Below are 72089 nucleotides of genomic sequence, written 5' to 3' on the forward strand. Positions count from 1 at the left end.
ACTGATAGGGCTTTTCTCCTGTGTGGGTTCTGTCATGATGTACGAGATGGATTTTCTGACTGAAGCTTTTTTCACGTTCTGTGCACTTATAGGGTTTTTCTCCGGTGTGTGTCTTTTCATGCTGAGTCAGACTACATCTCTTAGTAAAACATTTTTCACATTCATTGCACTGATATGGCTTTTCTCCGGTGTGAATTTTCTCATGCTTAGCAAGAGTACTTTTATCGTGGAAGCTTTTCTGGCATTCAGTGCACTGATATGGTTTATGTCCCAAGTGTGATCTTTCATGTAATGTGAGACTGATTTTATGACGGTATGTTTTACCACATTCAGAACACAAATACCGTTTTTCTCCTGCATGTGCACCTTCATGCTGAATTAAACTCGCTTTTTTGCTGAAACTTTTTGGACATTCAGTGCACTGATATATTTTTTGTCCCAAATGTGTTCTTTCATGTCGTGTCAGATAGTGTTTTTGACTAAATCTGTTCTCACAATCAGAGCACTGATAAGGCTTTTGTTCAGAGTGCGATTTCATATGCCGAGTCAAGTAGGATTGTTGAGTAAAGGTTTTCTCACATTCGGAACATTGATAAGGTATCTCTCCTGTGCACCTCTTCTTCTGTACTGTCCTGTTCAAATTACAAGCTGGGTGTGTCTCTTGTGAAGTGCATGGGTACACTACTTCTGCAATCTGCACAGTCTTATACATAATGTACACTGTTTTTTTATTCAAATTGTGCTGTTGTTCTGGCTCTTGCTTTACAGTCACAAAACCCTCCATCTCCTCGATCATGTGTGTCCTTGCTGCCCCCAATTTAAGGGTTCATTGACTTAAGAAATTAGAGAGAATCCAGAAACTGCATTTACAATCAGTCAGCGACTCTGCTCTGTATTGTCGTTACTTCCTGGCCAAATCCAGCTTTTAGAAATTGGTTTCTTCTAAAATCTCTGGAACATCTCTCTCTTTGTAGTCTATTTGCTGCAAATGACAGAATCCTTAAGTTTTTTTCCTGTCCACACTTGAAGCCACCTGCAGTATATAAAAAAAAAAAGAATGAAAGTGAAATATCTTTCAAGGTGAAAACTAATTTTAACGAAGTTATTTAACAGTGAATGGCAGCATTCTGGAAGTAATGCATGTACTTTTCTGATGGGATAGAGTTGGTAGTGCTTTGAGGCAAGGATAAATGAAACCAACATAAAATAAAGCAGATTGATATGTTAACAATAAGTGTGCACTCACTCATATCAGTAACATAAAATGATAAATCTATTTACATTTTGTATAGACCGTAAAAGAATTAAAAACAAATTGTTTTGCCATGTCGAATGATATCAAAATGAAGGATATATGACGGTACAACGCGTACCGTCACAACGCATACCTTTACAACGCGGCCGTGACAACGCAAGTCGTTACCACGACTTGCGTTGGGGGGGCGCGGATTTCGAATAGTTTAATTTACTATTCTAACACCAGTCCCCGTGGACCCTAGGGAAGGTGTTAGGATAGTAAATTAACTATTTTTAGACCTTGAGCGCCCTCCAGCGCAAGTCGTGGTAACGACTTGCGTTGTCACAGCCGCGGTGTAAAGGTTCCGCGTTGTGAAAACATCGTTGTAAACGATGTTTACCCAAAATGAATAAACTAAATTTGAAACTTGCATAATCTTGTAAAAGGCAGACACAGGAAGATGGCTGAATGAAAGCCTTGAACGATTGCGCTGCCGGGCACCCAGCCTAATCCTACAGAATCCAGTACTCTCCAAAGGAGGTAGAGGTCAGACCCCTAGAGGAGGTCCCACGCATAGAGCCCTCTAGGTGGTAGAGGGGGCTCGGACTAACTTCCTACCATGATCGAGCGCACAGATGCCAAGGTGAGTGCCATACAGTGGCAGCCCAACAATTGCAAATTGAGATTGGCGGACCAAGGGGGCCACAGACTCCACTTCCGAAGCCCCACGAAACCATGATGGGAAGCGCATAGACGCCTGCAGAGGCTTGGCTGAGATGTACTGGCACAGCCGGGCACACTGGGGCTGAATGGCTTCCTAGTAATAAACTGATCGCTGGGGCACGCAATGCTGGTTGGAGCCTAGAAGCCTGGAGGATGGTTGCCACAATGACAGCGGCTAGATAATGGAGATGAGGTCAGCACAGTCCCCAGGCGGTAACTGTCCCTGCCCTTCCTGCGTTGCGGACTGCTGATGAAGAGAGCGTGTACATTTGCAGGATGCCTGCCTGAGAAGGCATAGAGGGCCGGGCCTGTGAAGTGCATACAAGTTGACATACAGGTGCCACCTGTGCAACCCCTCCTCCCTCCCCATTGACGTGATCATATAGTTGGGACTGCGACCCAGTAACCCTGAGCTTCCAACTGATAAGAGGTTGCTGAGAATGGATCTTCCAGCTACTAACCTTTGAGACGTGGGCGGTGGTGGATGAGAGGGAGGCTTGAGGGCTAGGTCCTTGCTCATGCCTCGGGGGACATTGCCTGGTTCTCATGTTCTTGTTCTGGAGGTAATAAGTGTCAGACAGACCTGAAGAAGACAGTCTGACCTGCAGTGGGCTGGGCCGCTGTTTTGAGAGGGTACCCAGGGGATAGCAGAGCACCTGCTGAGACATAGAATTTGAAGGAGCGGGATAGGCCCCTGTGGCAATAACTATTCTGTGTAGCCATGGGCCGAGATAGATCTTCTAGAACAGGCCAACAACCAGAAATGTACAGATATACAGAGGCGGGAGGAGAACCCTGCTTGGAACTCGCAGAGCAGACAAGGCCTATTTCCACGGGCGGATGAAATGTCCACTCCCCAGATACTGATGGCTATTACCCTACTGAAACAGATGCTAGAAGAATAAATGGATTCCATATTCATTGATTGTAATATTTGGATCGCCATAAGGTGAGGGAGCGACTGCTGCAGACAGAGCTAAATGTGGTTGAGATCACTGCAAAACTGGCTCCTAATCCTCCCCCAGGATAAACTTCCATCATTAGCAATTTAGGGGTCCTGAGTTCCAATCGTTACCCTTCTTCCTCCCCACCCTCGCTCAAGGTGGAACCCAACCCATCCACCAGACCCCCTAACCATTGGGTCTTTACTGCCCCTCAACACAAGAAGCCCATTGAGGACCACCCTTTCACCTATGGAGGGAACTGGCCTTCTCCTGCTACTCACATATCATCACCCAATGCTCACCCCCATAACAATAATTAACAGCACTCTAGATAACTAAGCCTACTAAACGCCCCTCCTCTCATCACTCCTACCTCAAGGAGCACCCCACTCACCCACTGTGCTTCCCAACACCTGGCACTCAACTCCCCTATAGCACAAAAGACACATGGAGGAAAACTGTAGAACACCACTTCCCTCTACTCTCCATACCCCCTCCATGTCACCAACCACCAGCCCCAACCTCCAAAAAACCTCCACTTATACTTTCACCCGGGACTATGTGGAACCTACATTACCTACCTCTGTTCCTTTTACGAGGATACATCACTCCCTTCCTATCACCAGACCAACTAACCACTCCTTATACCCCCGCACCCCCCCTTGAGGTTGAACTGAAAGACATCAAGCAGACATCAAGCAGGGTCTTCTGAACCTACTACACTTTTCTTTAATGATGGAGGAGCGCTGGAATCTCTACATGTCCTTCAAGAATAATCAAGCATGCCTCCCCACTACGGCTAAACTCTGCCAAAGTCAAGACTCATCTTGGAAAACGAGACAAATTTTACCTGGAAATCTAGGCCTCGTTAACCATCACGCCAGGCCACATAGGATCACTGACCCTATGTCTGATGCGGACATTCACTCCTTTCTACTTCATTACAATACCGCCCATAATAAACCTTCTCTCCCACCATCCAAGATCCAGACTATTTCCTTCAACTCATTTAGAGAATCCAGTGTCAATCTCAGAACATTGCTGTTGGGAGTCTCCTAAATATCTGATATGGAGACTCCAGAGAATACAGTTGATGGCGGCCAAGTTGGCACTAATGAGACCACGCCAGGCCTTGGCCGAGCTCCACTGGCTCTCAGTTATGCAGAGGGTACAGTTCAAGCCAATGTGCACAGTCTCTAAGGCTCTGTATGGCATTGGGCCCAAGCCATTACCGAGCAGGTTTGAATGGTATGTCCCCCCACGTAACCTTCGCTCCTCCTCAACTAAACTGGTGAGAGTATCCAGGTTTAGAAGAGTTAGATATGGAAGAAGAGCTTTTAGTATTACAGCAGCTTCGGCTTGGAACAAACTCCCAGCCGCACTTAGACAGATGGGTAATCTGCTGGCGTTCAGAAAGAAGTTAAAGACCTGGCTCTTTCCTAAGACGTAAGTATGTGGCCATGACTTTCTTATCCTTTTTGACCCTGTACACGCTATTACACTCAAGGTTAATTGATCTCACGTGTTCAAGCTCCAGGATACTGTAGGGTCACAGTGCGCTCTATAAATGCGGAATACAATACATTCAATACTTTAAGTCTTGATAATTTACCACCAGTCTCCACATCTCCCCAAGAAGCTGATGTTACCAAATCCCACCTCAAGTCAATGCTTTTGAATTGCAGGTCAGCGGTTAGGCATGCTCCGAATACAGCCGACCTCTTATTCTTGCAAGATCTGGACCTCCTGATCCTACCACAAACTTGGCTTAATGTTTCCTCCTCACCAATTTTGGTCAATCTAGTTCCCCCTGAATATAACCTAATCAGATTGGACAGACCTCACAAAGTTGGGGGAGGCGTAGCTTGCATCTCTCACTCAACTCTCACTGGTTGCTTGTCTCTATTTGCATTTTCTCTCCCTTCTTCTTTTGCCTTCCTCTCTCTATCACGAGTCCGAAGCTGCTGGCTTCTGCTCTCCCTCTTGGTGCGGGTGGATGCATGATAATGCAGAGATGACTGCAACTGCTGACAAGACACGCACGCACCTGGAATGTGAAGTGCCTGAACTGCGGTAGAAAGATGTGGTTAGTGGCAGCGTTTCTTAATTGATATGGAGCAAACTCTGCTTTTTACAAAAGCTGAATCTGATAGGAGCCTCGTGTTTGCGCCTGCGAGCGGGAAGGATGGGTGAAAAGTTCATAGCGGGATACTTCAACTACGCCAGGGGCACAGCCATCGTTCTCAGAAAGGGCTTCCCTTGGCATACGCGCACTGCAATATGCGATCCCTAGGGTCGGTATGTGATAGTGGAGGGAGTTCTTGTAGGTCGCCCAGTGAGACTCATATCAATATACGGCCCCAACACCGAGGAGTGCAACAGGCCTTCGAATTATATTTTCCTCTACAGACCCTCAAATTCTTGCAGTAAAATTTTTGCCTACGATTTTGCTTCTAGATCTCACAGTGCAATTAATCGATAGTTCGATGGATGAATGGTGGATCCCTTTTTTAGGTCTCACCTACGCAGCACGCATGCGCTGCATAGGAGGACCTTTAGCCATCGGTCTACTGTTTTTGGGAGCACATACTTGTGCTTGTGGCGGCATCCCCCTTGCGGGAGCGAGCAGCGGCGCGCATGCTAATTGGCTGTTGCTCGCTCATGCAAGGCAGATGGTGCCACACGCATGAGTGTGCTTGAAAACAGCAGCTGCTTCTTAGCGTGATCGCTTTCACTTTCGCGGCCGCGCCGCTTTCACAGCTGCGTGGCCAATGCTTGTTTATATTTGTTTTTAGTCATGTGAAAAGTGTCCACACGATATGTATTCTTAGTTGCTTGAAGAGCATCAACATTCTAGTAGGCAAAAAATCGCAGGATACAAGATTAAAAGCAAAAACATAAGTATGATTTTTGGGCCAGGAGCTGTGACTGTGTTATCTTGCTGACGGGACTGTCAAACATGCAGTCTGTTGCATCACTACTTAGCCTCCATATGTCCAGGTCTTCTCGAGGCATCTCATCCTTCAGCCTCACCAACTCCATAACATGCTAAACATTAGGTTTGATAGTCTCACCTGTGAACTAGTGCTTCGAAAACAGTCAAAGGCGCTCGGCATCTCCACCAGTGCAAAACCTGGTAGCCGGCGCAGATCCACCCCAGTGCACACACTAAAGCCAGTCAGGGCTCCGAGAGGCCGTACCCTCTACAAATTAACATGAAAGCCAAGCAGTTGCAAACTAATGCAAACAGAAGCAGTATTTTCTTTCTGCCGCTCACCAGTCAGTCTTCAGGAGTACAGACCAGCCCCTCCAACAAAGGCCCACCCGAAAGGTACACAACTACCGCCTTGGGTGGCATTGAGATGCGGAGGTGCCCCTGAGCAAACCTAGCACTGTCAACGGACACCAAATGTTGGTTGAGATCAGTTCAACAGAACAACGCATTTCAAGATTTTGAGGCCCATACGCTGGAAGGTGGAAAGGCGCTGTGTGCTCTACAGTCGGCTGAAATCCCCTACTGGCTCAAGGGCAAATGAAAATATTCGCTGATCAAACATCATCTTGTTCGGAAGTTTAACTTTGTTATGAATTCTGGAATTCTCCCCGTGAACACCTTAGAGTCAAGTTTTCCTGCTGCAAACCACTGCAATCTAGCAATTTAGCCCAATTGAGGTTAACAAAACTACAACCCACAGAGTGCATTTGGTTGTTTAAGCAAAAAAATCCGGGACTGGATATGACTTTCCTGAAAACAATAACCCCATCTATTAATTTTGATTTAAAGAGTGCAAAATATTGAGGCCTCGTCCTGCTTGGGGCTCAAGCAAAATCCTGCTACTGTGTTTGGGGGGGGAAGGGATAATGGGCCAGAAAAGGATATGGAAAACTCCCTAATTTTCAAAGGGACCCCTCTTTCTTCTCTCCAACCAAACGTCTTATTTATTACAAAAGATCCCTGGAATGTCCCGTAGGAGTTCTGCAGATGGAGTAGGTATTAAAGCCTGATTTGCCACTCTAAAAGGTTTACCACTGTCAGTCCTCTGCGTCCCAGTGAGCCGATAGCACTCAAACTTGATAAGGAGTATGCGCATGATGTCCCTCCAGAAGCCACTCTGGGCCTTAATCCATCTTACAAACAGACCCGTTGGCTATGCCAATGCTTGTTCTCTAGATGATACCTGTTGGAAGAGGAGGCGTGTTTGCTCTCCAAGTGCTCTGTATTTCTGCTTCTTTAATGTTTGATCCAGGCGCTGGGGAATGTCCTCTGGGGTTGACCACACTACTCGGGGTATTCACAAAGATTTGCGCAGAGCAGACCCAGCTGCACTCTGTTGTGAGGGTCCAGTTCTATGAATGAACTTCCCTACTCTCTGGTTGCACGGGCCGATACATTCACGGTGGCCGCTACTGTACACAACTGAACGGAAAAGGCGCTGTTCCTACAGATATCCACCAGGCCAGGATTGAGTGATTGCCTCCAAACAGATTACATGCCTCCACGTGTACGCTGGGCATCAACTAGGTGAAATGGCCATTTTTAAATGTATTAATGTGAGCTTTAATTGGGTATTGAAGAACAATGTTTTCACCAGGACCATTATAAAAATAAAAGCATTGAAAACATCAGCACACGTTTTCAAACTCCCTTTAAAAGAAAGGAGGGCTGTGCACACTTGCTACGACCTTTTCTTGTGGTGCGATCTGAAGAGCAAAGTCATGTGCGCTATTAAGGTGGAAACTATTGTGAATTTATTTCACACAGAATTGTCATCGTTTGTTCCTCACATCCATTTTAGTCCATCCCACGTGCTCTTGTGATAAGCTGCTCGGTGAGTTAAACTCCATCCGTGATAAATTGTCAACAGGTTTCTAGTTGGGTCCCGTAAGATGTCGGGCCAGTCTTTCAGTCTTCCGAGGTCGATAAATTGAGCACCATTAAATTGGGTATTAGAAGAATGTTAATTCCGGCTTCGATCGCTGCGGACGTGAGGCATGGGGAGGTTGTACTAGGCGTGCATGGTGCGATGTGCAGGCTGGTTGGTAACTGGCAAGGTTGGTATCGTAAATGACAACTGTAGTAGTAAGGCTGGCACAGTGGGGACGTGGATGGCACGCTGCAGATCCAACCTTCTCTGCCAGCACCAACCTGGTTTAAATTTGGTTTCATCGCCCAGTCCAGCCTATCCAGATGCACTGCGCCACAGGCCACCGCTAGCGCACCAGTCTCCTTGTGACTTCTTGCAAATCAGATACCAGATGACTAAGCCTGCAGGCTATTTGTGCAGCCTAATAGCAATATGAAAGAAAAGGGGTGAGCTGGGTATAAATCCTGGTTCAGTGGCCCGACCTGGCTTCCGCCTCTGCTGCCTGCTCCGGTTTCTCCCTGGACGGGCTGGGTCAGCGTTGAGGCCTGGGTCAAGCTGCCTGCACAGAAATAGTAGTCTAGCTGCAGCTGTGTTGAGAGAGCGGGAGACTAGTTTAAATAGCATTAGCGTTTATCCAGTCCATTAACGGACTGTGTAAGGTAATACCAACTCTACATAAACTACAGGACAGTGTAATAAAATTACAAGCACTCGTTGACAGATGGGGGTAAAAGTGATAATGTCGGAGGTTAAAACAGACTGGGCAAAGTTTCCATGCAAGATGAAACTTTAAAAAAAAAAAAAAAAATATGCTATACTTAACTGCACTTATATTTCAAGTTGCACATAAGGCTGACAAAGCTTCTGCCTTCACAAAAACAGTGCTATAATATTAAATGATCAAGCCAAAACTTAAACATTATTGTGTGCCCCTTGGCCAACCATTATAGTTAGTGTCATATTTATCTATTCAATATTTTACCCTTCTCCTCCAAGTTAATTTGGTTAGAGCGTCTTTATGTGTTAATTTTATACCATACTTCGTGTTTGTAAATCCAGGCAGCACACACGAGAACACAGAACAAACCAAACAACCAATCGCAGTGCTAGGTGTTCTGGCACTTGTATAGTGAAAACATTTTTAGGTCGTGTTAGCCAAGCCCTCTAAATGATACTCGATGCTCCTTATCCACCACACAGCCCATGATGCGGGTGCCGCGGACATTGTTTGCAGTGACCTACATGCCCGTGTACACTGCCTTGTCCCTGCCCCAGCTGTCGAGCTGGTCTGGCCCACGAGCCCCAACCATGGCCCGATGAGTGCTCATTGGACACAAATTGAATTTGACGAACAAATTTGATTTATTAGTGCACAGTTCATCGATCGCCATTTTCTGCTTTGCTTTGTTGCGGGCTGTGGAGTGCTCGGCTGACAGCCCACGAGATATGCGCCTGGCACAATTGTTCCTGAACAGCAGGTTTTGTGTGCCCCGCCCTGGGTGTCGGGTAGCAGTGTTCACTCCGGGCGAGAGGGCACGCGCAAGAGCAGGTGGACTAACTGAATGTGCCGCTAACAATAATGTCTACAATAAGCTGCAGACTTGGGTGGCCCATTTGCTCCATAATGTGGCTCTGTCTTGCTTGCATGGAATGTGACATTGGCTGGTTCCGCGTGGCACTTGGATCTGTCGCATGAGATGCGCTGAGCGGAAGCTGGGGTGCACCAGACTGTGCGTTTTGTCACTTAAGTACGATTTTGCTGCTTAGTTACTTCATGCAAGACATGCCTCAACCATTGAACTCAACCGAAGCGCTCACCTCGTGACACTTTACGGCTCTGTGGTCTTTGTGGAGTGCGATGAACCACGCACACTCAGGCAGAGGCGAGAACTCCGCTCCTGCGAGCCCCGATTAAAAGTGAGGGCGCTCGTCGGATAGCATAGCTCACTGCTTAATTAAACTCTTGGCCCGCTTGGCCCCTGACACAATAAATCCAGCTACAGTTATGCAGGGATTTAGCAATGAGTCAGAGGCAAAGAACGGGAGACGCAATAGAAACAAGCAGCACTGAAAGCGTAAAAAAAAAAAGCCCACGAGTGGTGCACGCGTGCCACTGCGAAGCATATGTTTTCAATTATCGTGCCCGTGTGGGCGCGATAATTGAAAACATATGGGCTTTGGTGCGCTTAACAGACACCAATAGGCCATAGGCGGAGCTACGCGACCGCCTATGGCCTATTGCGTGTTCTGTTAAAAAAACAACACACACACAAAGCCCAATCAAAATGGACCTTGGAAATGCACAAGCACGAGCTGTGTGGAATTTCAAGGTCCATTTTGAAAACCCCTACAAAACGGCTTGCCTACGAGGGCTCGCCCTAAAAAGGTACACCCTATATGCAGGTATCACATGAAGCCAGAAGTTAACATACACAATGTTAGAATTTCTTAGGCTTGTTGGTCAGACAACCAAATCTTCCCCAGTGGATACCTTCAGCCCCGGATGAAGACAGCTCTACCATAGACCACTGTGTTACAGACCACTTACTCTCATTGTCTCATCCAGTTCCATCCCTGATCCAAAGTCCAGCACTGAATGTCACCGGCTTTACCTCCGTGCTTTGCATCATACCATCATTTATATGGAGATTACTCCTCTTCTGGAGACTAGTCCACCTGTCTAGCCTTAAGCCTCCACCCACAGTTGTCCATGGTGACTGGCAGCCACCCTTCTTTCATCAAGACAAAAGGACTGTAGCCCATGACCTCACATGGTGTGACGTGGTATGCACAGGCCAATTCACGCCACTTTCTATTACTCTTTGCCAGCTTTATACCCTGAATCACACTACTGAAGCACTCAACACTTCATTTCCTTCAGGTTGATAAATAGATGTGGTCCTGTGCATAGCAACATTTCTGCAAAAGCTTTGGAATTTTTTCGATCAGAACTGTTAGCCATTACCACTCATGAGATACTTCGACACATATTGCCTGTGAAAAACCGTATCCAGGAACCAAGAGTCCACAAACATCACAACTTCCACTTCAGGCCATTTTCAGAAATGACCGTAGATCCCGAATATGCATTTCATTTACCGGTCATTCTTCCATATGGGTCCCATCACCTCAACGCTAACTCTTTACCACGACATAGGGGGTTTGTTTACTGGGAATAAAGTTGGACTGAATGTGAGCTGTGATTTATCAGAATTTATGCTTCCACAGAATCCTTCATCTTCCTTGTCTATCCTAGGCCCCCAATACAATATTCTTTAGTTAGCCCTTTGTTTTTCATATATCTAAATGCCCCCTGTGATAAGTGTCAAGAGTTCTCTCTCAAACTTTCCAGAGAAATCACAAGTCTGCCGCAACAATAATTCATCCTCTTCAGCCAATTCTTACTTACCTCTCATTCAGTCCATCATTCATAAGCCAATAACATCTAATATATTTATTCATGCCCATCAATATTTTGTCTTCCATAAGTTTTTTCCCCCATTTTCTCATGGCTGAGGCCATGGATCATTTTCCTTTTACAATCATGCATTAAAAAAAATCCCCATTCATTCTTTGGTACTTTTTTGATAGGTAATGGCTTCAGACATAAATCAGAAACTTTTTTCCACACTTGGCACATATTGTACAGTGTAATTCAGACGAAAAACTTAATGGCCATGTGAGCCAATGCAGCCACCGCCACCCACCACAACCTCATTAGATAGAGCAGAAGAAAGCACTCCAGGACAGAATCTCCACCCACGCACACAACAGCAAGGAACTCTTCGGCATCCAAGAGTTCGCCCAACGCAACAGTGAGACAATCGACATCTCCCCAGACCACTGCCACAGACTCTGCACCTTCTTCCACCACAAAATCAAGACCATCTATGAAAACTTCAACAACAACAACCTACACAAGGAAACTACACCCACCACCCCATACACAACGCAGCTTACGCTAGACAGCTGGACCGCTGTCACCATTGAAGGAACCCTGAAGACTATGAAGTCAACCTACTCCAGGGCCCCCATGGACCCCTGCCCCCACAAGATCTACCACAGACCAACTGACATCATCATATGAGCTTCGTCAAATCATCAACAGCTCCTTTGAGACAGCCTCCTTCCCCGACGACTGGAAACATGCCGAGATCAACCCTCTCCTGAAAAAACTCACGGCGGACCCCACCGACCTCAAAAACTACAGACGGATCTCATAACTCCCATACTCAGTGAAGGTTATCGAAAAAGACATCAACAGCCGGCTCGCATCCTTCATAGAAGAAAACATCCCTGACTCGTCCCAATCTGGCTTCAGGAAAAACCACAGCACCGAAACTACCCTTCTCGCCGCCACAGACATCCGCTCCCTCCCTGACAGAAGAGAGACTGTGGCCCTCATCCACCTGGACCTATTCACAGCCATCAACAGTCTCTCAAAGCACCATAGCCCACAGACTACATGATGAAGGAATCTGGGGAATGCCCTCAGCTGGATCCGCTCATTCCTTTCCAGCAGGACACAGCGGGTCAGACTCCCGCCCTTCCACTCAGATCCCACATTGACCACCTGCGGAGTTCCCCAAGGATCCTCCATCAGCCCCACACTGTTCAACATCTACATGGCTCTGCTCGCACCCATCATCAGATCACATGGTCTCAACATTGTATCCTACACAGACAACACCAAACTCATCCTCTCCCTATCCAACAAACCAAACATCTCCATACACAACTTTCAAAAAGGGATGGAAACTGTCGCCAGGTGGATGAAGAACTGCTGGCGACAACTCAACACGGACAAAACCGAAATACTCATGAAGGGCCCAAACCCGATGCCTGGAACGACACCTGGTGGCCCCTGCCCTTGGGAACCCACCCTCCCACACTGCCCAAGCACGAAACCTTGGAATCATCCTAGACTCCAAACTCAAAATGGACCGTCAAATCAACGCTGTCTCCTCCCGTTTCCATACCTTCCTCCTCCTGCGAAAGACCTTCAACTGGATTCCTCTCGAACACCGAAAGACAGTCACCCATGCCCTCGTCAGCAGCAGACTGGACTCACGGTAACGCACTCTACGTCAGGATCAACAAGAACCTCACCTGCAAACTCCATAACGCCTCCACCAGACAAGTCCTCAACCTACCATGTCAATGCCACATCACCCAACACCTGCGGACACTACTCTGGCTCCCGTCGAGAAGAGAATCACCTTCAAGCTTCTCACCCTCACCCACAAAGCCCTCCACAACACCGGACCCGCCGACCCGAACCACCGCCTCTCATTCCACACACCCCAAAGATCCTTCCGCTCAGCCCAACTCTCAATTGCGACGGTGCCGCGCATTAAGAAGACCAGAACAGCAGGTGGATCTTTCCCCTTCCTTGCAGCCAAGGAACGGAACACCCTCCCTCTCCACCTCCAGCAGACACCAACACTCTCAAAGTTCATTAAGGCCCTCAAGACCTGGCTCTTAGACGAATCACTGTGAACTTCCAGGAGCCCCCCAGCGCCTTGAGACACTTTCAGGTGAATAGTTGCGCTTCACCAACCCATTGATTGATTCAAACTGGTGAAAATGTACAAAGTTTTCTCTATGACAAGGAATATTTTGTTTCTGCAGGTGAAACACAAAGGTTATAACTATTTCACATCCTTTCATACCACTTGGGTCAGTACTGTTCCTAACCCATTACCAGTTGCAGCAATAGTTACTACACCTTTCAAGACTGAAACCACATTCAGGCGGTGCACTACAAATGTCTTTAATTAGTTCACTAAACCCTACTGGCAATTCAAATTTAGACGTATTCTTTAGCAATTGCCTGACAGTGTAAGTATTTTCTAGAAAGTTATTCACAAACTTTGTGTAAAATTCCACGAGGTATAAAAGCACCCCTGTATCTTCTTTACTTTTGGGCGGAGGAGAATTGTTAATTGACTTCATCAACTTCACCTTTGGTTTAATACCTTCCCTACCAACTTCTTGCCTCAGACACGCCCCATCACCCTTAGTGGTCCAACCTTTTTGTTTGAAAATTCCCAACCAACTCCATTAAATTTTTATTGGGCCCTTTTTCATTCTGCCAAAAGTACATGCAAGTTGTGGAGGAGAAAAGGACATGGGGGATAACAGTGTGAGAAACTGAGTCAAAAAGTCGTATGAAGGGGAGACTAAGAGTGACTGGGACACTCGGATGGTTCAGATACTCAAAAATCAACAATGGGAAGGAAGAAGCAGTGATTCAGTCTGCTTCCATGCTTAATCGATAATAATAAAAAAAACTGAATGAATCACGTGTCTTGGAAATGCCAGGGTCTCTAAGTGTTGTACAAAGGCCCTCATACACTAACTCGTGAGTGGCGGTACATCTTGGTTCCCCGTGAGGTTAGGTGATCGGTTTTATCATTGGGTCCTTTTCCACCCGAGTTTCCAGTTCTCCAGGCAGTCAACCTTCCTCCACCTGGAGGGAGAACATCTGGTTTTTATGATGGTCGTGATTTTTGCGGGTATTGACGAAAAAAGTGAAAAAAAAATACCTCCTTTCCAGTGCACCGTATTTTATTAGCTATGATGGGGTAAGGTTAAAAACTGCGTGAGGTGCTTGGGTGGATGTATTAATGGTCCACTGCACCTAAATGATTATTGTGTTGGTGGTCGACATGATTCAGTCCTTAGGTGTCTCTAAAGATCGGTGGACTTTCTTCAGGACCGTACTGATAGCAAAAATATATTTGGATCGCTCTAACAATAGGTAAGTTAAACTCACTTACCTATTTTCATTATTCAGTCAGTGTTTGACGAAGTTATCGGTTATCATTCTACCTGTAACTTGTTTAGAGTTTTATTTAAACTCCTATGGGTACTGCAGAAGCTCTTGGCGGTGCTACTTGCATCTCATTCCTGCAGCTACCTACCATAGGCTGCATCCCTAAAAGCCTCTCAAAATTTGCTAAAACCCTTCCCATTATATAGTAAGTATCTCCCATTTTCCAGACACCCCCATGCCCTCACACATTCACTAGTCAAACGTAGGCTTACAAGTGCAGAGATCTCTGCCTTCCTCGTTAAGATTTCTGAATAGCAAAGAAAAGGGACAATGAAGTGGAAGTCTCCATCCTAGGTTAGTAAATAGTTCTATTTCACATACTTCAAAATGTAGTCTGTGAATAGGCCCCTTTCAGGTGTTCTTTAAAATGAAATTTTCCACTGAACGGTCAAACAGAATTTGCATTCACAGAGACCAACTTCAGGGAAAGCAGGCTCACATTGGCAAATTGAAAATGGCTGCTTGTGCTCTTACATTGTGGGATCCACAGAGGATGTACAATAGGATGTAGGGGTCTCATCAGGACTGAAAGTGGCTGCTTATGCTCTTACATTGTGGGATCCATAGAGGATGTACAATAGGATGTGGGGGTCTCATCAGGACTGACAATAACGAGACATCCTGAATGGAACAAGGAAAAGACAATGAGGGGTAGAAGGAGTGAAGCGATGTGTGATTATAATTAAGTGAACAGGAGCACCTTAAATTACGTACGAGTCATATGCAAGGTGGCGTGCACGCCAAGAAAAATCAAAGTTTCCTAACTCTCTTGGTAGGAGGTAGAAATGTGCACATATTAATGATGCGGATCACGGGTTCAACTGCTGCAGCGGCGGGGTCTTGGTGGAGGGGTACAACCTTCCAATTAAATGTGATATGGAATGCAATTGCTAAAAGCAATTACCGTTCTTCAAAACGGACGCGAAGGCCATCTTAAGTAGACACATGCGCAAGAGCCTGCTGGCAGCATTGATGGAACTGAAAGTTAAGCAGTATGGGCTGAGTTGCAATAATTGGGGTCCTCTGACAGGGATGTGGAATTCCTATATACTCACTTAGTGGCCGATTTTTACACGGTGAAACCATAAATACTGGACAAACCGCAGCTTCCCGGCTAAAATTGTGTGATCTTTGGCACATATTTAATGTCACCAAAACTCCCTTTACTTTAGAATTATGGATGAAAGTGTTTTCAAAGACGGAGCTCAGGATACCGGCTGGATAACAACCTGCCTTTGATTTCATGGACCTGAATGTCGCCTGATATCAGCCTGGTCCATACACAGAGCTGAGGCGGGAAGGGCCTGGCCTCTTACTTCACCAATGCATGCATGGAAACATTTTAAAAGAGGGAGATCTATAAATAATATTAAGGAGAATGTATTTTCCCCTCATTACCTTCTATTGAACAGAGGCAATTTAAGGTGGGAGAGAGACGAAGAGAGGTTCATCTTCGCTCGAGGAGCCGAGCCAGGCACCGGGCTCGAGCCAGAGACTGGGCTCGAACCAGAGCCGAGCCCTGTTGCCCTGCTGCCTCTCCCGCTTCTCGCGGCCGCCCCCTCCCCAGCTCTCGGGCACCGGCTCGAGGAACGCACATGGAACCCCTCCCTCCCCTCCTCACCTGCGGCGCTTCTCACTCGGGACTCAGACCCGACCCCGGGGCTCCGGCTCCGGTGTACTATCGATAGAGCCACCCCATCTGGCTTTACACCCCCCGCGTTTCCACGCATGCGTATAATTATGCGCATGCGTAGAAACCCCATGTCTTGGCTGCATGTATTTTGAAGCACCCCACTCTACTGCCCGTGTACTGCGCATGCGTGTGATTACACGCATGCGCTTTCAAGATCCAGCCGCGAACACTGCTCCTGCTCGAGCAGCGTTAACCCCATCGCTGCCAGCCAAGGCTGCCACTGAGAACAGAGCAGAAGGAGCCAGGCAGCGGCTGCACAGCTCTCAGACACAGGAAACTAAAGGCAGCGGCTGCACAGCTCTCAGACACAGGAAACTAAAGGCAGAGGGCACTGCAGCTCAGAGCGAATGAAGCATCAATTGTATTTATTAATGGCAGCCACAGCAGGTCAGCTGCACCGGGCTCAGGGAGAGCTCTGTCAATATCATACAATCCTGCTGACTTTCAAAGGCTCTGCTCCATTAGGACCGGAGGATCACGGGTCAACTGGTGGCAATGTAATATTTATATAGCTTCTATAGCTGCCACCCGAGCACTCAGCATGGTTTGCAGTGACTGCTAGGAGTCAGTGAGCTCACAGAGAGCCCCCTTTTCGGTCACAGGCTGCTCTGAAGACAGGCAGTAGAAGTAAAACACACTACTGTGTGTGCTACTACACTGACAGGAGCTAATGTGCCTACTCCAAGGATCTGTGTTTGCTCTCCTATACTCACATGTTCACTTGTTTGATTCCACATGAGTTTACATAGCTTTTCATCCTTCTAGGGTCGATAAAATGAGTACCATTGGACAGAGGATCTTTGACCATTCAATAGCACAGCTAAACTCTGTGGGTTTTACTTGCAGTCTACTAATATGCGTGCTATGTTTGTAGGTAATAGAAATGAAAACTCTCAGAAATGTCCATCTACAAACAGTGGTGCTGTGTTCTGCTAAACAGGCAGAGCACAACAAAAGACAGGACCACAGGGACAGCACTGCTATACAAATATCCAATCCACCACTGGCCTGAAACCCCCATCGCATGGCCATGCAGTCCATAATAACTGCTGACTGGCACCACTGGCGGACTCAGCAGCTATCACCTGCCTGCTGGAAGCAGGCATGGCGACCAGCTGACAACCTGCACCCCTGCATTTAATTTGGCCTCATAAATGACACTGTGGAGTGGGTCAGGTATAAAAACAAATTGCATCCACTTAAAAGATCCCCTCTCCCAGAAACCTCTGAAGGCAACATTGGAGATGATAGTTCATTGCAGGATTCCTGTATCCTGGCACCTTTGGAAAAGACATGTAAATTGGCAGGGCTGTACTTTTAGAAGACCAGGTGGTGGAGTACAGAATGCGATAGATAGAGTGAGGGCGATAGAGGGATAGATAGATAGAGTGAGGGCGATAGATAGAGTGAGGGCGATAGATAGATAGATAGATAGATAGATAGATAGATAGATAGATAGATAGAGTGAGGGCGATAGATAAATAGATAGATAGATAGATAGATAGAGTGGGGCGATAGATAGATAGAGTGAGGATGATAGATAGATAGATAGAGTGAGGGCGATAGATAGAGAAAGTTAGGGCGATAGATAGATAGATAGATACATAGACAGATAGATAGAGTGAGGGCGATAGATAGATAGATAGAGTGAGGGCGATAGATAGATAGATAGATAGAGTGAGGGCGATATGACCGATAGATAGAGTGAGGGCGATAGATAGATAGAATGAGGGTGTTAGAATGAGGGCGATAGATAGACAGATAGATAGATAGAGTGAGGCAGATAGATAGATAGATAGAATGAGGGCGATAGATAGATAGAGTGAGGGAGATAGATAGATAGATAGAGTGAGGGCGATATGACCGATAGACAGAGTGAGGGCGATAGATAGATAGAATGAGGGTGATAGATAGAGTGAGGGCGATAGATAGACAGATAGATAGATAGAGTGAGGCAGATAGATAGATAGATAGATAGATAGATAGATAGATAGATAGATAGATAGATAGATAGATAGATAGATAGATAGATAGATAGAATGAGTGCGATAGATAGATAGATAGAGTGAGGGCGATACATAGATAGATAGAGTGAGGGCGATATGACCGATAGATAGAGTGAGGGCGATAGATAGATAGAATGAGGGTGATAGATAGAGTGAGGGCGATAGATAGACAGATAGATAGATAGAGTGAGGCAGATAGATAGATAGATAGATTGATAGATAGAGAGTGAGGGCCATCGATAGATAGAGTGAGGGCGATAGATAGAGTGAGGGTGACAGATAGAGTGAGGGCGATAGATAGATAGAGTGAGGGCGACAGATAGAGTGAGGGCAACAGACAGAGTGAGTGCAACAGATAGATAGAGTGAGGGTGACAGATAGAGTGAGGGCGACAGATAGATAGAGTTAGGGCGATAGATAGAGTGAGGGCGATAGATAGATGTGTGTGGTTGTGTGTGTTGTGTGTGTGGTTGTGCGTGTGGTTGAATGTGTGTGTAGTTGTATGTGTGTGTGGTTGTATGTGTGGTTGTGTGTGTGGTTGTGTGTGTGGTTGTGTGTGTGGTTGTGTTGAAAGTTAGGCTGAAACTGTCAACATTATCGGCGCCCTCTTGCTCTTCTCGAACCCTTTCATGCACGTAAGCAGCCGCCATTTTGAACACCATGGCTTCCCTGCCCTTTGCTGATAGCCAGTGTCTCCCTCTCTCCCTCTCCTAAGCCTCGCAGGCATCCCCCGCATGCTGACAACCCCCTCGCCCTCACATGCCTCGGGTCATAAACCCCTCTTCAGCGCCGCTCTGCCTCGGAGTCCCATCCTGTTCCCAGCACGACACCTCCCTTCATTCCTTTCATGGTCCCAGGTCCTTTGATACAAACCCCTTTTCCTGTGTGCCCGTTTGTCTTCCTCGTTCCCAAGCCACCACCTGGCTCTGCGGATACTGTTTATTGCCCCCAGTACAGTAGGAAGCTTCCCTCCCATTAAAGGACCCTCGGGTCGATCAAAGCCCCCACCCTACGAGATCCGATCGAACCCCACACATCCCGTGAATCGGCGGAATATCCAGCTGCGCGATAATCATCACCTGTTGTGACCGGGGTGGGGACTTCAACTGTAACTGTGTGTGGGAACGGGCCTGAAGGGGAGATTCCAAGGATGTCTTTCCGTACATCAAAGTATTGACGAGAATGTGTTTCATGCAATAAAGTGATAAACTTGTGTATAAGAGGCCAGGCTTCAGAGATGTGAGTAGAGCACCTCAGAACGATACCTGCTGTCCAACTGACGTGTTTCTCCTCCGGAGAAAATAAAACCTTGTTTCCTGCCTTTCAGTCTCCAGCGCCTGCCTCTTCATTTGTTAATATCTTGTGGGTTCAAGAGGCGACACCGCCGGGCAATACTTAAGGATCTTATATTCTGGTTGGTAGCGTCACCCTTTTACAATTGGCGTCCCAAGCGTGGGGCCCATCAGCGACTCGTGGATCCAGTGGGAGAGGTCCTGACGACAGAGTGAACGACTGCAACGATCGGGAGCGCGCCTGTCCGATAGACCCTCGTCTGACAGCCGATCATCCGAACTTCACTGGTTCCGAACAGACCTCTCTCGAGTGATCTACGGTCCTGACTGGGAACCATCAGGAGTGCCGCGAGGATAACGGAGAAAAGAGGACGATCGGGCGCTGGATTCGGAAGACAAGAAACTGTCCATGCGGTCCGGGTAAGGTCGTGTAAACACGACGAGTTGCGAAATAATTGCTTGATTGTTTAGAAAATACTAGTATTACTCTTTTTTCTATTTATTTGGAGATTCGCTGTCTGCAAACGGAGAAACAACAGGCTCTCTCTTTGCAAGCAGTGGAGGATAGGTAAGGCAGCCGTCGTGCCTATTTTTTTCTCCCCCACTGAATAATTACTTGAAACTGAACTGTTGTTCGCAAAACTATTGTTTTCTGGAGATTCTCTGTCTGCAAACAGGAAAGAGACCTCCCTTTTTGCAGATAGTGAAAGGGGTAGGTAACGCAGACCTTTGCGGGCCTACTTATTCTCCCCACTGAATATTTATTGGTCATTTATTATTTGATCCATGAGGTATTCACTGCCTGCAAACAACGTAGAATAGAAATATTCTGTCTAGTCTTTGCACACAGTGATAAGATAGGCAGTGCTGACTTTTTTGTCCCTCGTTGCGAGCCGTCATGTCTGTCTTCTCCCCACTGATTAGTAGCCTGTTTAGCCCGGACCGCTTATTAGAGATGGACCATCCAGCCCCACTGGAAGGCACCCCTAATAAGGACATGTTCATGAAGCATGGATTGATCGCTATAGCCTATAACAAACTGTGGCATAAATATACGAAAAAGGATCGAGAAAGACAGTGGCCACTGGTAGGATCCTTTGATGATGACAAAATAAGCGCGCTAGAAGTAGCCCTTGGTAAAAACAAGACAACGCCCACTATGCACGATAGTTTCGGCATGTGGCGCAAAGAAACTGAACAACGTAAAAAGAAAACTGAGAGTAGGTTGGGAAAAGAGCTGCGAAAAGCAGCCCACCTAGCTGCCCAGAAACTAGAAAAAGAGATAAAGGAAAGAGAGAAAGCTAAACAGAAACTAGAAATGGAAACATCGGGCCAGTGTCCGGTTAGAACTTCCTCCACGCTCTACCCTGATTTACCCTCGAAACAACGAGCCAACGATGATCTGCTGTTAGGTCCTCCTATCATCTACATGCCCCCTCCATATGCCCCTTCCCAACCCTTAGCGCAGCACGCACCACCCCCAGGTGCAAACGAAAGTACCACCACAGCTTCGGCCCCCATGGCCTCTGTGCCAGCCGAACCCCTTGTATTAAATACTGCATCAACGACAACGTTAGGCGACCCTGAGGCTCGAGGGGCTGGCCCTGCAAGAACAAACAGACTAAACAAAGATGAGCGAGCAGGGATCGACAGGATAGTAAGAGCGCTGATAGGAAGGAAGGAAGGTGAGGAGCACATCACGGATGTGTTTAACTCATATACTGGGAGTCACAGACGACACTTTACTGTACGACTGTGTTACCATGTCTTGAACGCATACGAGGACCGATATCGAGACCAAGGTCCCGAGAGCCTAACGACTCTGTACCGGAAGGTCGATATCGGGGAAGGGGGTGAGTGTGATGTGTCGGACCTCCTTACGCGTACGCTTGAGGTTTTCCGCCACCTCACTGAACGAGAATCGGGGACTAAACCCGCGACACCCGTAGCAACCGAACCTCAAACTGAACAACCTAACACCATGATGCCAATACGAGAGGCTGCCCCTTACTGGGTTCCGCCCCGAGGTTCAGGGACTAACGATGATGCAAACCACCAGGACGCAAAAGGAAGGGTAGTGTACAACTGGGTCTACCAGCCCTGGGACCGGCAAGAGATTCTGACATTCCGGAAATCTCTGCCCGACCTACGTAAAAACCCCACTGCCTTTTATACTGAATTGGGTACAGCCCTGGGTTCAACGATTATGACCCTGGCCGACATCGACTTGTTCTTCGGGTTATGTCTACCAGCTGATGTGTGGAAGCAAATCCGGAAAGTCGACCACCTTGAGCTGTTTGGACATACCTGGTCACAACTCGATGACCTGGATAAACAACGAGGACCAGGACAAAAGCCTTTGAAATCCATTCTAGACCTTCCAGATAAAATCGTAGAGAAATTAAAAACCCTGATTCCAGAAAAGAAAGTGGACTGGTCGATAGTAACGGCCTGTCGCCAGAAACCCCAGGAGGATGTATCGGAATACTTCTCCCGGTTTGAAACGGTGTTCTCCGATTACAGCGGCCAGGACATGACCACTGCGACCGGACACCATCTGTTTGTCCAGAATTATGTTAAGGGCCTGTCATCGGAGATCTCCCAGAAACTACAGGCCAGCGAGAGTAGTTGGGCAGCCTCCAAACCTACAGCTATTCTCCAAATGGCCCAATATTATGAACATCAGAAAAATGAAAATGATAGGGCAACAGAGAAAAAGAAGAAGGACCTGAAAGAGAGGGTGATGATTGCCAAACTGCAAGGGGTGACTATAGGACGAGACAAATATCGGGGAAACTACCAGACGAACGTCCCTAAGACTACATTTCCCCAGGACCGCACTCTGACTTCCTACAGTGGACGTACAGACCTCAGAGAGGACCAGTGTGCTTTCTGCAAAGGAACTGGCCATTGGAAAACCCAGTGCCCAGTTCTTCTGGAAATAATCAAAAACAGAGACTCCAGGGACATAGCTAATGGACTGAGAGATAAGGGACAACAGTGAGGGCCCCCAAATGACACGACTAACGACAGAGCAGGCAGACCAAATACGTTTGATCGACCCAGGCAGAACCAATATCAGCAATCCGACTATGAGGACGCCCACAACTTTGCATAGGACAGCCAAGGACAAGGGAGGGATCCAGTCGAGCTCTATGTTGACCAGCAGGGCCCTTACGTCACTGCTAAGGTCCTGGGTACCAAGTCTCCATTTCTGGTAGACACTGGCGCAACACGTAGTGCGTTATCTAAACGACTGATTACAAGGGCACCCTTGTCTGGCTCACTCATAACATCGACAGGTTTCGATGGAACGCCCTCCACTAACCCTTTGTCTGCCCCGATTCTCTTTGACGTAGAAAACAATACCACCGACATCACGTTTTTGCTCTCCTCCAATAGCCCTGACGCCATTATGGGACTTGACTTACTGAAACACTTCCGAGCGACGATCAGGTGTTCTCAAGATGGAGTTCGAGTGTTTCTTTACGACAACCCCGTTCTGCTTAGACATTGCTCTCCCCAACACATGTTTTCCATCACCGACGCTGACGCATCCCTGCTTGACACCCTGCCTCCGTATCTGTGGGCCAAAGCGGATTCGGACGTAGGGCGTATGTTGATTGACCCAGTGCACATTACTGTCCGACCAGACGCAACACTCCCAAAACTTCCACAATATCGGATATCGCCCGAGGGCGAGAAGGCATTGGTAAAGATTATCCAGTCACTGATAGACGCAGGAGTGGTAGAGGAAGTGGTTAGTAACATTTGCAACAGCCCTATCTTACCCATCATCAAGAAACAGGGAGAGGGAGATGAGAAAGCATACCTTTTTATCATCGACCTCCGAGAGGTCAACAAAGTGGTGGTACCCCAGTACCCTGTGGTCTCGGACATCACCACCATCCTGACTTTGATTCCTTCTACTGCCACCACCTTCACCGTCATCGACCTCAAAAATGCATTCTTTTCCATCCCCATCCACCCAGACAGCCGATATCTCTTCGGCTTTACCCTAAAAGCCCGCTCATATAGGTTTTGCCGGGCACCCCAAGGCTACACAGAAAGCCCTAGCATCTACAGCCAGGCCCTCAAAAGACAACTGGATCAAGTCCAGTTACCCGATGGAGTGGTGTTAGTACAATATGTCGATGACATCCTTTTGGCAGCCGACACTACCCCATTAGCGGTCACCGCCACCATTCAACTCCTGCACTTCCTCGCGGAAAATGGTCACAAGGTCTCCAAGAAGAAGTTGCAATTCTGCCAACCCCAAGTCACTTACCTAGGCCACCTTTTGTCCAAAGAAGGAAGGAAACTCACTCCCGACCGGATCCAAACCATTCTTGAAACTCCTGTCCCTAAGACCCAGAAACAGGTTCGCTCCCTATTAGGCCTCACCTCCTTCTGCCGACAGTGGTTACCAAACTTTAGCCTCATTGTGAAACCACTGCTTTCTCTGCTAAGTAAAGACATCCCCTTCCCACTCCCTTGGACCCCTGAGTGTCAGACCTCCTTCACGGAACTACGAGATGCCCTTTGTTCGGCCCCTGTCCTAGGTACCCCTGATTACAAAAAGCCCTTCTCCCTTTACACTCACGAAAGGGAGGGGTGCGCTTTGTCCGTCCTGACCCAGGCCATTGGCCCGAGACAACGACCGTGCGCTTACTTCTCTGCCACTCTTGACCCTGTAGCCAGGGCCTTACCTGCCTGCCTTCGAGCCGTGGCTGCGGCTGCAATCTCTATCTGACAGAGTGAGGGGATCGTACTCTTGAATTCCCTCACGGTACTGGTACCCCACGCCGTTGACACCCTCCTGAACCAAACCAAGACGCAACACCTGACGAGCGCGCGACTGACCGGATACGAACTGACTTTGCTTGCACCCCATATCACCCTGAAAAGATGCACCACACTGAACCCGGCAACTCTGTTACCCTTACCAGAGAACGACCCCAACGTGCACCCTATACATGACTGCGTGACTCTCACAGACGAACAGACTAGAAGTAGGGTTTACCTCAGAGACACGGCTTTCCCTGACCCCGACGGGGAGCTGTGGGTGGACCTTCTTGCATCAAACTCCCCGATGGCACCACTTCCGCTGCCTATGCAGTCACCACGGCTCGAACTGTAATCGAGACAGCCCGCATCACGCAACGATCTGCCCAGGCAGCGGAACTGATTGCCCTAACACGAGCTTGCATCCTAGCAGCAGGGACCACAGCGAACATCTACACCGACAGCCAGTATGCCTTCGGGGTGGTTCACCATTTTGGGCTCCTTTGGAGGGAAAGGGGATTCTTGACCTCACACGGCACACCCATTTTGCACGGGGATCCAGTCTCCGCCTTGATCGAAGCTGTCCTTCTCCCCAAAAAGCTTGCAGTCATCAAATGCCAGGCACACAAAAAGGTGACGGACATTATTGGACAAGGAAACGCGCTAGCCGACATCACTGCCCGAACGACAGCTGAAAATAGGACGACAACACGTATGTACGTGACCAGGTCACAAGCAGAAAACTGGACTGACGCTAAGGACACTATTAGAGACATTCAAACGGCTAGCACACAACACGAACTGACTGAATGGACACGGGTGGGATTAAAGGATGACGAAGGCTGCTGGCGGACAAAAGCCACAAACAAATGGTTGCTACCTGACTCATACCTGATTCCCATACTGACCATGGCACACTCCCCTGCCCACATAGGGTCAGCCCCCATGATCGAACTTGTCTCCAGAGTTTGGCACAATGATAAAATCCCAGATTCCGCCAAACGCCTGGTCCAACAATGCTTAATATGCCTGCAACACAACCCCGGGAAAGGAACTGTAGTACCCCGGGGGGGATTTGGGGTCCCAAACCACCCATTTGAAGTCCTGCAGATGGACTACATCCAGCTAGACAGGTGCCAAGGCCTAAAATATGTACTTGTTGTGGTGTGCGCATTTAGCAAGTGGGTGGAAGCATATCCAACCCGTGACAACACCGCTATGGCCACTGCAAAGGTACTGTTAAAGGAATTTTTCCCCCGTTATGGCCTCTGTCGTATTTTATGGAGTGATAATGGCCCCCACTTCATAGCCGAAGTTATCCAGCTCATCTTAAAGGGGTTGGGCATCAAACAGAAATTTCACGCAGTCTTCCACCCCCAATCTGCTGGACTTGTTGAGCGACACAATGCCACACTAAAGCTTAAACTGGCCAAGATAGTGGCCACCACGGGTCTGAAATGGCCAGACGCCCTCCCACTGGCATTGCTATCGATGCGCTCTACCCCCACCCGACATCACTTAACTCCTTATGAAGTTGTCTTCGGTCGACCCATGAGTGTCTGGTCTGCCCCAAAACCAACCTCCATTCATGACGTCCCGGATGTCCTAATGTCTGATTATCTGTATAAATTGACTGAAACTCTGTCTGTCATTCATCAGCAGGTGCAGCAGGCCATCCCCGATGCTTCCAGGGGTCCGGGTCACACCATCCAACCTGGGGATTTCGTGCTGATTCGAAATTTTCAGCGATCGAAGAGTTTGGAACCCCGGTGGACGGGCCCCTGGCAAGTGTTAATCACCACCCGGACGGCTCTTCGTGTGGAGGGGAAATGGCACTGGCTGCATGCACACCACTGCAAGAAGGTCTCCTCGACCCTGGCCGCGACAGAAAACATCGACAACCAAGAAGAGCTCCTGAACAAGGACCGACCGTCACTGGCCTGCTATCCGGATACTGAAGCACTTGAACTTTCAAAATTCTCTGATCCCACTGTGCCATCCAGAGAAGGGTATTTCCTGCGTCGAAAGGAGGGAGCTTCGGCTAAGTAGGCCGCGGACCAAGTTGAAATCTCAGAACGGTGACCTAAACACAACCAAGGGTCACCGGGAGAGAACTAAACGAAGTCTGTGGTTCTGCCCGCTACCGAGCACCTTGAAGAAGATGGAAGCGCCAGATAAGAAGATGATGGATGCAACAGGAAATACCCACTACAGAAACCCAAAGACAGACAGACTCCACAGCTCAAAGACAATTGTACTCCTCATCGCAATCCTCTTCTGCTTTCTCCTCATGACCGCGCTCTGGATTATGGAAGAACATGCACCTGCTCACGAAACATTCCTAACCACTGCTCAGCCTACCACCATGAAGGAACATTATCTGATTTCGCTCTCTCCTCAACTAAGAGAGAGGCGAAAGGAGTTTTGGAATAACTCTTTCGTGCAGCTACTTCACCAACACAATCTTGCCACCAATACCACCAACTGCTGGATCTGTGGGTTGCTATCCCATGCCACTGGACATTCAATACCATTCATCCCTTCACCCTTCTCTGTTCACGGCTCCTGCCTTGCTTGGCTGATCCTCCTGCAAGAAAGCTATAAGGACAATGCCACCTCCAGCAGAACTGCAGCGCATTTTTCTCACGGGGTCGGGCGAAACAAGACAAAGACACACTTCTGCCCGCTGACCCCCAGCGACTCAATCCACATGGACATCCCTGAAAAGGAACGAATCGAAATGCAGGTGTTCAACAATCCAACCAGACCCACCTTCTCCTATCTGCGGAAACGAACGGCCGCCACTCTGACTGTGGCCCTGTCGGTCATCAACGTCACAGGCCACATGTGTGTAGAAGGACTTGGGACACAGCTGGTGGGCCGCAGCGCTTGCCGCTTTACCAGGACTTTGGATTCCACGGATCCGCCTTCCTTTGTGTCATCCCCAAACATGTATTTCGTCTGCGGCACAAAGGCCTACACCTGGCTCCCCAAAGGCTGGGGGGGCACTTGTTTCATCTCCTTCATCCTTCCCCCGACTTATGTGGCCCCAGCGAATCACCATAGACAAAAACGAGCCAAAGACATTGAGCAAGCCGACTCGACAGGAGCGCAGTTCCTCGATGCTATGAAAGGACTCGTCCCCCTCTGGGGCCCGATGGCAAACAGCCGTGCCATCCGACATCTAACTCAGGCAGTTGAGACAACCATGAACATCACAGCTGGTATCTTTGCTAACAACACTGCCGAGCTCCAGGCGGTCCGTCTGGTGGCTCTTCAGAACCGCCTTGTTCTAGATGTGGTTCTGGCGGACCGTGGAGGAGCATGCCGCATTATTGGGTCCAGCTGTTGTACATACATACCGGACAACTCACCCTCAGTGTACAAAGCCATCGAACATCTTCACAGACTCTCTTCAGAAGTCCACCAAGAACAAGAAGAATGGTCGCTTGGTGGTTGGTTCTGGGACACCGTTAAGAACTGGGGCTGGAGACTGCTCACCATTATCCTGATTCCTGTAGTTGTAATATGTGGTCTATGCTTAGGAATTCAATGTCTGCCACCTCTGTGTTCTTTATGTGCAAGTTGTATTTTCCCCAAAACTGTGGACTTTGGAAACGAACGCATGAGAGCATTGTATGATGCCGAGGTTAGGAATTTGATGAAAATTGACATTGAGTAAGCAAGTTGGCTAGATATGTTGAAAAGGGAGGACTGTTGAAAGTTAGGCTGAAACCGTCAACATTATCGGCGCCCTCTTGCTCTTCTCGAACCCTTTCATGCACGTAAGCAGCCGCCATTTTGAACACCATGGCTTCCCTGCCCTTTGCTGATAGCCAGCGTCTCCCTCTCTCCCTCTCCTAAGCCTCGCAGGCATCCCCCGCATGCTGACAACCCCCTCGCCCTCACATGCCTCGGGTCATAAACCCCTCTTCAGCGCCGCTCTGCCTCGGAGTCCCATCCTGTTCCCAGCACGACACCTCCCTTCATTCCTTTCATGGTCCCAGGTCCTTTGATACAAACCCCTTTTCCTGTGTGCCCGTTTGTCTTCCTCGTTCCCAAGCCACCACCTGGCTCTGCGGATACTGTTTATTGCCCCCAGTACAGTAGGAAGCTTCCCTCCCATTAAAGGCCCCTCGGGTCGATCAAAGCCCCCACCCTACGAGATCCGATCGAACCCCACACATCCCGTGAATCGGCGGAATATCCAGCTGCGCGATAATCATCACCTGTTGTGACCGGGGTGGGGACTTCAACTGTAACTGTGTGTGGGAACGGGCCTGAAGGGGAGATTCCGAGGATGTCTTTCCGTACATCAAAGTATTGACGAGAATGTGTTTCATGCAATAAAGTGATAAACTTGTGTATAAGAGGCCAGGCTTCAGAGATGTGGGTAGAGCACCTCAGAACGATACCTGCTGTCCAACTGACGTGTTTCTCCTCCGGAGAAAATAAAACCTTGTTTCCTGCCTTCCAGTCTCCAGCGCCTGCCTCTTCATTTGTTAATATCTTGTGGGTTCAAGAGGCGACACCGCCGGGCAATACTTAAGGATCTTATATTCTGGTTGGTAGCGTCACCCTTTTACAGTTGTGTGTGCGATTGTGTGTGCGGTGTGGTTGTGTGTGTTCGTGCGGTTGTGTGTGTGTAGTTGTATGTATGTACGCACGCGTGGTTGTATGTATGTGTGTGCGCGCGCGTGGTTGTATGTATGTGTGCGCGCGGTTAGAGAAGGATGCATGTGGAAGAGAGCAGCAGATCAGCACAGCAGAAGAGAACAGGGAGTTAAAGAAGGAGGCGGGTGGAAGAGAGCAGCAGATCAGCACAGGAGAAGAGAACAGGGAGTTAGAGAAAGAGGTGGGTGAAAGAGAGCAGCAGATCAACACGGGAGAAGAAAACAGGGAGTTAGAGAAGGAGGCGGTGGAAAGGAACAGCAGATCAGCACGGGAGAAGAGACCAGGGAGGTGGAGAAGGAGGTGGGGTGGAAGAGAACAGCAGATCAGCAAGAGAGAAGAGAACAGGTAGTTAAAGAAGGAGGTGGGTGGATGAGAGCAGCAGATCAGCACATGAGAAGAGAACAGGGAGTTGAAGAAGGAGGTGGGGTGGAAGAGAGCAGCAGATTAGCAAAGGAGAAGAGAACAGGGAGTTAAAGAAGGAGGTGGGGTGGAAGAAAGCAGCAGAATAGCATGGGAGAAGAGAACAGGGAGGTAGAGAAGGAGGCGGGTTGAAGAGAGCAGCAGATCAGCTCCGGAGAAGAGAAGTGAACAGGGAGTTAGAGAAGGAGGTGGGTGGAAGAGAGGAACAGATTAGCACAGCATAAGAGAACAGGGAGTTAAAGAAGGAGGTGGGGTGGAAAAGAGCAGCAGATCAGCAGAAGTTAACAGGGAGTTAAAGAAGGAGGCGGGGTGGAAGAGAGCAGCAGAACAGCACGGGAGAAGAGAACAGGGAGGTAAAGAAGGAGGTGGGTGGATGAGAGCTGCAGATCAGCACATGAGAAGAGAACAGGGAGTTAAAGATGTAGGCGGGGTGGAAGAGAACAGCAGATCGTCACAGGAGAAGAGAACCGGGAGTCACTTTTCATCTCTTATCTTTATCACCGCCCCTTCCCCATTTATACCCCCATGAAGCCTGATCCACAGATAGTCGACACACTCACGTGCGTGCGTTTCCAGGAGCGCCCATAACCGGCGCATTTATCGGATATGATGTCGAAGTCCTTCATTTCTGTCTAACGGTAACCGGTCGCAGCGTCGCACGCCCCGCATAACAATGGCTTCTTGGGTGGTAGACGAGCGGCCGCGCTCCCCATGCTAAGATGGCGGCCGGGGAGGCAGGCGTCACACAAAAAGATGGCCGCTGAAAGGTTGGTCTTCTCACCGAAATAACAGGCCGCATCCCTCACAAAGATGGATGCCAAAGTAGTCTCTGCTCTTGCACAACGCGTAAGGGCTAGAGTATCGCGTCCTTCACAACAAGGCTAAAACGGTTATTGGGATCCACGTGACAGTAGCCACGCATACGTTTGTCTCACAAACGTGCCGGTTTTCCGTGGTTCCCTGCTCCCCGTCTGTATGCGCTCCCCCCTCGTGTGTGCGCGTGCGCACTATCCTACGCAACCGCACAATGTACTTTTGGCTTCATACAGCTATTTTTAAGCTCCCCGGTGTTCTGCCGTTTTAGTGCGCATGCGTGTCCTTGCACGCATGCGCACTATATAATATGTTCTTTGATTTGAAACTCCGCACGGCAGCGGTTGAAGTCCCAGGAACAGCTGGGGGCCACCCCCTCCCCATCCACAGCCTGACCTCTCAAAACACAAGCCACGTGCACACGGCACGTGGTGGTCGTGCACTAAACACAACCACACGCTGTGCAACGCCCATTGGGCTCAAAGTGCTTCAGCCCCTTCCCCCACGAGTAACTTCTACAACCAAATGTCTGACACTTGGAGCTTTTCTCTCGTTTAAGGACGCCTGGGTAGGGGATGTGATACCTGGGCAGGTGGGCGGGGAGCTGAATAGGTGGATGTATGTGATTCTATGCGTGGTGGATGGAAAGGTGGTTGTGTGGATGAAACGATGAGTGAAATGGTGGTGGATGAATGGGTGGATGTCTATCTGGCTTGATAACTAGGAGGATCTGAATGGAGAGGCAGGCGGTGAAAGGGCGGGTTGCAGAGATCTGGCGTTCAGGGTTTTAAAATATCATTGACATCACTAATCTATAGCGTGAAATCACATCCGGTGGAGAAGAGGATAACTACACTTTCAGGGGAGAGACTGGCCCTCACCTGTGGGACTCCCACTCATACATCTCTATGGTGCCCAGGGAGGTGACCTTATATTCCTAAGTCACAGGGAAACGAGGATTTAATTTGTAAGCATTCACTTCAACAATAAATACATTCTGAGGCAAGAGTCTTGGTTTACTTCCAATAAACCGACTAAATGCCAAATACAGAAAAAACAGCACCTTCAGTGGCAATGGGTCACCTTGTTGCAAACACACAGAGGCCACAAGCCAGCGTGAATGGCGAATACGCCGCACTTCAGGCCTTGGGGGCCGTTAGGCCTCTGGCCTCACAGTTTCTTCAGTTACCCATCCAGCGGTGCACAAACACGCCTCCCCACAAATTCATCCATCAATTCATGCTCCAAGCACCCACAGTCAACCATCCATCCATGCATTCATCCATCCACCCCTCACACATCTATCCATCTCCAACCCAGCATCCACCCACCCACCAATCACACATCCATCCACCCCTCACACATCCATCCATCTCCAACCCTGCATCCATCCATCCATCCCCACCCCAGCATTCATCCATCCCCAACCCAGCATCCACCTCTCAAACATCCATCCACCCCACACCATTCATCTCCAACTCAGCATCCACCCAACTCCAAACCAGCATCCAACCAACTCCAACCCAGCATCCATCCATCTCCAACCCAGCATCTATCTATCCCTAACCAAGCATCAATCCATGCCCAATCCATCATCCATCCATCCCTAACCCAGCATCCATCTATCCACCACCCAGCATCCATCCATCCACAACCCAGAATCCATCCATGCCCAACCCAGCATCCATCCATGCCAAAACCCAGCATCCATCCATCTCCAACCCAGCATCCATCCATCCCCAACCCAGCATCCATCCATCTCCAACCCAGCATGTATCCATCTCTAACCCTGCATCCATCCATCCCCAGCCCAGCATCCAGCCATCCCCAACCCAGCATCCACCTATCCACCACCCGGCATCCGTCCATCCACAACCCAGCATCCATCCATCTCTAACCCAACATCCATCCATCCCCAGCCCAGCATCCATCCATCCCCAACCCAGCATCCATCCATCCCCAACCCAGCATCCATCCATCCCCAACCCAGCATCCACCCATCTCCAACCCAGCATCCAATTAACTCCAACCCAGCACTCTGAAATAAAAAAGCGACAAAGACTCCCATCTATCCAGTGGCTATCGCAGCATGATAACAATCAGCGCAACTGCCTGCCTGTAGCGGTCAATACATAGCCCCTGCAGGGCGCACCAGTAGGAGACCTCTGATGTTTGTGGTTGGGGTCTCCCACGGTTGCTGAGGGCCTCCCTGACATTGAGAGTGTGTGCCTCGGAATATACCCTGACTCTGGGGGATTCGGCACGGGCCGACCTGAACCCAGCTGCCTGGCCCTAAGATGGCGGCCATTGTGCCCAGGGTTAATTGCGCCCAGGTACCTGGGACTTGCCTGACTCTAAAATGGCGCCCAGACTTCAATTTATGACTATGAGACCCCATCTAAGCTTGGAGACCGTTTACTCTACCGTCTTGGGCCCCCGCGAGGTTTTTTCACTCCCACTGCTGATCTGCCAGATCTGACCCGCTTCCCAGCTCCCTGCCTCCCCCCCTCCTTCCCTCTTTCCTCTTTCCTCTCCTGGGGACTGGTTTCTTCTGTCTTGGACTTTTGCAACTCTAACTATTGTAACCATGTGCCCTTTACCAAAGCACTCCTTCTCCCCTTGTTGAGAAGGGATCTAACATTTATACCCTGGAGTATGTAGGTAAAGACACTCAGGATCCAGACTCTTCTCCTGCTACACCTCGGCGACGGGAACTTATACTCGGCTGGGTTATTGTCTCATTACCCCTGAGCTGGCACGGCAGGTTAGGGAGGTTTCCTATCTGGCGTGGTATGTATCTGACCACTCCCCGCTTCTGGTGTGCCTGGCGAGGGGCCGCTGTGGAGCTTATACAGGCAGTTTATTTGCTGGCGGTGTCCGTCATGGCAATGAAAGTGACCATGCCCCAGCATATTTTTAATAAAGCACTAAAAAGAATACATAATCACACTCTAATAATTTATTTTTCAAATGTTTTCAAAATAATTTTCACTGAAGTACAATATTGTGTTCTGGATATCCAAAAATAGAATTTAGAATAATCACCACAAACTCTGATATTACAGTAAACAAGTTGTAAAAATAGTTTGCATGTATCAAAAAATAATAAATGTGAGCACCACAAACACCGATATTACAGTAAAGAAGTTGTAAAAATATTTCCAATGTATCAGAAAAAATAAAATGAGCACCTCAAACAACGATATTACAGTAAACAAGTTGTGAAAATAGTTTCAATGTATCAGAATAACTCATTTCACCTCACTGAGAAGGTTTCTTTACTTCTCTCACAGTACTGCAAACTGAGAACACAGTTGAGATCTTGGTCATTATCAGTGTAAGCATCTGTTCTTGGAATGTAGAGCTGTGGATTCACATGTGCCCTCCCACCTCCCCCGACACCTGTGGTTGTTGCAGTTGTTATTATTTACTTAACATACGCATTGACAACTCTGTACTACACTTATATACTGCATTCTCAACCTCTTGCGGGAAAACAGTCTAACAATGGAATTGATGCCCATGCGCACTATCAACAAAAGAAGGAGTCACCTAATCTCGTGACTGGAAAGACTTCTTCAAAGAAAAACTACTTTTAAACATCCGTAACCAAAACTAGATGGCACAATTATGCAAATCATGTGATCTACAGCTCACATGCGAACACATCTTTACCGACGGTAAGTAACTTGTTCATTAAATACATTTGCTACATTTGAAAACTTCTTGATGTAACAAGGATGTTGCATCTTTTCGAATGCATTCAATATGTATCCATCTGCAGCATTGTTTACATAGTGCCTGTTGGAAAGATAGTAAAAAAAAAATCTATTCACTTTGCATTGTAAACAGGTAAACATGTTTTTTTCATTTGTAAACTGAAATTAGTTTTCAGAGTTTGTGAAAAAAATCTGTAGGAAACTGCACTTATTTGAAATGGTCAACCATAGTTTGTGACTGATATCTAAAGCAACTTTCACATAAAGTCACTTCGTTCATGCTTACAAGGTCCCCAGTGCCAGTGCTCTTTCCTAGCATGGTAAATGCATACTTGTTCCACATTTCACACAGTCCCCAGTCAGTGGCAACAAGCTCAGAACCTACTTCCACCAGAAAATCAGATCCCTCTACGTTCCTCCAACCTTGCAGTAGCCAAAACCACGCGCGTCCACAGAGCCAGAGCAAGATCCTTCTCCCACATCGGAGCCAAGACATGGAACAACCTACCACAAGACCTCAGACACGCCCCCTCTTTGAACACCTTCAGAAAGACCCTCAACAGTCGCCTGGCACAGCACTAAGCCGGAGAGCCACAGTTAGGGGGACAGAGCACACAAGCTCAAAGAGGCCCTATCACCCGCAGGACACGGGGCAGCCAGCACAGGTGTGTGCTGATTTGCGTTGGGGCGAGTGAAGAGATTGTCGGCCCTGAGGACCTCCGGAGAAGGCTCTTCCTGTGTACTACGAGAGTGAGGGGCTGAGGTGGCCGGGGTCTGGAGTAGGCGCGGTGTCAGGCTGGAGACAAGGGCTGGGCACAGTGAAGCTGGGGCCCCCCGCAGAGGTGGCACTGTAGCTGCAAAGAGCAGTGCCGAGCCCAGGGCCCAGCAGAGCAACACAGCGGAGAGACGCCCAGCCACAAGTAACTGCCGATCCCGTGCCCGGATACATTGGGCCATTCAAAGGCGCAGCACTGCAAGCAGAGACTGGCTAGAGCTAACGAGAGCAGCAAGTGGGGTGGCAAGGGTACCCCATGACGCCGTGATAGCACCTTAGAGGAGCAAGGGGCACCAAAAGCAGTGGGTGGTCGGAGGCAGCAAGGGCCAGCTCTGCCTGGGGAACGACATGGACATGGGTGCAGCACTAGAAAATGTCCTCACGCATTCAGGCTCCTCCCCTCCCCCCCGTAGACATGGGTTGGCTTCATAGGCTCAGGTCCATACTGGTAATGGAGCGCATCACTGCTACCTTGAACAACTCCACTGACACCTTCCAGAAAATTTGGAGCCCATTCCTACACCTTCTCTCAGCTCAATTTCACAAAATTACCCTGCCTCAATATCTGAGGATGCTGCGTCTGCCGGAGCTATGAAAGGACCTGCCCACAGCCTAAGGAAATGGTTGAGGGCTCTGGGACCATTGTAAAGGTACTCAATGAAGACCGTTCAGGGGATGCCGGATGGAGAGGGGGTTGTGGGGTTTTGGTTCTCAACAGGGGCAGCAAATAGCACGATGGACTCTGTTTGGGATCTCTTAGTGCTTTCTTCTTTTTGGACTTTCGGTTACCGCTATGCCTAGCCTTGCTAAGAGGCTGTCTTTGCAATGTATGAGTCACTGTATTACGATGATACAATTGCCCCTGTGGGGTTCTTTGTTTTTAGGAAAACGAATAAATACATTTAAAATTAAACGGAAATTTGAAAGTATCTTTAGCCAGACCTCTACAAATGTTCCTATTAAAAATAATTGTGTATATTTACCATAATGTTTTCCTGACCTACGTCGGAAGTTATTTCGTTGCAGACACCGCAGAAATCTTCGACAGAATCTAAATGTAATATTGAGGTAGATCAGCACATCTTAGCAGGAAAAGTAAAAAACGTAAACTTATCTCTGGGCATCTGGTACATGTTTCTAAGTTTATTCCTAAGACTTGATATTGCTGTGACAGAGTCACAACTGTTAAAAACTCTTTCTATTGGCAAGAAAAATGACCTTTTAACATACTCAAAAACATAATTGCTATACCGTACTATATGTAATATAATGTACAAAATGTATGCTGTGTACTTTTAAAAACGTTGAAGAAATAAAAATAGCTACCAAAATCATCAAAACATTCTGTTGACCCAAAAGGCATGACACATTTATAAAATTGAGACATGAAATGTTAAACTCAAACCTGATGACTCCATTAGATCCATTGCAATTTTGAATCTAAAATCCTCCATAAATGTAGAATTTATTAAAATCTCTGGAACTGGCTGTTGACTGATGTAAAAATCTGCAAACTGAGAACACAGTTGAAAGTTTTACTTTCATCAATTAAAAGTAGAGTAAAATGTATATGTTATCCAAATGAACAAGTTAAAGTGAAATGGACGTAAAAACAATTGGTCTCAATATGATATCGGTTGGAAAGCCATCATCAGAGGTCTCCGGCCAACCGCATTAGGACCATACTAGTGGTCAGAGAGATAATCTGAGGGGAATACTGCTCTGCTTCCAACAGGCTCTACGGCCTCATCCGGCCGGATTTCTGAAGTGAAATCCCTAATAGGCAGCATGCGGTGCACCCCTAAAATCCATGCATCATGTGGCGGACTGTTTAAACTATTTCATTAGTGAATTTGCCCTCACCTGTAATTGTTTATGGTCATAGCCTTCTTTACTATTTATAAGTACTCCAATAACAACAAGCATTTGCAATGCAATAGGTCTCGCAATAGAAAAGTTTGAGCTTTTGTTGTGTAAAATGTAAAAAAGAATAATTTTTGTTTATGTTTTTCAAAATATAAAAGTATTCATTTTGTTATTAGAAATGCCAATAGTTATACAGTTAGCAAATGTTACATCTATAGCATTAGTAAAGGTACATGTTTAGTTTTCCCCTGTCGTACATGTATTGATCTGAGAAATCACATTGTTTTAACAAGAACAGAAGTGAAAACATTTAACATATTTTTATGACATTTGTAATAAAGCTTGAAACATTGACAGAAAATATTTGAAGCAGTTGTTGTTGAATGGTTGCACAGATTGATGCTGTTGTAGCGCATAGTGATGTTGTGGTGCCCCTGAGTGATGCTGTAGTGGTGCTGAGTGGTGCTGTGGTGGTGCTGAGTGGTGCTGTGGTGGAAGTGTGCACTGCCGGCTGGTGGTGTGTGTGCCTGGTGGAAGCGTGCACTGACGGCTGGTGTTGTGTGTGCCTGGTGAAAGCGTGCACTGATGCTGGTGGTTTGTGCCTGGTGAAAGCATGCACCGACGGCTGGTGGTGTGTGTGTGACTGGTGAAAACGTGCACTGATGCGGTTGTGCGTGTGGTTGTATGTGTGGTTGTATGTTGTATGGCGGGCGTGAAACTTAAAGTACGGCCGGCCGGCCGTAAAAAAATAATTAGGGGAGGAGAAGCCCTGTGATGTGGTGTCTCATGCAATTAGAACTGAGGGGAGAGTGGTGAGGAGAGTGGTGTTGATAGGGGAGAGTGGTGGTGAGAGGGGAGGAGAGAGTCAGGCCTGGAGAGCGAGGAGAGGGGTGAGTGAGGAGAGGGGAGAGAGGCGAGAGAGAGGTGAGTGAGGAGAGAGAGAGGGATTGGAGAGGGAGTCCTCAGAAGGATGAAAGGCTGAGTGGAGCCACCAATATTTGAACCTGTGACCATGAGGTGAACACAGGCCGCTACTGTGGTTGCATTCGTCCACTGAACCACAAGACTCGGCATAGCAGGGTCGAAAACCAGGTTATGGAGTAGCAGGGCAAAGCATGTGAAAAGGGACAGAACCGGTGAGAAACGTGAGACAGGGGATGGCATGTGAGAAAGTACAAGGAGATCAGCGAGAAAGACGGGAGCTGAGATAAAGGAGGAGAAGAGGGTTAAAAAATACCGCAAAAGATGACAGATACTCCAGCACAAGACCAAATGTTATGTAGGCAAGGGGGACCTGGGGAGAGCGCAACGGGGGTGGGCAGGAGAAGCAGATGCGAGTCACGGCCTGTGGCCGTGATGGAGAGGGAGGGGGTGGTTATTAGGGGGGAGGAGAAGGGAGGCCGGCCGAGCGCACGCTGGGGAAGCCTTTGGGAGGGATGGTTTGAATAAAATTCCTGCAAGCAGCCACGAGGAAGCAGCACAAGTTTTAAGAGGCACCAATGATTTAATAATAACTTGGAGAATTTTCGCCTTTGGTTCTCGACTTTGAGACATATGCTGACGTACTATAACTTTTCATAGGAATCTCATCAGAACTGCCTGCACGGACTTTAACTATGTTGAAAACTGAGCAGCAGGTGGTGGATTATCCTGAAAATGCGGCAAATACATAATTATGCGGACAGAGAAAGGGTAGAAAAACCAACTGAGGAAAGGTGAGATATAGGTATGCGATATTGAGACAACCAGGTGGGACAGACAAAGCAGTAACAATGGTGGGAGACAGGTGAAAGAGAGGTGAAAAGGGACAGAACCGGTGAGAAACATGAGACAGGGGATGGCATGTGAGATAGTACAAGGAGATCAGCGAGAAAGACGGGAGCTGAGATAAAGAAGGAGGTGGACAAAGTTAAAGGATGTACGGAGAGAGAGGGACAGAGAGGAGGAAAGGTGGGAGGGAACACGGCCTGGGGGAAGCTGGCTGGGGAGGGGGAGGAGAAATCCGAGTAAGGCTGTGTGCGGGGAAAGAGGAGGGAGGTGCTGGAGCTGGGGAACATATGGCCGTGAAAGTTTATGGCCCAAAAGCGCGTGCCTGTGGCCACGTGAACTCGAAGAAAACCGCACCGAAAAAGCCATAGTTTGACGAGTATTTTGACCACTAGAATTCTAAAAACCATAATTAACTTCAATAATCTCTCATTCGAGAATATGATCAATTATTCACTTTGATAACAAAAACAAATTAAGGTTTATAATATTAATAGGAATTTATCATTACCAGCATGCAAAAAACACCACAATTGTAGTTGTCCTGTTGCTTTATGTTAGAATCAACCACTAATTCCCAAAGCTCATAGTCAGGATGCTCCAGTGCCTGTAGGAAATCCCTTTAGAGACATATGAAAGGTTATGTAAAATATTAGAGTTTGTAAATCAGAATAAAACAATAAAGATGTTACATTGTTGTCACAAATAGTGATCAATTTGTAAAGTTTGTGAATTTTATTATTTTGCAATCTTAAAAGTACTAAATAGATAATGGAAACTGTATTTGGGAAAGGGCACCTCCAATTTCTCAAGAAGACTTTGTAGGTATGAAGATTTGCTGGCAGTGAATCGTAGACTAAAATTTTCTTTGTAAAAGGTTTCAATATCTGTGGAAATGATATAAAAGCTGTTTGAAAAACAACATCAGCAAGAGAAAGGGAAAAGTTTCAGAAATAGCCAATGTATATATTAAAAAAACATGGTAGGCCTCTCCAACTATTACAACCACTCATATTTTTCATCAATAACTTTCAAACCTCTGAACGATAACTAAAAAATAAAAAAATGGCACTTACGAAAAGAATCCAATGATTGCCAGTATTTGTAGGACAAAGAACAGTTTCCACAGTTTCATAAGATACCTGCATAGAATAGAATGTGCTCATTAATAACTTTAACTGTCATCCTGACTCCATACGTTCAAAGGTATCAATGGATTGTTATCCAGAATTCTAAATCTATAATATTTACTTGGATGACAAGTACACAGATTCACAGTATACCAACATGTGAAATGTTGGCAATTGTTCATTACGTTATTGTAAGTGTCTTGTACACTTCAACACTAAATCCATCAGTTACATTAACAAATCATTACAACCTGAGACTGTGAAAAGTCAAATAAGAGATTCAAATATGTACCCGGAAAACAGGCGACCGGTATTTGCCCAGGAAGATAGAGGATGACACTGTTGCAGAAAGTGCAAAACACTAAGGTTAAAATAAAAGGACATCATTACACACATTGTAAAACAATTGTTATCTTGGTGTACATCTGTGTGTGATATTTATGAAAATATACATACATTGGATCGTGACATACATAATTTGCTAAGGTACGCATCGATTACCTAAAAAAAAAGAATTACACTTAGTTAAGTAGTGCATGATTACAAATCTGCTGGAGCAAGGACCAACAGACAGGCGTGAGCGCGGCGGTGGCGAGACATACTATACTGACTATCGATGTTATAGAAACCAACCTCATCAACAATCCATTGGGGCGTTTTTGAGTGAACAAAAGGAAAAATCATACAGTTTTATGTCGGACACTATTGCTTCCACGCGTCCCATCACTGGTTTCTTCCACACATCCAAAAGTGATTGCCTGGTCTTAGATCCCGAATCTTTTAAGTCTGTGGAAACATAAGTGAGAAACATAAGTTAAAACACGTTTTAAAGACACCTACATAAACTTCAAAACTGACAGTCACACCAAACAAATTACTTTTGCCGGGGTGCAGGGCTCAACGGGGGCACCATAGGTGCCTACTAGACTGCCATCCGGAGGCCTTGCACCCATGTGGGCCCTGATGGGGCCCCCCAAAAACAGATTCCCACAGTCTTTCTGTGTCGAAAAGGCCGGCACAGAAAGGCAGTGGGAATATGCCATCATAATCCCTCGGGCGGATATAGCCGGCTTTGTGATTACAGGCCCTTTTCTAAAACACAGGTAAGATTCCTTCCCAACGAACCCTGGCTCGTAGCCATTTCCAAGGGCATCGTAATTGGGGCCCTAAGCATGAAGGCTGCTATCAACAGCTACCACTTAGAGAGCTTTCTAATGTTGTCTAAAACCACTGAAAACCCAATAAAGGATTGTTTGGATTAGTGTAAGGTAATATACTTTTTTCGAAGTGAGCACCATATAGTAAACCAGCCGGACACAAAGTACTAAGATGTATAATTACCAAAATAGAGATAGTAAAATCAAGCTTCTTGTGAGAACACCCTACATCTTCAGTGTCAATATTTGTTAAACAATTTTAAAACAGAAGTATTAATAAAATAAGTAGCAACCTCACCCCCCAACAGCACGCAAGCTTGGTTTTCTGCAAAATCATCATTCTCCTCTGAAAGTGTTTCAAGTGGAAGAGATTCAGGCGATTCATGATTGGTCATGCTTCCTGAAAAATATTGATTTTGAGGTTGACAAAAACTCAGTTGGGAAAACAGACTACTCCACCATCCAAACACAAAACCCTACACAAAGAAAAAATACTATTCAATAATACCTTGTTTAAAATACCGTACTTTTAAAAACATATCTTTTGGAGAAAGTCAGCGTCACGTTCTCCTGCTCAACCTAATACCTTTTCACCAAATTAAGGAGACATTTACATATGTTGATAGTATATTATTCCGAAACACATCCAATTATCTCACATTGCATAACCAAAACATTACTTTACATTGTTTACCTTTGACGCTCGACTTATAAGGCCTCAACATGTCGAGATTGTGTGTTGTACGTAAAAGGATATTGCGATCATTAAGCAATTTAACGCGCTTTCCTTGGATTTCAGCAATAGTGTATGGTCCAGTAAATTTATGTTCCAAAATGCCTCCTTTTCTTGTAGCTTTCCTGCAATTTTTCAGAAGCACTAATTGTCCATCTCTGAAGGTGCATGGCTTATATTTTTGGGAAACTCTCTTTTTAAATTTTTCTTTTTGCTTTTCCTGGGCAACCTCAATATTCTGTTTTGTCTGCCTCTGCAACTCTGCTTTTTTTATTTTGTTTTCAACGATAATGCCGGCATATTCACTTTCAGTTGGGAGTATAAACTCAAGCTATTAAAGGAAACATAAAACGCAATCACTCATTTTCGTTATATAAAACTGTATTATTATATAAAAATTAAAACAAAGTAAAATAACTTGCTTTATTGTAAATAAAAGTTACGCTAAAGAAAAGAAACTATACACACAGAGAAATTAGATTTCATATATCAGAATCAGAACCAGAATACGCTTTATTCGGTATAAAATCAATTAACCATAAAAGCACATAAGTGACAGCATAAAATTTAGCAGTATAAAAATTTAAATAATTACAGGATATTTAAAAACCATCCATTGTTTTCCTAATTTTGACCATCAATTTCAAAAATTTCGCAATTTGCACAGTCTGTGATCTATCTGCCAACAGTTGTAGTTTGATAAAAGCAGGGCAACATTGTCTAAAGTTAAAAAGTAACCAGCAAGTGAATGTATGTATAATTACAAAATAACAATATGCATATTAAAACAGACTTTGGAGTAATCACTGACAACCAAAAAGCAACATTGTAAAAATTCTTTACATTAAAAACACAATAAAAATTCCATACCAGATCCTCGGAGACCTCACTTGGAAATCGTGCTTCTCGGCCGTACATAAGTTGGAAAGGGGAAACTTTTGTTGTGGTATGTGGCTTTGATCGTAAAGCAAACAATGCATGATCCAAAAATAAATCCCAGTCGTTTTGGTGCTCATTCACGCATTTAGACAACGTGCTGTAAAATAACAAAAGATTAGCATGTGGTATAATAGTTAATGGCAGTATATTACTTGCAAACCTATCAATATTAAAGAGAAAATATTTTATAAATAAATTGCATATCAACATGTGCATACAAAAAAGAATCAGAATTAGCTTTACCTTTTAATGCTAGCATTAGTGCGCTCATCTAAACCATTTGTCTGTGGATGATATGCTGCACTTACAGAACGCTCGATTTCTAAGAGCCTTGATAGCTCAGAATTAACCTGAAAAATACATATTTATATGTTATTGCCTGAAATGTAAGCAAATTGTAATTATTTAGTACACAGATGTTTAACAGTACCTTAAAAAGCACTATCCGACTAACAGGGCCAGACAAAAGCAAACAGACACCTACAGTATTAGATAATGGTGCGTTTGGACTTTAATTAATTTTGAGTATAATCTGTATGATAAATATAAAAAGCGACCTAACTAGGGGGCCTATTAGGATTGCGGATGGACCTGCGTCCGTCCGCCACCCCCGAGGTGAAGGGACCATCTGCAGGGGCATCGGCGGTCCCTCCGGTGCAATTAGGATGTGACCGCCACCCTGGCGGTCACATCCTGTATCTTTAACCTTGCGGCGGGTGCTGCTTGAAGCAGCACCCGCCGCAAGGTTAAAAACCATGTTTTACATTTACATGCACAAAGCGGCAGGCACCGCGCGTGCCTGCCGCTTTGGGCATGGAAATGCTGGGGGGTACCATAAATACCCCCATGTGCACCCCCACCCCCCACACCCTGGGGGCCCGCAATGGGCCCCCAAACACCAAAGACCACATGCTTTTCCACGGCGGAAAATCCGCTGTGGAAAAGCATGTTACACCGCACATCCTAATTTGGCTGACGGTGTCTTGCAGACACCGTCACCAAATGGCCTTACACACACCGCGGATCAGCGGCGGACGGACCTGCCGTCCGCCGCTGGTCCCACCGCAATCCCACCGCCATCCTAATCTGGCGGTGGGTGTTTTCTGTGGCCGCGGCGGTGAATCCGCATCCTCCAGGCCGGAGGATGCGGATTCACCGCCATCCTAATCGGCCCCTAAGTGTCAAATATAAACGGTTGTAAAGAATGGGTTATAAAAATGGTACGTGACTTGCTTCACTCGTGAAGACATTTGCATAACACTGATAAGTGAGTACCAAATAGTGTGGACCTGCTCTCTAAAACAGTAACAAAGGATTGTAACCCCAATGGTGCAATCATTAAGCATGGGCGGATTTTGCGGATTGGCAATCCGCGAACTTGCGTATTTACGGATTCGCAATCCGCGAAGATCCGCGAACTCTAGCGGATTTGCGGATTTTTCCGTGTTTTGTGTTGGCGCGTGTTCGCGCCGATTTTGGGACAAGTTCGCAATTGCGAACTTACTTTTCGGCTTGCAACGGCCGCGACTATGTTGTTTCTACGTCTGGTTTATCATCACAGGTTCACAGCACCCTCTGTTTCACCACTGCCACCCTCTGGGACACCCATGCCACCCTCTAGTACATCCTCACTGGCACCTATTAGGTTTATTTATCACTGTAGATTATGGTGGTTGAAAAAAGCAAGCACACCTGCCCTTCTTCAACTGCCATCAATTAATTTGTGTTTCATTAATGTGTCAGTAATTTTGAAAGTTCCAGTCTGGCTGGCACCTGCTTCCTTCCTTATCTGTAATTTGCTTTTTGTTGCAGTGAAAATTTTTTTTCACAGGACCTTTATGGTGCTATTCTATGAGCCTGCTGTTTGGGTCATAGCAGGGTCATAGAATAGTTGCAAACTCTGGAGGGGCCCATCAGGAAGCACTACCTTGAATGTTACTAATGTTAAGTTTGAACTTTTGCACCTGCTCATTGCTTTCAGTTTAGCTAAAATCGTTTTTTCTGCAATTTCGCGCGTTTTTTGGGGCGCGAATCCGTGCGAGATCGATTTCGGAAGCCGCGAATACGTGCGAATACAAAATTGTTTTTGTTGCGACGTGTATGTTCGCGTGATCTTGCGCGTGTTCGCGAGGCGCTTCTAGCTATACGTTTGCCAAGTTACCCTATCGGTCGTACACGGGCGCGGCCATCTTGTTGGTGTGACGTAATTCCGTTTCCGCCCGCTATGTGTAATCTCGCAAAGTGTGCTGCTCGCTAGTACAATTTCGCACGTACTCGCAAGGAAAATCTCGCGCGAACTTACCCACGCGGTCGTGAACGGGCGCGGCCATCTTGTTTCTCATTCATTGCTATGGTTCTGGGCATGCTTTCTCTATCCTCTCTCAATCCTGCCATCCTTTGCTTGTTTGAAGTTTTTTTGATCTAATTTTACTTATTATCTAACCCTCTATTTTTCTAGCTCTATATTTTTGTGTTTTCTGCAGCTTTTAGTTACTTTTAAACTACTTTTTTAAACTCTTTTCTTTTCTTCTTCACTATTCTATTTCTTCTTTATCATTTAAGTTTATTTCTGCCCAGACCATGGTAAAGGGAGCCGGGAAGCACCCTGAGAAGGGGAAGGGTCCCGCACCCCGTGCCCGGCTCCCGTGCGGGCGTTTAAGGGGGGAGCAAGTGGTCCCGAGGGAGATCTTCAGCGCGGAGGAAGTGGCGGCACTGATCTTCCACGTCCAGCGCCGCCTCCCCAAGACGATCCTGGGAGGCGGCAAGATCGCGACCGGCTATGGCATCCGGGAGCGTCGCAAGCGGTGGGAGAAGGTGTGCCGGGCCATGTACAAGATCTCTGGGGTCCGGCGCACATATAACCAGGCCACCCACCGCTGGACCGATGTCATGGACCGGGAGCGGGACTTGCTGGACGCGCTCGGCGTAGAGGTCCCCGGGCTTGGTGAGTAGTAGTAGTAGTACATTTACTACTCTGTTTTATCCTGCTCTGTTATTTGCAAATCTTTGTTCTTTACCAAGAGCAATAATGCTGCCGATTACATTGAGGTAAATTATATTTCAAAATCTTCTATGCATTTCAGGTGCACTGCTCTCCTTCTCAGTAGCCTTGCTTGCTACTATGCTTCTTTGTTTTGTATGTTGTGTTCAGAAGCATTTCATTGGCCTGAGAAATTATGTATGAGTGTACTGTAAAGAAAAGAACAGCGTAATGCTAGACAGTAAGGGTCATATTTTCAATTACCGGCGCATCCCTGCAAAGTAGCAGGGATGCGGCAGTAATTGTGTGCCATGCCACCACCACCCATTGGCCCAAAACGTCACAGAAGCCTTACGCATCTGTGCCGTAAAGGCAGCGCATTGCTGGAGTTGCGTGCCAACGATGGCGCAGCTCCAGCAATGCTCTGGGGTACCCTATCTCCCCAATGCTGCATCAAGCCGTACGTCGGCTTCAAGCGCGCAGGGTTTGAGTCATGCATCATTGTCCTAAAAGTGACTGATTGACATCTTGTAGATTTCCCTCAGCCACTTTTAGGATTCGTTCCTGCGCAGGTACGCCCTCCCTTGCGCCGGAACGCCCCCTGATGGCGCAGGGCTTTACAACGTGATGCATCGCCCATATGCCCATATGTGTTTTTTTTTTTAATATATACGCCGCACCAACACCATGGCGAGTCTTTTGTTCTGCCGCTGCGTCAGAAAAGGCACGCAACAATGGAGGAAAATCAGCCGCAACTTCCGCAAGGGACTTATAAATCAGCCCCAACAGACTGAAGTCCAGTCCTTCCTTTAGACAGTCACATGGCTATCAGAAGAAATAGTGGCGGTGGTGGCGGGTGGATTGATAGTTTGAGTATTCACTGATCTGCAAGCAGGATGGACTTTGTCTGTCACGTGTTGCGCACTGCTGCCTGCAGTGCCAGGCCTAGGCAAACCTCTTTAGTAGTCTGTTTATTGAGTTACATAGGAACTTTCTAAGTCAACGTTCCGCAAATCAGGCAATACGAATAACGTAGTATACCACATGAGATAGATCCCGTGGAATAGTTGTCTATCTATTTGCTATTTTTCCAAAATATGTTGTTATTGTTCTTTTGAAATGTTTGATTTGGTTGAAAAATCTCATCCATGTTTTCTGGTTTTTCTTTCTTTCATGTTGTACATCAGCTCCCCCCAAGGGCAAGAGGACACAGGAGGAGGGTGCTGAGGATGCAGGCCAGGATCGGGCAGGCGAGGGCTCCTTTGCTGGCCCCAGTAAGTTTACATTTTAATAAACAGTACCTATTTTTTCCTAGCGTTCCTCATTCGATTTTTTCTAAATCGTCTTTGATCTTCTTGTAGACTGGATATAAATTCTTATCCTGCCTCGAATATGACTCCCTGTGGTATTACTAGACTATTCTTATTAGTCTGTCTGTGTAGCTAACTAAGATTGGACATTTGGCAATTCCATTGGACTCCCATTATATTCAGCAATACCTCTATGCACTGTCTCCTTACTGACTAGATAGTGTGGCAGAGTCATTCAGCTCCCGAAGTCACCGATTATAGATCCCCAATGATCTCTAGATTATCGTACGCAGGACAAGAGAGTAGTACGGAGTCACAGCACAGTCAAGAAGTGTCAGAGGCACTCATGCTTGCAAAAATTCCAAAACCTTTAGCTCATCCACTCTAGTCTAGAGGAACAAAAACCACAGAGTCTATTTAAGTGTAAAAGCTTTATTAAAAGTAAACACATTTATTAAAATCTACTTTGTCATAAAACTATTTAACTGTAAACGGAAAAGTGGTTAGTGCTGACGATTAATTGGACACATTTCTTGTGGTCGAGCCGAACTCTCACCTAGTTTGAACTTGATCCTGGTCGTGTTCTTAGGACTCAGGAGTCAAGCTTCTGTCTGTTAGGAGAAAAAGTGGTGCGTGTTAAAAATCAAAAGCAAGCATTCATCAGTTGTGCATAAAAGTGCAGCAAGACAACAGCCTTCCCTGGAAAATGGGACATTTTTACTATGGAGTAGACAGTCACAAATTATTACATTGTATTCTGTTTTTTTAACATTTCTCCTAGACCAAATATTATATAGTAGTGAGTGGTGTATTAACATTCTTAAATGTACTTTGTAGGTGTAACATCTGGTGACGGGGCCAGCGCGGAGGTGGCTGTGTTGGACTTGGACTCGGAGGCCTCTGGGGAGGAGGCGGCGGTAGAAGAGCTGGTGGCCGTTCCTGTGGGGGATCAAACGGTGGTGGCGGAAACAGGTAAGCTATATATTCCTTACTTATTGAGATTGAAGACTGCATAGTGTGCTTTCTGCACGGGTGTATTACAATTACAAATCAACCAGGTAGTAGCCTCCTCGAAATGTACTTCGACTTAGCTGTGAAGTTTTTGGTGAGAAGAATCCCAATAAGTTCTTAGACGAACGTGATGGATGGGATGAACGAAAAGCGAAAGAAGGGTGTAAGTAAGTGGGACGCGAACTTGTATGATGGCTGGCAAAGAAGAACGATATGTGTTTGCTTGGCCCCCGAGGTGGCTGGGAAGGCAAGAATATGGTATGGTGCATGGCTGGGTCAATGATGAAGCAAGGATGGGTGGAAGGACAGCAGCCTGGGTGGGTGAAACAGAAACTGTATGTGTGCGTATACTTTGACTGAATGGATGCCTGGAGCATGGTATTCTCTGACTCTTACATAGCACATGTGTATCTAGAGAGAGTAGATGGTCGCCAGGTGAAGTAAGTGTTACCTTGAAGAGCATGTACCACCGCACCCGCACGTCCGTCCCAGTGCAGGGAAGGCAAGGAAAAGAAATTGTAAATGTGTCCAATACTACCATGAATAGTAGCAGTACTTTGTATTGCGTTTGCATTCACAGCATATATCTGGTTATTACGGTGGACACTCCGTACCTCTCTTAATAACTTTAGTTTACTTGTAGTACGTCATTCATGTGTGGGTGTATCACTGTTCACTCAATATTAAGCAAAGCACCTAAAGTCATCTCATCTGTCATTAAATACGTCCCATGTGAAGTGATAGATAATCAAATTAGTTAGCTTCTTCAGTTTCCTTTTCTAGTACTCATTTGCACTGTAGGGTGAAAGGTAAATTAATTAAGCAGTAGCCCTTGTAACAGAGTATTCTCAGTGCCACCCGTAATAGAAAAGTAATAGCTTCACCACCTGCATGTACTGGACCGGTACAGTAACGCAAGTCTGTCTCAATCATCATGGTGTGCAACTTTTTTTCTCGGGTGCAACTTCACTGTGCTGTGTCCATGTCATTCTGCCGGCTTGCATAAGATAACGTACCCATTTCCCTAAACAAGAGAGAAGAAGAAGAATAAGACTGGTGTACTGTCATAGTCGACTGTAATGGAAGTCCATAGTGGTCGTAGAATTAGTTCATTAAACTACCACTACTGTTAGAGCAAGGATGCAGAAGTGGGAGGTTACATAGATACTGTCCTCAATAGTTATGTACTGTGCTTTCAATTTGCTACTTGTACTCTGTGACCCAACTTTCGGCTCAATCACTTTGTGTTATTAATAAGGAGCATTGGTTACAGACTATGTCTTTCTTTCTTCATATAGTTGCTCCTTCCAAATCAACAACAAGGAGGGAGCAGGCTAGATTGGCCCGGCAACGGAGGCTGGAGGCCACAGTCGCCGAGTATCGGCGGCTGGTGGCCCTGGAGGAGGAGGAGGACACGCAGTCGAGCGGGGCAACATCCTCGACTGTGACCACTGCATCCTCCTCCGTGACTAAGCCAGCGGGACCGAGCCGGGCTAAGAAAGCCGACCGCCACCGCCAAGCAACCGAAATACCAGCTGCCCCCCACAGGAGCTGCAAGGAACGCCAACGCCGCCTACGAGTCCGCATGTCCAACCTGGAGCAGGAGGTCCTGAGGTATAAGAACTTGGTTAAGGGCCTCCGCTCCGAGCTTGCCACCCTCCGCAAGGAGTATGATGCCCATGCCGCATCATGCACCAGCACCAGCACCCTCCAGTAGTGGAGTGTCCCTTGCCCTTTTTTTATAGACTTTTGGGGGGTGGGATTTGGGAGTTGGGATCGTTTTGGGACGTTTCAGAGACAATCGTTGGGGTTAGGGTGGGTGAGGGAGATTATTTTGTTAGGGCTAAATAAATATATTTTTCAACTTTATCTGACCATACCTGTTTTTTACTGCTTTTCAGTCTGGTGGGTGGGGGGCGGGGGTGTAACAGTAACTTTGTTTTCCTGAACAGTCGTAGGACTTTAGTAGTACAACCGTCAATCTCTTGTCTACTCCGAAATAATACTCCATTATACTACCTCCCACCAAATGCTTATCTTACCTGTAATTTGTGTTAGAAATTAGGGCTAGGCCCAGGGCTGGCTCCAGGTGAAATGGGGATTAACGTTGTCAATCCTGGGCGGGTGACATTTCCTCATTGCGGTGGTACTAGTGGTGTGACACAGTGGCAGTTGCATGCCTATGGAAAAAAAGAAAACGAAACCTTGTTTGTCCTCCTTACTGTAGCATTACAACGGTTACGGTACGATCGAGAAAATAGCAGGTGACAGTACACTAGAACAGTGCCATAATGTAGCCTAACAAATGGTAAAGTATTTGCTTGCAAGTATAACTAGTACTTGCGTTGAATTTATTTGACATTGGCTACTACTACTAGAAGATATAGTACTGAAGCTGAGTAAGTCTAGAAGATATCCTCGTATTCCTTCACCAGCCTGTTGCTGCTATCACCTTATCCTCCCCAGCAAGTGTGTGGAATTATTGATGTCATTTTAGTCAGACATCAAGCAAAACAACACAGCCCGGGGGAAGAGGGTTAGGGTTTGTAAAATGGATGGGAATGGGGGTTTCTTTTTGGGTAGGTTTTGTTGAGAGAAGAAAAAAAAAGCAGAGCATGGACAAACAATAATTGAAGATACAGAGTTTACAGACAATCTTTGGTTACAAACTAAAGGTAAGCACATGCAGTCACACTCATAGAATAAAAGACAACAATGGATACTGTATCTGTATTGCGTATGTTGTTGGAGTTGTCCTGTTGAAATTGGTAAGTAAGTTGCATGCAGCAAACAATTCCTCTTATTGGCGGCACTCCTCCATTCCAGCTGACGCTTCGTCCATCAATGTGGTGGTGACCACTGACAGAAGAGACACCCTGTCCACTGCCTGCCTGGCGGATGTTGACTGAAACCCGGCCTGTAATTATTGAACGGAAAACAGGAAGTGCTATAACAATACCACTGATAAATAAATAAAAGGTATGTACGCTGTGTGGTTCAAAAAGTGACACTTTGATTTCCCTAATAGACAGTACAATATTTTTGAAATTGCGTGCTCTGTCTGAGTCACCTTTTTAAGGATCAATAAGTATGGCCAAAATATTATAGCGGATCTTTCCCCTCAAGGTGGGTGTACTACTGTGTTTTAGAACAAAATTTGACCTTCCCAGCAATGCTCCCACCAAGACCCTTACTAAAGCCAGTCGCAAAAATGTAGAAGAACCCAATCATATCTCCAAAAACGATGCCTAGCAGAAAAATGGTTACAAAACGTACTTTGAAAGTAACAGTAGGCCCAAATACAGACCATGGATTGTATTCATTCAAACCACTTGCCTGCAAGCAAAACTATCCATAGCCAGCATCGCTCCAACAGTGCTCTTCAACAACAGAACCGCGTTGCAATAGAACCCCCCTAAACACATGCAATCCTGCTGCTAGGGCTAACCCTAACGAACCCTAACTTACAAAAAGTGCCAAAACTGGTGTTTCCTTATGGATTTTGTCCAACAAACTTCTAGCCGGTATTAGACCTTCCCAGGAATGCCCCAGGCAAGACCCGCCAACCCACCCGCAAAAAAACACCCGACACAACACCACCAAACAGCGAAAAAGCTAAATCTCATACTTACAATGTCTCTCGGCCTTCGGTCCAAACGCGGCGCTGTGCAGCTAGGTCGTCATCATCATCAATCATCATAACTCCTGTTTTCCACCACGGATTTCCTGAAAAGCAAATGCAATCAAGATTAGACTGTCGCAGCAGTGCTTCGACAGAGACCCCGGCCGCAACCCACCCACGAACAGCAGGAAGCCCCCCAAAACGCTACATTGAGCAAGATGTCTGAAGAAATGGCAAAAAAAAGGCTGTTCCTTATGGATTTTGTCCAAAACACTTGTATCCGGTATTAGACCTTCCCAGGAATGCCCCAGGCAAGACCCGCCAACCCACCCGCAAAAAAACACCCGACACAACACCCCCAAACAGCGAAAAAGCTAAATCTCATACTTACAATGTCTCTCGGCCTTCGGTCCAAACGCGGCGCTGTGCAGCTAGGTCGTCATCATCATCAATCATCATAACTCCTGTTTTCCACCACGGATTTCCTGAAAAGCAAATGCAATCAAGATTAGACTGTCGCAGCAGTGCTTCGACAGAGACCCCGGCCGCAACCCACCCACGAACAGCAGGAAGCCCCCCAAAACGCTACATTGAGCAAGATGTCTGAAGAAATGGCAAAAAAAAGGCTGTTCCTTATGGATTTTGTCCAAAACACTTGTATCCGGTATTAGACCTTCCCAGGAATGCCCCAGGCAAGACCCGCCAACCCACCCACAAAAAAACACCCGACACAACACCCCCAAACAGCGAAAAAGCTAAATCTCATACTTACAATGTCTCTCGGCCTTCGGTCCAAACGTGGCGCTGTGCAGCTAGGTCGTCATCATCAATCATCATAACTCCTGTTTTCCACCACGGATTTCCTGAAAAGCAAATGCAATCAAGATTAGACTGTCGCAGCAGTGCTTCGACAGAGACCCCGGCCGCAACCCACCCACGAACAGCAGGAAGCCCCCCAAAACGCTACATTGAGCAAGATGTCTGAAGAAATGGCAAAAAAAAGGCTGTTCCTTATGGATTTTGTCCAAAACACTTCTATCCGGTATTAGACCTTCCCAGGAATGCCCCAGGCAAGACCCGCCGGCGCCAACCCACCCGCAAAAAAACACCCGACAACACCCCCAAACAGCGAAAAAGCTAAATCTCATACTTACAATGTCTCTCGGCCTTCGGTCCAAACGCGGCGCTGTGCAGCTAGGTCGTCATCATCAATCATCATAACTCCTGTTTTCCACCACGGATTTCCTGAAAAGCAAATGCAATCAAGATTAGACTGTCGCAGCAGTGCTTCGACAGACACCAAAAATTACACACAAACCCCCGGAACCCCGCCAAAGAGCACCTCAAAGGCAAGCAAGTCAGCAAAAACGGCAAGAAATTTCCACCTCATATTTGGTCCAAAACACTTTTGTCCATTATTAGAGCTTCACAGCAATGGGCCCAAAACCGTCAACTCACCCGCAAAGAAGTACAACACCCCCACAAGTGCTGAGTCTTTCTTCATTGTGCGTAATCCAGCACTCTGCTTGGAGGGAAATCGCAGTCTGGAGGAGGAGGATAGAGGAGCATGTTCTTCAGAACTTGTGAACCTGAGGAATGTAGACTGCGGCACCTTCAAATCAATAAGCAAACAAGTGAAGACAGTTCTGATGATGGTCTTGTTTTTGGGATTAGGTGATTAAAGTTTGAATTAAATTAACTGTGCAAAACAAAGAAAGAGAGACACAAAGCACACAGGAATAAAAGTGAATAAGGACGAAAAAGAAAGTTCTTGATTGATTGTCTCATTTTCAGGGCTCGGTGTCAGGGAATAAGAACAAGATTTCGTCATCATACTCTGCGAATTCAGGCTGGATGAGGTCAGTGGCACCGAACAGAGAAAAAATCCCCTCATCTACGTTGCTGTCCTCCTCGTCTTCATGCGGCGTGCTTTCTCGTACTTTGTAATCTGGTGGTATGAGGTGCTGATTCATCTTGATCATTGTCAGCCGCTCCACATTTTTGGGCGAGAGGCGGCTCCGTTTGGGAGTTACAATGCCACCAGCAGCACTGAAAACACGTTCAGAAGACACACTTGCGAGTGGGCAAGACAAATAGTTTATAGCCAGGTTGAAGAGCTGTGGCCACAATTGTTTTTTGCCATGCCAATACTGCAATGGCTCATCATTAAGGAAGACCTCTGTTGAGTCATTCAGATAGTCCTGCACCATCGACTCAAGGTCATCAACTGTTCCTCCACTTTGCTTACTTTTTGCTGTGCCTGTGACATTTTTTCGAGAACCATACCCCATCAAACTTAGCCAATCCTCCTCCCCAGCCACTGTTAGTGTTGTCATTGTGTGTGGTGCAGATGATCCAGTTGCCGGTGTCTTTAACGGCTGAGAGGTCACTTGTGCCCCAGCCAGAGGTGCAGAAGTGGATTCTTGTGACTGCGGATGGCCTGCTGATGCTGATGCTGATGTACTGGCTTCTCCTTCAATAACCTGCCGTTCTTTTTCAAACCTCTTGGCTGACCAGGCTAACCAATGTTTGTACTTTTGAACATCTGCATCAGCGAAAGGAAAGAATGCGTTGTCTGCCAGCGCCTTTTTGTAGCGTGGATCCAGAATAGTAGCACAAATGTAATGCTGATCTGAGTTGATGTTTTGAAGACGTTCATCACCACGTAGGCGATGTAATAATTTCTCAGACAAAATGAAATGTTTTTTTTTTTTTTCATCTTTTTCAAACTCAGAAGAAACCGCCATCAGTTGGTGCTCCAGTATGCACAACAATGGGATAGCTTTTCCCAAATTACAGTCCTCCTGGCTGACTGCACGCGTGAAGAACTCAAAAGGACGAAGCATGTCTGTCAGGCTTTTAACTATGTCCCATTGCGCCTTACTCATCCGCAGGTCCTCCTTCTGAGATGTAGCCTCTGTCAAGAAATAGTGATCGAGTACCGTATACTGCTCATGCAGACGCTCAAGCATGTAGAAGGTTGAGCTCCAACGTGTTGCCACCTCCTGGATGAGTGCTTTCACTGGCATTCCACGTTGAAGTAGCAGTCTCCGCAGATGCTTCCGGGCCTTAAAAGAATGGCTGAAATGGTTGCACATTTTGCGGCAGGTGGCCATTACCTCGAACGCTGGACTCTCTTTATCACTCAAGAATTTTTGAACTACCAGGTTGATACAGTGCGCCAAACACGGCACTCTAACATGGTCACCAAGGAACATGGCCTTAACTACATTGGCGCCATTATCCGTGGAAACATAACCAATCTTGCGTTTTAGGGGGGATAGCATTGTCAAGACCTTTTTGTTAAACTCTTCCAAAAGGTTTTCTGCTGTGTGACTTTTCTCCAAGCCAAACATGGCTAGTGTTGCATGTTTCCGAGCAGCTTTGAAAACTTGGTCCGGGTCAACACCTGCGTTTAGCTTTGCTTTAACACCTGAAAAAGAGACCCAGTGTGCAGTGATGCACATGTAATCATCGCCTGGGCCACTGGTCCACATGTCTGTTGTCAGATGTATTGTGTGAACAGCACTCTTCTGCAAAGCTGCCCCAATCGCCTGCAGCACATCTTCATGTAGTGCTGGAACCGCAACTCTGGCAAAATAGAACCGGCTCGGAATCTTCCATTTAGGGCAGAGCGTTGCAACTAATTCAAGAAAACCTACCGCTTCTACAAAAGAAAAAGGTAGAAGGTCCACAGCTAGCATTTTAGTCAGCTTAGTGTTATACAGACGCGTCAGTGGGTGGTTGCGTTCATATGGCACGTCTGAAGTAAGCATTGTTCTAATGTTGCCCTGGACCAAGCATTTACGGGCTGATAATGACTTCGTTGACCCAATTTTGCTCGCTGGTGAACTTTTGTGCGTTGGTGTCTCACTCGCTCCAACACTCTTAGTGTGCCTCACATTGGGTGTGCTGCTGACAGGGGTACTGGGTGTAAGGGAAGTGTTTGACACGTCTTCTTCCTGCTCGTCAACATCAGATGAAACATCAACGTTTCCTTGATTTTGGCCTTTCTTGATCACAGCTAGGTGCGCAAACCATTTGACAGCGTGCTTTCTCTCAAGATGACCACTCTGGCCGCCGGTACCATAGTTGGTACCTGACTTACCACGACTAACTGCAAGCTTACAAAGGGTACAAATGGCAAACTTTGGATTTTTGGGACAAACAGTAAAGAAGTCCCAAACTGGGGACTTGAAGTGTCTGTGGGACCTGGAGGAGGCGGCGATACTGGTGGTGGTGGTCATGAAGCTAATGCCAGATGAAGTGGAGGATCTGGATTGCCCAACTTTTGTACGTTTTCCACTTTCACCGCCACTAATTAAGGTCGAGGTTGACGAAGGTCTCTTCTTGCCAGAAAGAAATATGGAAGCGGGACGAGTTGGTGTACTACTTAACTCCAATGATTGTGGTGTTTCCACTGCCTCCTCATCGACAACATCATCATCATCATCATCACGCGCAGCAGCTCTTCGGGCTAGGGTCAAAATGTCTGTTTGCTGCATGCCCGCTGGGGCTGCAGTGACCTTTATGATGACTGGGTCGTCGTTGGCAGAGTCTTCATCAGCAGCAGTATCCGCTACTTCTTGTTGAGCCTCATCACACTCCATAAGTCTGAGACTTTGGACGAGCTTCCTTTTACGCTTAAGTACCTTTGTTGGATCATGGTGTGCCTCACTCTCAGACGGCTGTGGTGCTGGTTCCCAAGTTTGATCCGTATCATCAGAAGGAGGTGTGCTTGAAGAGGATGTAGACACCACCCTTGATCTCTTCCTTGCTAGGGTTGTGGAAGACAATGAAGGATCAGCAGGAGGAGTGGCTTCCTCAAATGATACCTCGCCTTGATTGTCGATTTCCTGATGTGCCCCTACTTCGGGAGGAACAACTATTGTGGGCACTTGTGACCCTCCATGCACCTCTGCTTGCGCATCTCCTTGCGCTGCCTCTCCTTCCACATGTACTTGGGCTTGTACTTGCACATGTGATTGTTGTTGCGGCTGTGGTTGTTCAACACTCGTCAGATGAGCTACAACAACCTGTGTTGATTGAGGGACATTGCTGCTGCTTTCTTGCGATGAGCCAACATCACTGGTCGATGGTGATTGAAGAACTATACTGGCTGCCTCTGCAGCACTCAAGGGCTTGGACTTAAGTTGGCGTGGTGGTGGTGGTGGCACTGAGCCCAATGGAGCGGGGGGGCGTGCTGCCAGCTTGGTCCCCAGCAGATCCCGCTGCTGCTGCTGCAGGCATACTTTTTTTTTTACTCCCAAAAAAAGGGGCGGGCGGCACACCAGTCTCCTTGGTAACTTGCTTCTTCTGCTCCTTACTGGCACCTTTCTTGCTAGAGGAGCTACGGGTTACTTTTTTTGGGGCCATCCTCTTCAGAGCAGGTCAGCAGGCAGCAGTTGCACGAGTTGCAGAGGGTTCTGTGTCCAGACGTGACGTCGCGTGACGTTATGCTGCACACACCGCTGCAGGACTTCTTCCTGGCACTGGTGGTTCTCTTGAGTCTTCTTGTGCACCTAAAAGCAATGGAAGACAGAGGAACATCAGTTCAGTTATACACCCCAAAAATTCGACAAAACACAGAAAAATGAGCACAATCCCATGCCATCCTTGATGTTTACATTGAAGACACCCCACAGAAAGACTACGGACATGCAAGTATGCAACACTCACTACCCCTGGGTATAATGGATGAAAAGTAGGCAAAATAAGTGCAGGCCTCAGACACTGCCTCTCCTCAAAATGGCCCCTTACACCCCAGGCACATGTTGCCTGTACCAGCCAGCACTCAAGATGGCCACCACCACCACCCACATGGCCAGTCCACATCAACAGTACACCCCCAAAAAACAGAAAAACAGCCAGAAATCACCACAATCCAACGCCATCCATGATGTTTTCATTAAAGAGAGTGAGACCACACCACAGGCACACTCAGTCCATGCACCACCCACCACCCCTGGGCAAAAGGCCACACCAGCAGCCCCCCAAAAACAACAAAAAACAATAAAATAAGCCCAATCCCAGCCCATCCATGGCCTCAATTATGTTTAAATTCAAGAAGACACCCCACAGAAAGACTAGGCCCATGCAACACTCACCACCCCTGGGCAAAGGGCCCCACCAGCAGGCCCAAAAAAACGACAAAAAACAATAAAATCAGCACAATCCCAGCCCATCCATGGCCTCAATGGTGTTTAAATTCAAGAAGACACCCCTCAGAAACACTAGGCCCATGCAACACTCACTACCCCTGGGCATAATGGATGAAAAGTAGGCAAAATAAGTGCAGGCCTCAGACACTGCCTCTCCTCAAAATGGCCCCTTACACCCCAGGCACATGTTGCCTGTACCAGCCAGCACTCAAGATGGCCACCACCACCACCCACATGGCCAGTCCACATCAACAGTACACCCCCAAAAAACAGAAAAACAGCCAGAAATCACCACAATCCAACGCCATCCATGATGTTTACATTAAAGAGAGTGAGACCACACCACAGGCACACTCAGTCCATGCACCACCCACCACCCCTGGGCAAAAGGCCACACCAGCAGCCCCCCAAAAACGACAAAAAACAATAAAATAAGCCCAATCCCAGCCCATCCATGGCCTCAATTATGTTTAAATTCAAGAAGACACCCCACAGAAAGACTAGGCCCATGCAACACTCACCACCCCTGGGCAAAGGGCCCCACCAGCAGGCCCAAAAAAACGACAAAAAACAATAAAATCAGCACAATCCCAGCCCATCCATGGCCTCAATGGTGTTGAAATTCAAGAAGACACCCCTCAGAAACACTAGGCCCATGCAACACTCACTACCCCTGGGCATAATGGATGAAAAGTAGGCAAAATAAGTGCAGGCCTCAGACACTGCCTCTCCTCAAAATGGCCCCTTACACCCCAGGCACATGTTGCCTGTACCAGCCAGCACTCAAGATGGCCACCACCACCACCCACATGGCCAGTCCACATCAACAGTACACCCCCAAAAAACAGAAAAACAGCCAGAAATCACCACAATCCAACGCCATCCATGATGTTTACATTAAAGAGAGTGAGACCACACCACAGGCACACTCAGTCCATGCACCACCCACCACCCCTGGGCAAAAGGCCACACCAGCAGCCCCCCAAAAACGACAAAAAACAATAAAATAAGCCCAATCCCAGCCCATCCATGGCCTCAATTATGTTTAAATTCAAGAAGACACCCCACAGAAAGACTAGGCCCATGCAACACTCACCACCCCTGGGCAAAGGGCCCCACCAGCAGGCCCAAAAAAACGACAAAAAACAATAAAATCAGCACAATCCCAGCCCATCCATGGCCTCAATGGTGTTTAAATTCAAGAAGACACCCCTCAGAAACACTAGGCCCATGCAACACTCACTACCCCTGGGCATAATGGATGAAAAGTAGGCAAAATAAGTGCAGGCCTCAGACACTGCCTCTCCTCAAAATGGCCCCTTCTTACACCCCAAGCACATGTTGCCTGTAGCAGCCAGCACTCAAGATGGCCACCACCACCACCCACATGACCAGTCCACATCAACAGTACACCCCCAAAAAACAGAAAAACAGCCAGAAATCACCACAATCCAATGCCATCCATGATGTTTACATTAAAGAGAGTGAGACCACACCACAGGCACACTCAGTCCATGCACCACCACCCCTGGGCAAAAGGCCACACCAGCAGCCCCCCAAAAACGACAAAAAACAATAAAATAAGCACAATCCCAGCCCATCCATGGCCTCTTTTATGTTTAAATTCAAGAAGACACCCCACAGAAAGACTAGGCCCATGCAACACTCACCACCCCTGGGCAAAGGGCCCCACCAGCAGGCCCAAAAAAACGACAAAAAACAATAAAATCAGCACAATCCCAGCCCATCCATGGCCTCAATGGTGTTTAAATTCAAGAAGACACCCCTCAGAAACACTAGGCCCATGCAACACTCACTACCCCTGGGCATAATGGATGAAAAGTAGGCAAAATAAGTGCAGGCCTCAGACACTGCCTCTCCTCAAAATGGCCCGTTCTTACACCCCAAGCACATGTTGCCTGTAGCAGCCAGCACTCAAGATGGCCACCACCACCACCCACATGACCAGTCCACATCAACAGTACACCCCCAAAAAACAGAAAAACAGCCAGAAATCACCACAATCCAATGCCATCCATGATGTTTACATTAAAGAGAGTGAGACCACACCACAGGCACACTCAGTCCATGCACCACCCACCACCCCTGGGCAAAAGGCCACACCAGCAGCCCCCCAAAAACGACAAAAAACGATAAAATAAGCACAATCCCAGCCAATCCATGACATGAATTATGTTTAAATTCAAGAAGACACCCCACAGAAAGACTAGGCCCATGCAACACTCACCACCCCTGGGCAAAGGGCCCCACCAGCAGTCCCAAAAAAAGGACAAAAATCAGCACAATCCCAGCCCATCCATGGCCTAAATGGTGTTTAAATTCAACAAAACAGTTGTATCATGCACCCCTAACCAACCCTGGTCCTACTGGATACTGTGGCTACCCACAATATAATTTATTTAATGTTCTGAAAAAGTTCCAAAATTTTACTTGCAGCAACTGTAATGCCCCAAACAAACTTACTTGTGAAAGTTGATTTCTAATCCAAAAGTGATCCAAAGACAGTCAAAAAGGCCTCAAATCCAAATATCCAGCAGCACCCACAAAAAGTAATCCTTCCAGCTCCAGATCCAAATGAAAGTGACCAGGAGATGGACAAAGCACTGGGAGGAGCCTGCTGGACAGGAACAGGAAGTTGGAGACTGTGGGGCACTTCCTTCCTCCCCCCCCCCCAAAATGGACTCCTTGCAAAAAAAAAAGGCCATGCAAATGTCAACCTGAGGAGTGATTCTGATAAAAATCATAATTTTCTGAAGGTTTATCCTGTTTGCTGGTGATTTTCTTGTGCGAAATTGCAAAATCTCTATTTCGCAAGTGCGAGATTGTTCCTTTCCGCCGCAACTACGTGTTCGCAATTGCGAACTCTCGCGAGGTGTGCTGTGCAAGGTGGCAAGCCGCGAGTACGTATTCGCGGGCGACAAACTCCCGCGGGAACACGCAGCAAGATCTAAAATGGCGCGTCACTCGCAAAGAAAAACAACTCGGCAAACGCTAAAATGACGGAAAGTGAACGCCGTGCACCACGCCGCGCGCCGCAACCAAGCAAAAAATCCGCCGCGAGCGGATTCACGGATTTTCGACAAATTCGCGAGCGTTCGCGGATTGCGGATTTGCCGAAAATCCGAAAAATCCGCGAGCGGAGCGGATTTTACGCCCATGCTTAGCAATCATCCACTGAATGAAAGGGTGCCGAGCAATTTAGCAATTAGCACTGTCATTAAATATGACAGATGGCTAATTGGTCTTGTATAATAATTAATCATGGCATTTCTATATAGATATGACTATGTCCAGAATTTACATAAAGTGTTATTCTCCTAATTGCATTATCAAAATGTAAGGCCTAAATTGGAAACTGACTTCATTGACAAACTCCCGGCCTTGGTCTGACAGAACCCTTTTCGGACTTCCATGGCGTAAGTACATTTGCAACAGTCTGGAAGCAACCTCGGCTGCAGTCTTCGATTTTAGTGGAAATGCCTCAACCCATTTCGAAAAATAGTCTGTTGCTGTCAGAATATATTTGTATCCTGTAGGAGTAGTCGGTAAAGGTCCCATCAAATCCACTCCTACAAGTTCCCAAACGTCTTCCACCTGTTCATATACAAATGAAAAATAAATTTAATCAAATCTCAAAATTTCCCAAATCAATTATTCTTTACAAATGTTGCATTTATTTCAGGTCTCCAACATTTATATTAAATATTTCAAATCATGCCAACCGAGCTGTAATTTCATAAAGCAAAACACAACACATATACAACATACTTTGATTGGTTTCAATTCAGAGCAAATCTGGAGTGCAGGTTGTTCCTTTTGGCAAATATCACACTCTTTGATCTGAAAATGAAGAAATAAAGATCTCTCAAAAAAAATGTTAAATGGAGTCACAAAAAGAATAAATTCACAACTACGTTTTGACTTCGTAACTCTAATGTAGACAGTGTGCATAAAAATAGCATCCCCTCCAAAACTAGTGCCTGACACACTTCCATGTGGTAAAATACATTATTTAAAGTTCACCTGCAAAATAAATAGATTTCTAAAGAACATATCTTTACAAAACAGCGTCATTAGATTGGTGCACACAATGGCATAATGGATAGGTTTAAAAAATACTGTAAATGTAATAAACACCAATGGATGGGACAACAGACGCATGAGCAAGAGAATGAGAGAGTTAAAATTTGAGATAGTAAACACAAAAATAAATAGGCTATTAAGAATGGCTTATAAGACATAATAACAAGTGAGATTTTTAGTTGACAACAAATTGTTTTGAAAGGCTAGGACATTTGTAACTCACCCATTGTTCAATATCAATTGTCATCTTTGGCCAATAAAATCGCGTGCTAATACTTTTTTTTGTTTTGTTGATTCCTGAATGGCCACCAATGAGAGATGAATGAAATTCCAAAAAAATGTTTTGGGCAGCTTCTCCGCCAATGACAACTTTTGACTTCTTTTCTTTACCAGTGTATAACAAGTTACCATCTATTGTAAAAACCAAAAGGACAAAGCAAAAGATTTTTAAGTAACTATGCATGTGTGAACCTCCCTTTTCTCAACCGGCCGTAACACAAGCTACCATGATGCACACGCCGCAATGGAAAACAGGGATGTGAAACATCTCCATGTACTACATGACAGGCACCATGCTGTGACTGTCACTTGGTACAGGGATATGTTGGGGGGGCACCATAGGTGCCCAACCCGAGCAAAAGGGCCAGTGATGAAGGGGGGCCCGCTAAGAGCCACCAATGTTCCTCCCTGCCACCCTTGTGGCAGGGAGTGGAGGGAACATGATAATCCACACAGACAACATTTTAGGATGGGGAGTCCCTACGCCGCACCAACATCGAAATGAGGCCCATAACATTGTATATAAATAAACCAAATGTACTATGCAATGGTTGTTAGCACCAAAGTTGTGATTTTTATGTATCAGCTACATTATTTACAATTCATATTGATCATTTCAAGCAAGTACCCAATTCGATTTAAAATGTCTATAATTAAATTGTAATAAAAAAAAAAATAGTTGGAAAATTAGAGTACCATCAATGGTGAATTTCTTAGCCAGTCTACGTAATGCATTCTTCTTCATTTTACTGAAACCTTCAGGATACACATTACGGCTTACATAATCCAGAAGCTCTTGATACTTTGTGGCATCCATTTCTATTGAAAATAATGAAAAAGTGTGACAAAAGTCAATCGAACATCATAGATATAAGTTCCCAAGTTTCCGTACTCACATTGGTCGTAACTGGACATACCTTTCTTGATTTCAGTTCAAACCATGTGCTTTGCAACACTGCAAAAAGACTGGGAGGATGTTTTCAAGTTTGGCGGCCGCTAAATGGATGCCATGCAACTGGCCCAGGACCACTAAGCTGCCATGCCACCCACCGGACAGATTATGAATAATTTTATGGCCTGGCGTGCAGCGTATCAGTGCTCCAGAGTGGCAGTGTAAAGGCTGAGGTGCTCGGAGTCGGATCCCTCGCCCGGCCGTGAACACTGCCCCGGTGAAAGACGTGAGATGAGACGGCGGAGTGGCCCCTGGTTCAGCACAGGGTCTGCAGCGTGGTGTGGAACTGCAGCTGGGCCGAGCAGTGGGTGGCGCTGAGCCCTGCATCGCCCTGAGGGGTGCCATAGAAATTCCAGGACTGTGACCGGCTCCACTGGGTTGGCCCTGAAGGTGTCTGGGCAAGTGGAGGAACTCTGGTGAGGCCACTGACAAGCAGCGAGTCAGCAGGAGAGAGAGTGATGGCCACGAGGATTCGCTCCCACTCTCGACCTGCAGGTAGAACACCGGGAATGGATTGGTCCCCTACACGACTGTAGGAGATTGCCATCTACTGCATAGTTGCCCCCAACTTTTTGCTCCTTTCTGACTCTAGTCGAGCTGTAGCCCTGCTAATCAGGAGCCCAGCTCCTCTTCTTCCTCACTAAATTGTTGTGAGTAAGTACCTTAGGTACTGATCTAATTGGATACTAAGGTCACCCTGTGAGTCCCTAGCATATGGTACCTTAGGTACCTAGGGCATGGGTACCCCAGAGGCCTACCAGGGGCTGAAGCACATATTGTGCTACCCCATGGGACAGCCACCTAAAAGACACAACCAGGCTGCTACTGCAGCCTGGGTAAGGTGGTGCTTGCAGCCCTTACAGGGATATAGGTTCACTATATCCTACCCTAATACAACACATATAGGGCAGGGTGCATGGTTATGTGTGAGGGGGACCCTCAGCATGAGCAGAGCCCCTCTGCAACTTTTGTTATATCGATTTCGACGTTGTTTATAGTGCAGCCATACCATATACTCTTAAGTGCATTATATAGCTCGCGGGCAAATGCTATCTTAAGAATGGCTGCACCAAACCATGTCGTGTTTGGTGTCAAACATCTTGGAATCATACCCCCACTCCAGTACTGGAGGGGGGTATGATTCCACCCTACTCAGGGGGTGACATGGCACAAGCTGCAACTGCCGGTAACCATTTTAAAAGGGCACATGCATCACAAAATGGAGTCCACTAGCCACAGACAAGAGTCTGGCCTTCTGGTGCTGGACGAAACTCCAGCCCAGGCAGCTGGACAATAGGTATCCTGTCACAGGGAGGTGTAACCTCCTGAGGCTCCTGGTCACTGGCTAGTAACCCAGACTCTGTCCCCTCTGCTTTCAGGTCCTCTTCTTCAAGATCTTCATCTTCAACCTGCACGACATCAACGACTCTCCTTTCCAGCAGCAGTTCTTCCCGTTTTCCCATTGAAAACGAGACTTCGACCCGACACCGAAAACGACCTATGCACCCGGCTTCCCAGGGGCAGGTAACAGTAGTACCTTGGTACTATCGTGGGTGTGGGTCCACCTTGAGCTTAAATTTAAACGCCTGAACTCGAACTCTTGCTTGAAGTGTCTAGATTCCTGCTATTTCCAACTGCGACATTCCCATAGTGTTTCACAGGGATACCTGTCCTAGTTTAAGTACTGCACACGTCCCCCGTGGGTCCCCTTCCTCACTACCTTGGGTGGTTTCGTAAGGGGCCAGCGATCCTAAGTGCCCTAGGCACTGTCTGTTGAACTGTCGTGGTACTTATACCACTTTTTTGATATATGGTATGGTCCCGCCCTGGGGCCCTGTGATTCTAGTGCTATTTATTGTAACTATTATTGCTTGTTTGAAAATGTATCTTTTGCCTCTAGTCTCATAAATAGACTAGTAGGGTTGTTCCTAGAATAAATACATATATTTTGAATATATCCCTGTGTGGACTACTCTTTCGTTTGGTTATTCAAGAGGTTATCTATGGTAAAACAAGGGTCCAGAGTTCTGTATCACAGTTTCAGTCAGGATAATCTAATGCTCCTACCTTTATTCCAAATCAAGGGGCTGGATTACCTGCTAGGTCCCTCCTATGGGTGTGACCCAGGAAGGGGGTGGTTACACCCCTTTCCCTTTGTCCAGTTTCGCGCCAGAGCTGGGACTGGAGTGTCCCAGCACCGGTTTGAACTGGGCTATGCATGGGGAGCCTTGTGCGCCCCAGGCAGTGTCTAGTTTCACTCGCCCTGCCTGCCTCAATCCACTATCTCCTGTCTGGGGTGGTGTAACACCTCCCTGTGACAGGAAACCTTTTGTCGAGGCCTCTCTGCCGGAGTTTCGGTCAGCAGCAGGAGGCCAGACCCATGCCTGTGGCAGCAGCATCTATTTTGTGATGCTGAGGCTCTGGTTAGATTTAACCGCGTTTAAGTAAAGTAACATGTCTTCTCCCTCTAGAAGGGTGGAATGCTACCCCCGTCGCCAGAACTGGCGAGGGGGTAGTATTCCAAAGTGTATAACACCTTACACGACATGTTTTGATAAATCCAAACCAAAGTTAGCAATAACCGTGAGGATTATAATGCACCTAAGAGTATATGGTAATTTCTTTTTTCATATATGGGTGACTTTTTTGCACCCCGTTGCATCGGTGACTTTTGCACCTTGCACTAGGAACAGTGTCCCCTTTTTGGAAATCATGGCAATACCCTGGAACAGCTATAAGGAAATGGTTCTGAAAGCTGCAGGCAGGCTCAGCTCATGCTAGAGCACATCTCACATAAAACCAAGCACTCTGCCTCCAGGATTGTTAAGGCCTGCCATAGGAGTGACTTATAGATATATATGTGTCCAGATATAGGTTTAGATATAGGTATAATATATCTAAGCAAGGGGTGATTACACGACCTTGCCCCAGCTGAGTGATCAGCCAGTTGTGTCAGTTTGGATAGCCACTCAGGGGTGGCAAAAGATATGCTGCAGCCCCTGGTAGGCCTTGGATGCACCTATGCCCTGGGGACCTACAGTACACTGGACAGGGGCTGATAAGGTGACCCAATATCCAATTAGTTATGCACCTAGGGTACATGGAGTCCATTTTAAAGAGAGAGCAGATAGCATGGGGCCCTGATTAGCAGGATCCCAGGCCAAATAAGTCGAAAACCAGCTAAACACTAGGCAAAAAATCTGGGGTAACCATAGTCAGGTATCCACCCCCCTACAGTTCCCCTAATTATGGGCGTTATCCGTGATAATGCACACTCCCCAGTGTGAATATACACCCCCGATAATGGACATTGTTATAAATAAACACAGTTTCTATGGCGATATACGTTCTAAGTGCTGATAGGCGGTCCCGAAAGCCATATACGTACATGTCTCTGTTGGGAATATACATACTCCATTTTTTCCTGTAGGGTACCTTTTGATTGAGACCAGCTGAAAGCTCCTCTAGCAAAATGTAGGGCATCTCTGAAAGCGCGAGCATGTTCACGGAACTCAGCCTACCGAAAAGTGATCGCCACCCAAAGTATCCGTGTTGTTTTTGTCTACATGTGAGTTATATTTTTGGGTGACTTGGAGTTGATTTTTCCTTTGAGAAACGACACCTCCTGTTTCTGGTAGTCTGTGACCTGACCATTTGTTTTTAAATTTGCATTCAACACGGAGGTCTATGCATGTTGTATGGTTTCTAGGCAATCTATGGTATTCAACAGCGACCAGCTTTTTTTTACTGTAGGGTACCTTTTGATTGCGACCAGCTGAAAGCTCCTCTAGCAAAATGCAGGGAATCTCTGAAAGCGCGAGCATGTGCAGGGAGCTCAGCCTACCGTTTTGAAAAGTGCTCGCCATCCAAAGTATCTGTGTTGTTTTTGTCTACCTGTGAGTATTTCTTTTCATGAAGTCCTAGTGTATAACCTCAAATTCAAGTTTACCTTTTGAGAGTTCTATACTTGACATTTCTATCAATGAACATGTTGAGTGTAAAACAAAAAAAGCTGTGTCTTCGAGGACTGCAGCCCTCCTTCCCTTTCGCCCCTTCCTCTATTTCTACCCCTCTGCTTATCTTGCCTCAATCCTACCCCTCCCTAACCGCCTGTCCAACCCCAGCCCCGCACCGGTCACCACCACCCTTCTCCCTCTATCTCTCTTCAGCACCTTCACTGCAACCCGTTCCCTCACCACTGATTTCGCTTATCCTCCCTCCCCTCGCCTTCTGTGCGATCTACACTGCCCCTTTCCTCTCACCAGTTCCGCGTCCCTGTCTCCCGCCTGCCCTGCTCTTCACCACAAGCCGTATCTTAGTCCACTTTTTCTTCCCCTATCTTCTCCAGGATACAAGAGACCATCTACCCTATTGCACATTTTCCGCCTCGCACCACCTTTTCCTTCGTATTCTGCCTATCTGCCCCTCCCCCGCCCGTTTATATTTCTGCGCATGTTTTTCTCCCTATTATAGGCCTGCTCTGCCCATTCCTGTCCTGTTCCTCCCTGTCCCCGCCCCTCACTTCCCCATTTGGCCTTCTCTGCTCTCCTGAATGCACAATTTCAGCTCTATCGGGTTCTTTCCCCGCGTGCCATTCTCCCTTCTAGTTTTCATTGCCCTCTCCTGCTCTGTAAAAGGCACCCACCTTTCTGAGTCACTGCCTCTCCACCTGCCAATGCTCTTCTTCTCGTTTTCCAGTTTCCATGTTCTTCCTTCCCTTTCCACGCCTCAAGCACCCCCTCTCATTCCAATAGCACACCTCTATCTTTCTGGTATTTTTCCTCTCACCACCTTTTCTCTAATTTCACATCATTTTTTTCTATCTTCTTAATTCCCTTTTATGTTGCTAATGTCCCCATTAACCCCAGCCCCATTTCAAAGCCGCTCATGTCCCTGCCCTTTCCCCTAGTTAACTCTCCCCTCCAGATGACTCTCCTCTCAGTCCCTGCGTTGTGTCCTGCCTCACCTCTCCCCCCTAGCGTTCTGTCCTGCCTCTCCTCTCCGCCACTGCGCTGTGTCCTGCCTCTCCTCTCTGCCCCTGCATTGTCCTGCCTCTCCTCTCCGCCCCTGCGTTGTGTCCTGCCTCTCCTCTCTTCTCCTGCGTTGTCACTTGCCTCTCCTCTATGCCCCTGCGTTGTGTCCTGCCTCTCCTCTCTGCCGCTGCATTGTCCTGCCTCTTCTCTCTGCCCCTGCGTTGTCCTGCCTCTCCTCTCCTCTCTGCCCCTGCGTTGTAGAAGACCTGGCACATGTTACTTGAGGCTCACTGGTGTGGTGGTGTTAAAGACAGGGGCACTGCTTTCAGAGTCTTTGGCTCCTAAGGGGGACCCCAAACACCTGCCAGCTCTTTCACAGGAGTGCAACATTTCCATGCTCCCCCATCTGACCAAAGATTCCATTCCAGACGACAGACCACGGTGTCTCATAGAGGATCACACAACACCACACAGACATACACCACACAGACACACACCACACACACACCACACAGACACACACCACACACACCACACCACACACGCAACACAACACCACACACACACACACAACACACACACACACACACACACAACACCACACACACACTCATTACCACACACTCACCAGGCACACACACACCACCAGCCGTCGGTGTACACTTTCACCAAGCACACACAACACCAGCCGTCACTGCACGCTTTCACCAGGCACACACACACACCACCAGCCGTCTGTGAGTGAGAGTGACTGCAGAGTGAGAGTGACTGCAGAGTGAGAGTGACTGCAGAGTGAGAGTGACAGCAGAGTGAGAGTGACAGCAGAGTGAGAGTGACGGCAGAGTGAGAGTGACGGCAGAGTGAGAGTGACTGCAGAGGGAGAGTGACTGCAGAGTGAGAGTGACTCTGCAGAGTGAGTGTTCCAGAGAGAGCAGGGTATGCGTGTGCGCTTACATGGTGCACTGACAAAAGGAGCTAAAACAAAGAACAGGTGAACACGTGTCTTGGGAGCTTCATAAAGGCAGCTGGCCCTCTGTGAGGGCAGCAGCAAGGAGGGAATGCCCCAACTTATAAAGTCCAACTACTCACAACCTACTGTACGATTACAACACAGGCCAAAGGGCAGAGCTAGGTCTTTTCGCATTACGTAGGGTGAGCAGTGTGTGAGTGTGTAGGGTGAGCAGTGTGTGAGTGTGCAGGGTGAGCAGTGTGTGAGAGTGCAGGGTGAGCAGTGTGTGAGTATGCGGGGTTAACATTGTGTGAGTCTGCCGTATGTGGATGGGGAGAGGGTTCCATGCGGCGAGGTGGGAGAACGATCTGCCTCAAGGATGTGGTCCGTCGGCATAAACGCCTGACGCTGGTGCCAGAGACCAGGGTTCGAGCCTCGGGGTCGCTTCCACATCTTGTGATTCTGGGCAAATCACTTCATCTCCCCACGCTTGAATGTGAGATGTAAATACGGTGCTCATGTAAAGCGCTCCGATACCTTTGGGTCGAGTTTGCGCAATATAAAAATATACATTTTTTTTAAAACACCTTTTTGGACAAACTCGATGTGTAAGCAGTGTTAGACCAACCGCATGTGAGGATCAGACGATTTTACGGAATCCTGTCAGGACCATAAATGTAAAGAGCAATGCAGAAAAGAGCCCTCCAGCCCCCCCCCCCAAAGTACTAGTCATCCTGGTTTTCAGTTGTTGAAACAAGAGAGCAGCATCGTAGGTGCCACCTTCAGCCATCTCTTTATGGCTCTGAGTTACTTGCTTTACACTCTCACTGCAGTTCACCTCTGCTGAGCTTGGCCATTGTTCACTTAATCAGGGCCTTAAGTGGGATGAAAAAACTGGGGGAATCTCTCAAGGGGGCGTGGCCAATGTAATTAAGTGCGTGGCTTAAAAACACGTAAGCAAAAAGTTTGTGCATAACATAGTGTGCCGCCCGACTGGTATTTTGCTGTTTCTGTCTTTGCATCCAGATATATGATACAACAAGAAACCTCATACCTACAAGTCAGGGCTATTGGCTTTGTCAGTGGTTATTAGTTGCATAAGATAATTAAGCAGCAACTATGGATTGTATATAATATTGAAAAAGCTTCCACATAAAGTCCTGGTGACACCACGACAATGTTGCTGCTCCTGAGTTCCGAAAAGAGAAGATAAATCCAGAGAGAAAATGACTCTTTAAAGGATTTCCCTTCCCCTACAACACTCGAAAAAAAAACTGACCTCCTGTGCCACGGCACAAAACAGAGCCCGACAGAGACCCGTTTCGAGGCCTTCTAAAAAAACCTGCCGGTGCTCAGACCCGGCCCACTTAATGCCCTGCACTTAATGATGACAACTCCTGCTTGCAAGGCTATGCTACGAATTGCAGTCTTCATGTGACAACCATGTTACACAGTTATTATTTCCCAACAATGCTTTTATTTGACAATACCTCAAGATCTTGGAGGAAATTAAAATGACTGTGATTCTTGTCCTGATTTTTGGGCAAGCGGTGAAGTAATTGCACAGGAAGAGGTCCTCACAAAGTTCAATTGTTAATTTTAAAAACATAGAGAAAGTTTAGTCCTCAAGGTTAGCGACCAAACGTCATTTTCGTGATATGAAAGTATAGTTTGTGGCAGGCGGTTTTTTCTGCACAGTTTTCCACAGCCCCCCCTGCAAGCTGTCCACGTCTCTCCCACCCTTTCACCCTGTTCCTCGCCACTTCATCCCACCCAAGCCCCAGGGCTCCTGCAGCCCTCCCCACCCCCTCCTCCCCTCACAGTATGCAGTAACAGCCCCTCTCGTCTCTGGTACAACTCCCAGGAGAAAGAGGGCCCTGTGCCCGACGCCTGTGCTTCAATAACCCACCCAAGCCCCAGGGCTCCTGCAGCCCTCCTCACCCCTCCTCACCCCACAGGATGCAGAAACAGCACCTCTCTTCTCTGGTCCAACTCCCAGGAGAAAGAGGGCCCTGTGCCCGACGCCTGTGCTTCAATAACCCACCCAAGCCCCAGGGCTCCTGCAGCCCTCCCCACCCCCTCCTCTGAGGAAAATTGAATTTTGCCTTGTCATGTGTGCCTACGTGTTCCCCATCCTATGTTATATGTGCATGATCGATATGCATATATCCCCCTATGATCGATTAAAGACGCAATTATAGTTGTGTCCAACTCTAGTATGCCAGTTTCCAGTTCTCATGAAAGCAACGAGTATTGGGCCTATGTTGCCACGTTTTACAGTGTGCACGTTAATTCATTGAATTGTCCCCGTTTCTAGGCCTCAAAGGGCCCGGACACCAGATTCAAGCTCCAGTCTCCTGAACCCACTCCGAGGAGCGATGCAGCCCCCACCTGCATCCCTGACCCTTCACTTACTTCCTGCCGCGCAGCGCGGTGCTCTGCCTGCCTGTCTGCCAAGAATATGTTATGCCTCTAGTTATCAGTTCAGCTCTCCGTCTTCACATTCCTAAGCTAGTGAACCACACAAACAGCTTCAGCTATAGTCTAGTCTTTCTGTCTCCATGCAAGAGAATTACTGTATTAATATTCAGGAAGATTCATAGCACACGCAATACATGTAGAATATATGCATGCACCAGCCTTAGTGTCAAGTAGCCTTTACCCTGATAACTTTTAGATTCTATCAACATGTACTCCAAACACCAGATACCAGATATGCTATAGGTACATGTCGTCCTGACACCGCAGACTTTAGTCTCCTCTTCTAGTGCAGAAGTCATAGCCCCCAGCTCTCCCCGGTAACACGTCATTGCCCGTTTGCGCGCATCACTAGGTTAAAGGTTCCAGCTGCTCAGGTAGCCCCCTCCATGTATCCACCCACTTTATGACACTTCTGTGACGTTCTCATCACATGTCTACGTGCACGCCCTGTGCACGCCTTCTTTTCACGCCCATGTGTTCTTATCTTACGCTTGTCACTTGTTACGCCTACTATATGTAATGTAATTGTGATGTTTTACTATATATACCTTGTACTGTTAATGAGACGTTGCAGCTGCCTTCTATGCCATTCTATTTCAGGCTGTTCCGATCCTGTCCCTTCCCTTGTGCCTGATTAAAGCCTGTTAGACTCAGATTCCTCGGATCCTGCCTCTTATTTATTGAGCTATCTGTTATTATTAATGTATTCAAAAATAGTACAGGTAATTAATTATTTATTTACCACATAAATGGCGCCCGAATAGGGACGAGCCCCTTCCCCATGCGCCGGCGATATAACGCAGGCCCCCTGACCCTTCTACAGCCGTGACGGAACTCTACCGTGCACGTGCAGATATTTCTGCTTCAAGTCTCCCTCAGGCCCACGGAGGA

At 47.0% G+C, this 72089-nt stretch overlaps 2 protein-coding genes and 1 long non-coding RNA gene across 3 annotated transcripts in view; all 3 read right to left on the reverse strand.

Annotated features, from left to right (window-relative positions):
- Positions 1–796, reverse strand: part of LOC144805987 (uncharacterized) — a 1366-nt gene extending 570 nt beyond the window's left edge. Inside the window, exon 1 of the mRNA XM_078672449.1 lies at positions 1–796. This exon is cut by the window's left edge and continues 570 nt beyond it. Within this exon, the coding sequence (XP_078528575.1) occupies positions 1–796 (796 nt within the window).
- A 32449-nt stretch (positions 797–33245) lies between these two features.
- On the reverse strand, positions 33246–36499 carry LOC144805991 (uncharacterized). The gene is made up of 3 exons (XR_013605648.1): positions 36190–36499; positions 35768–35835; positions 33246–34091 (listed from the first exon to the last, which is right to left on the reverse strand). It is a non-coding gene; the product is annotated as an uncharacterized LOC144805991 (long non-coding RNA).
- Positions 36500–40044: 3545 nt separating this feature from the next.
- LOC144805988 (uncharacterized) lies at positions 40045–43133 on the reverse strand. The gene is made up of 6 exons (XM_078672450.1): positions 43099–43133; positions 42308–42419; positions 41399–41768; positions 41003–41104; positions 40234–40333; positions 40045–40048 (listed from the first exon to the last, which is right to left on the reverse strand). Exons 1-6 carry the CDS (start codon positions 43131–43133, stop codon positions 40045–40047), a joined length of 723 nt encoding a protein of 240 aa, XP_078528576.1.
- Between the last annotated feature and the right edge of the window lie 28956 nt (positions 43134–72089).

Source organism: Lissotriton helveticus (genome assembly GCF_964261635.1).
Source record: "Lissotriton helveticus chromosome 1_1 unlocalized genomic scaffold, aLisHel1.1 SUPER_1_unloc_38, whole genome shotgun sequence".
NCBI classification, from domain to species: Eukaryota; Metazoa; Chordata; class Amphibia; order Caudata; family Salamandridae; genus Lissotriton; species Lissotriton helveticus.

What these genes read in the sequence shown, in the direction of transcription:
- LOC144805988 (XM_078672450.1), bottom strand. Translation starts at nt 43,133, where the DNA reads ATGGTTTTTAACCTTGCGGCGGGTGCTGCTTCAAG. An exon ending in GTGAGGTCTCCGAGGATCTG is followed by an intron (nt 41,769 to 42,307) that starts GTATGGAATTTT and finishes TTCCTTTAATAG; the next exon opens with CTTGAGTTTATACTCCCAAC. An exon ending in AGCTTGCGTGCTGTTGGGGG is followed by an intron (nt 40,334 to 41,002) that starts GTGAGGTTGCTA and finishes ATGTTTCCACAG; the next exon opens with ACTTAAAAGATTCGGGATCT.